The 72,089-nt window shown below is 42.9% G+C and overlaps 8 non-coding genes and 1 pseudogene across 8 annotated transcripts; all 9 read right to left on the bottom strand.

Moving 5' to 3' along the window:
- Positions 1–33,726: 33,726 nt before the first annotated feature.
- LOC137010213 (U2 spliceosomal RNA) lies at positions 33,727–33,903 on the bottom strand (annotated as a pseudogene).
- Positions 33,904–40,309: 6,406 nt separating this feature from the next.
- LOC137010041 (U1 spliceosomal RNA) lies at positions 40,310–40,473 on the bottom strand. Its single transcript, XR_010893120.1, has one exon. It is a non-coding gene; the product is annotated as a U1 spliceosomal RNA (small nuclear RNA).
- Positions 40,474–42,558: 2,085 nt separating this feature from the next.
- LOC137010304 (U2 spliceosomal RNA) lies at positions 42,559–42,758 on the bottom strand. The gene has a single exon (XR_010893337.1). It is a non-coding gene; the product is annotated as a U2 spliceosomal RNA (small nuclear RNA).
- Positions 42,759–48,750: 5,992 nt separating this feature from the next.
- On the bottom strand, positions 48,751–48,914 carry LOC137010063 (U1 spliceosomal RNA). Its single transcript, XR_010893142.1, has one exon. It is a non-coding gene; the product is annotated as a U1 spliceosomal RNA (small nuclear RNA).
- A 6,959-nt stretch (positions 48,915–55,873) lies between these two features.
- Positions 55,874–56,059, bottom strand: LOC137010307 (U2 spliceosomal RNA). The gene has a single exon (XR_010893340.1). It is a non-coding gene; the product is annotated as a U2 spliceosomal RNA (small nuclear RNA).
- A 5,793-nt stretch (positions 56,060–61,852) lies between these two features.
- Positions 61,853–62,016, bottom strand: LOC137010038 (U1 spliceosomal RNA). Its single transcript, XR_010893118.1, has one exon. It is a non-coding gene; the product is annotated as a U1 spliceosomal RNA (small nuclear RNA).
- A 1,890-nt stretch (positions 62,017–63,906) lies between these two features.
- LOC137010305 (U2 spliceosomal RNA) lies at positions 63,907–64,090 on the bottom strand. Its single transcript, XR_010893338.1, has one exon. It is a non-coding gene; the product is annotated as a U2 spliceosomal RNA (small nuclear RNA).
- Positions 64,091–68,289: 4,199 nt separating this feature from the next.
- Positions 68,290–68,453, bottom strand: LOC137010054 (U1 spliceosomal RNA). Its single transcript, XR_010893133.1, has one exon. It is a non-coding gene; the product is annotated as a U1 spliceosomal RNA (small nuclear RNA).
- A 1,852-nt stretch (positions 68,454–70,305) lies between these two features.
- LOC137010278 (U2 spliceosomal RNA) lies at positions 70,306–70,495 on the bottom strand. Its single transcript, XR_010893324.1, has one exon. It is a non-coding gene; the product is annotated as a U2 spliceosomal RNA (small nuclear RNA).
- Between the last annotated feature and the right edge of the window lie 1,594 nt (positions 70,496–72,089).

Genomic DNA, 72,089 nt, shown 5'->3' with positions numbered 1-72,089 from the left:
ATCTGCACTCGAAGGTCCTGCTTCCTGGCTCTCCATCTCTGCAGGTAATCTTGTAAGCAGAGATTCAAGATCTACCTGCAATTCATGTCCTTCTCTAAAGAGGCTGGCAAAGGATTTCTTTCTGGTTGGACATGCACGAAACAAATGATCAACCCCACCGCATAAGCAGCATCTTTTGGGTTCAGGACAAGCCAATGCAATATGGTCTGTTGACTCACAAAAGTTACAACGTTGGCCAGTACAGTCTGTCTTAACCTGACTTCGAGCACCACATCTTCTGCAATACAGCGGCTGCCCCGGATAATGGAGGAAACCTCGATTGGACCCGATGAAAAAGGACCCCAAGGGATGGATAAGACCCCCAGGTGATGCTGGATCAGCCCTTAGCTTGACTAAGTATCTCCTCTTACCATTCCAGATGCCATACTGGTCTTTCAGTCGTTCCCCCCCTTTCACAGCATCACATTACCTTGCCAAAGGTCCTCCATCCTCCACAAAGGGGTTGTAAAGGTGAATCACCAACGGTAAATAATCCTGTGCAAAGGCTGGATGAAGATGCTCCCCTCAGCAAAGAGTGATCTTTTTTCTTTTCCCACTCCTCAAAAAAGGCAACACAGTCTATCAGTTGGAAAAGGTCAAGTTTATGAACCCAGAAGAAGAGAAATACTGAAGACAAAAGATCAGGGATGCAGGAACTCCAAAAACTCCTCTTAACACCTCAGCCATGACACAATTCCATCCAAACCTCCTCTTAATCTCCATCTCAGTTTCCTTCATCACTTGAAATCTGACAGTATTTTTCAGCCGCACCATCATGGTCGGCAACGGAGTCTCTTCTCTTGAAGTGTGCATCTGATAAGAACAGATTTTTCTTTCAAAAAAAAGTTTGTCACATTTTTTCATTCAAACCACACATTTTTTTTCTTTAAAACATACTTTTTTACACAGATTAAAACCAAAAATGACAATTCTAGTTAAAATCAGTCAATGTAGTGTGTGTAAAAGTCCATGTATGCAAGCCAGTGTGGTGTTAAAAGAAAGGATAAAAGAATGAAAAAATAAATATCAAATAATTTAAGCAAGATAAAACAAAATAAAATTGTTCTATTTAAAAATCCTCTGTTGTGCAGGACCCACCCCCAGGATAGCGAGCTTGAAGTCCACCTGGGCCCCACCCACTGGCAGGCACGGGAAAACCAGGGGGCCGGTCTTGGTCCACAGGTCCCGCGCTACACCGCTCTCCCAGAGCAGATGTCAGACGGTCTCCGGGCAGTTGCATCCGGACCGTGGGCAGATGGGGGTTTTGGCCATGCCTCTGGAGTGCATAACCGCCCTGACAGGGAGGATCTCATGAGCCACCATCCACGATAAGTTCTTGTGCCTGTTCTGGAGAGCTGGGTGGGCTGCGTTCCTCCAAACATCTTTGGCCTCACTTAGTGTGAGTTATGGAACTGGACTCAGATGAGAGAGATGAGAGATTTGTGGTTAATTAAAATGGTGACATCATTTGTCTCCAAGAGGTATTTCTTGATAAAACTGTACTCTATTGGCAAATTAAAAGACACTGGGGTTTTCAAGTCGATTGGTAAAATCTCTAAGCTTCTTAAGTAGGACATCCAATGTGGAGGGCGGTAAAGCGGCTGGCTAAAAACAAGTGGGGGTCTGGGTGGACTTTCCCACCATTTTCCTTTTTTTTAAAGACCTCCCTTTTCAATTGTTCTCACTTGGACCCCCACAGGAGATAAAATACCGCCCTCTCCAGGTTGGCCAGGAATCATCTTGGGGGACTAAAATCAGAACAAACAAGTAAAATTAGTGGTAAAATTACGACTTTAAAAACTAAAACCTTCCCTTCAATTGTCATTTGTCGGAGTCCCCAAAACCCCAGTCTTTGTCTAACTTTCCCTAAAATGTCAGTCCAGTCCAGTTCAATCCTCCACCCTATTTGTCAAATTTTACATCTAAAACTGTCAGGTCATTGTCTTTAAAATCCAAATCCAGTCCGCCTGTGTCTACGTTTCCCCACGGCCCGAAGAGCTGGGCCTCGGACTTACTCCTGTTGAGCTTAGCGCCCGAGGCCCGACCGTACCAGTCAGTCAAGTCCAATGCTCTTTGTACCGATAAAAGGTCAGTCGCTAAAAGGGTTACTTCATCCATATATAAAACACAGGTCGCTGTCAGTCCACCAGTCCCTGGAACATCCAGTCCTTTAATCCATTTATTCCTTCTCAAGATTTGTGCCAGTGGCTCAATGCAGGCCACGTACAGTAGGGGAGATAAAGGACACCCCTGACGGACGCTGCTGTGAATGTTTACAGCTTTGGATAAATGCCCATTAACTGCAAATTTACTGACTAGACAGTTGTAGAGCAGTCCCACCCAAGCTATAAACCTCCTTGGGAACCCAATTTTTTCCAGTACCTTAAAAATGAACTGGTGCGAGATGCGGTCAAAAGCTTTTTCAAAATCTAAATTTAGGACTACTAGCCGAATATTTCTGTCTCTCGCATAACAGATGGAGTCTCTAATCAGCACCAGGCTGTCTGTGATCTTCCTACCGGGCAAAGCTCATGCTTGATCCAGGTGGATTACGTCCTCTAAAACAGTTGACATGCGTGTGGCTAAAATCTTACTAAAACAGTCAAAATTTAAAAGCGTGATTGGTCACCAGTTCTTCAAGTCAGTCCTGTCTCCTTTTTTGTATAATACCGAAACTACCCCTACTCAAAAGCTGTGCAGAAGTCTATCGAGAGTCTCAAATTCTTTAAAAACTGTCAGTAGGTCATGTGCTAAAATGTCCCAGAAAGTTAAATAAAACTCCAAGGGAAGTCCATCTATTCCTGGGGACTTCCCTTTTTTAAAACCGTTGAGTGATTCTTTTATTTCTAAAAGAGTAAAATCCTGGGCAAAATCAGTCAAGTCAAGTCAAATTTATTTATATAGCGCTTTTACAATTGGTAATTGTTTCAAAGCAGCTTTACATATTAGAAGCACAGAAAAAAGGGAAGTGGTTAAAAATAAGCTGTACAGACAAGCGTGGTAATATGTAACATATACAAGATGGTGCTACATTAAGCCAATGTCGGCTGACTTCCAGGGGTGGAAAAAAACCCCTAGGAGAAAAACCCAGCGTGCTAGCACTGGGAAAAAAGTCCTAGGAGGGAAAAAACCCCTTGGAAGATATATATAATATATGTAAATGGATATGGAGATCAAAATCTGAATTATACATTTTTATTATAGAGATTAAAAATAGATTATATATAAATATATGCAAGCGGATACGGGGATTAAAAATCTGAATTATAGATGCAGCCAGAACTGGATCTTTAGGCCCATTGTCTCCTGGGCTACGTTGTAGTCAGGTCCAGACGCAGGTTCTCCATCTGATCTGGATACGGCCTGGATCCAGCACCCGGCAAACCTCAGGATAAGCAGAGAGACAGATATTAGCGTAGATGCCATTCTTATTCTGATGTACAGGTATATCTAGTGTTATAGGAAATGTTCTCGGTTCCGGCCGACCTAATTATTGCAGCGTAACAATCCTTTAACGGATTTGAAAAATGTTAATGTATTGATAATGTGTTATGTGTATGCCAGGTTAAAGAGATGTGTTTTTAGTCTAGATTTAAACTGACAGAGTGTGTCTGCTTCCCGAACAATGCTAGGAAGATTGTTCCAGAGTTTAGGTGCTAAATAGGAAAAGGATCTGCCGCCTTCAGTTGATTTTGATATTCTGGGTATTATCAACTGGCCTAAATTCTGAGATCGCAATAAACGTGAAGGACTATAATGCATTAAGAGCTCACTTAGGTACTGGGGAGCTAAACCATTTAGAGCTTTATAAGTAAGTAGCAAGATTTATAAGTAAGTAGCAAAATCACATTTGGACTCTTTATCTTTTTATCTAAAAAATCGAAAACTTCCTTTAAGACGCCATCGTGTACTTCTTTTGGACTATATAAATCACTATAAAAATGTTCTATTTCACCTAAAATTTCCTCCATGTTGATTTCCTCCCTTCCTCCAAAATTTTTTAAAATGGTTATTGGCCCTCCCCGTGAAATAGTCTTTTTTTTTTTCTTTTTTTTTTTAAATATCGTGTACACTTTTCTCCTTCTTCTATCTCTTTTTCTTTGCATGTTAAAATGACTCCCTTACTTTGAGCTTCGGATAACACAGACATTTCTTTCTTTAATTCCTTTATTTCCTCTTTAAAATCCAATGTATTATTTTAAAGGTTAAAATATCTCTGCAGTCTTTTTTGCAGCCCCATCATGCAATATTTTCTTTTTTCTTTTTCTCTTTACCTATTTTTCTAAAAAAAAAAAAAAAAAGTCCTGTCTTTTGTTTCACCATCTCCCACCACTGTGCCTGTGAGTCGTAAAAGTCCTGGAGAGTCTGCCATTGGCTGAACTGCTCCCTATACTCTCTAACCACTTCTTCATCCTCTAATAGGGAACAGTTCAGCTTCCACAGCCCTCCCCCTACTGTCGTCTGTGTCCTCCCCTGCATTTTCGCTTTCCTTTGATCTTCCTTCCCCTGTTGCTCCTCACTACTTAACTCCACCTCCTCATTATCACTGTCATCTGTTCTCTCTCCTCCAATCACCGAAATTGGCGGGAGATTTAAATATATTAGCCCCGCCCCCTCATTATCATTTTGTCTGCTTTTCTCAACCGCCATTTTGTGTGCTTTATCTTTGTTGGCAAAAGACTTTGGGCAATCTCTGTAGAGATGATTGGAGTCTCCACACAAATTACACCTTCTGCCATTGGGACATTCATCAAATGTATGCCCAATCTCTCTACATTTCCCACAAAAAGACTTCTGGCAAGCTTCCACTAAATGTCCAACCTCTCCACATCTAAGACAGAGTTTGGGCATTCCCTGATAATAAATGTAGCCTCTGTTTTCTCCAAGCACAATCACTGATGGAAGGTGTTTCAGGCCCTGGAAGCCCTGGGGATCTTCCCACTGTTTAATGGGAATTCTCCAGGAACAGTTCCAGATGCCATCCTAATCCAACATTTCCATGGCTTGGCCTCTCACGGAGCAGTATCTACATAACCAAGTACATATATCTTCTCCACTAACGGTTTCATTGAACATTCGGACAATAACCATTTTGTGGGTATTGTCTGTCAGTTTCTCCACCTTAAACATGGAAAATTGGGTCTTTGCATTTTCAAATCTGGTCCAGAAGTCATTCAGCAAACAAGCTGACTTAAAGCTTACATCAAAACCTTTACTAAAAGAGAGGGACAGGATACAGTTTAAATCATTAGGTGTGAATCTCAGAGTTTGCTGAACAAACTTGCTGGAAAAATCCAAGCAAGACATTTGAACAAGCTTTCCATCTTTCATTAGAAGTGTAAAACGCACACTGTGGTGCCTCCGCGTATCGGCACAGGCAGTCGACTTGTTGGAGGCACCCACAGCTTTAACTTGAAACCTAAAAGAGCTATCCAAACAGTACAAAATTAGAACAAGAATAAAAATAATAAAACTCTTACCTCCAGACAGATTCTCTCAAGCAAATTTCCTCCTTAAAACAAAAACAGCACAATATTAAAAACCAATAAATAATAAAAGGCACAGCTCTTAAAGTGTAGGAAGTATTAAAAACCAACATAGGGGCGATCGCAACACTGCCAAATGACACTAGATCTTAGCCAAAAGGCAGAGAAGCGATGCAGTTGTCAAGCAGTGGGGGCACAGTGGGTTTCGTACTTTGCCTCTAGGACCACTGCCATCGACCAGATTGTTTATTAAATAGTGGAGATGATTTGAAACAACCTGCTTTCGCGGATTGGTCTTAGGTTTTTCTATCAACCTCCACAAAAGCACCGCAGCACAATTCTCTGGACTCCCTAGGTCATTCATGATCAGGAGGGGGAAAAAAAGCTCAACTTTAACATTTGGATAGTGTGACGAGTCTCTGTGTGTTCAAGTGAACCATGTACACCTGTGCTTCCCTCTATAAAGCTTAGTCTTGAAGTGAAGTGTTGCTTGCTCCTGGGTGCTTTGGTTTTGATTTTGGTCTTTCTTTGTTTATTTTGATTTCCTTATTCATTTAAATGTGGTTCTGTCTGATGTATGGTTATTGATGTGTCTGACAGAAATTGTGTTTGGTTTTGTTGATTTCTTGTTTCATATATTTTCTTATTTATGCTGATAAATCTCTTTTTGTTGCAACCTACCAAGCTGACTATGTCCTCCGTTTCATTTGTCACGGCTTTGAGCCGGTCATGACAATAGCTACCACAGGGTCATTTAGAAAATGGCCGTGGTCAAGTGCCCACAAAAGCCAATTGTCCCTAAACGAAAACTCAGAACTTTGCAAAACCAGGTGAGCACACGCAACACACGATTCCAAAAAGGGGCGTGCAAACGCATACGGAGACGAAGCCACAGACAACGCTATGACTGTTAAAAAAACCACAGGTTCTCTCAGCAGCACCTAATCTGCTTTCAACCAGTATGTCATGGGGAGAGTGCGAACGCAGTCCCCCACTACCATAAATTATGCAGTCGAGATTCCCACATTTGGGGAATTCCTGCTGGGAATAGATTTTCTATGGGATTAAGGTCAGGCGCATTTTTTGGCCAATTAAGAACAGGGATACCATGGTCCTGCAGCCTAAGCCTGACCCACCGGTGGGTCCAATATTACATCATCATAATTATTTGCAAAAATCTATAAATTATGGAGCACAAAACTAGACATATAGGGTATCTTTTAAAAGCTTAGAACCTCAGCTTTCTTGCTAATCCAGTCACTTTTGCATTTGTATTACACTAAAGAACATAATAAGGTCTAAATTCAACCCCCCCGCAACGACCCCCCCTTGAAAAAATCATATTCATAATATTCAATTTAATATTTTTATCAGACAGACTCACCAAACATAGACAAGTCATATATCAAATGAAAGCTCTCACTCTCCAGAATATCATTGCACCGATCTAATATGTTTTAGTATCGAAATTATCAAAAGAATCATTAAGATAAAAATGACTCCTTTGAACAAGCCAATACATGAATCATATTCCTGCTCCGATCACTACTTCCTCGTGTTGCTACTAGCCTCACATGCTATATCAGCTCGTTCTTTATGTTGTTTTCTTTAAAATGAGACTATTTTCACCTGTCTATGAGCATGTATGGCCAAACGACACTGTAATATGTCTCAGAAGTACAGATCTAAACATGGGATGCAGCAAAAAACGTTTATTACTCTTAGGATCAATGATCTTTGTTAGCGGCGATTTTTTGATGACGTCATCGCGGATTTCGTCCTACCATCATAAAGCTAGCTCTCTTAGCTCTCCATAGACATGTCGATCACTTTCCTAGCCCATTCATTGGCTAAGATATGCGCTTCTAAAGTTGAGGAGGCAGGACCACTGAGCGTGTCTTCCTCCTGTTCAGCTAGAAAGCTAGTTGGAGAGAACTGACAGTGTTTTCCCCTGTATTATTGCGTAAAAAAACTGGTTAGAACACTTTTTCTTTGCGCAATGGCTTTACAAAAGGTGTTTTTGGTTTGAATTCGGTTTTGGAGGAGCTTGATCGTCTGTCGAGTGACTGAAAATTTCAGCAACACTAGCTTTGATGCGGTCAGAAAAGCTGCGTGGGAGAAGATACTCATCCTCAGTAAGTAACGTTACACATAAGCGTTGTCTTTGTGCATTTCATATCGTGTGTTGCATGCATATTTGTACCGTTGCATGCATGTTTGTTTTTTTCCATGCATATTTGTATTTCACGCATTTGTGCATCGGTTGCATTTAGGAGTGCATTGCCTTGTGCGCTTTTAAACATGTTTCGTCTGCACGCGAATTGCAGTTTATATAACTGTTTCTGTTTCGTGCATATTTTAATAATTGCTTGCATTTGTGCATTGGTTGTGCTCATTTTTTTATTTTATTTTTTTTGCACGCACTTGTATTTGTGTATCCGTTTTGTGGTTATGCGAATTGCCTTTGTGAATGTTATGTGCATAAGTGAATTGCATTCGTGCATCTGTTATGTGTATATATGAATTACCTTTGTGCATATGTTTAATTATTTTAGCATGCATTTGTGCACATGTATCATTATTTTAGCATGCATTTCAGGATTTCAATGTGAATTAACAAATTTGTTTTGTTTTTCAGACTAGACTGAGTGATGAAGGATGGATAGTAGCTAAGAAGTCAGCCAGGCACCTAGAAGGAAGTTTTTGGCCACCAGCACACCTCCCACTTCCATCTCTATCATAAAATTGTGAACAAATACAATAAAAAATACAAATTATTCCACTGACTTGTTAAAATGTAGGTGATTTTCTGTAAAATGAGACCAATTTTATCCATTTACTCTAACATATATGAGTAGGGCACTCTTTTTAATTCAGGTATTCCCAATTTTTTCAGTACAAGTACACATGGAGGTGCCAGTGCCTCCTTTCAGTTAAATCTCAATAATTTTTGTTCAGAAGGAGATATCAAGTAGATTCTTTTTTCCCCTGTTTACTGATATCCAGTGGAATAAAAAGAAATATTCTAAAGGGGAATAGACAAAACAGATCATAAATTACAGACTCTTAAATCAAATATTGATTTGAAAAAAAAAAAAAAATCAATTTTTTTTGTTTATCATAAAATTGTGAATAAATACAATAAAATAAATGCAACATTCCACCACTGTGTTAAAATTATGAGGGTTTTCTTTAAAATAAGACCATTTTTATCCTTTTAGTCCAACGTATACGAGTAGGGCACTCTTTTTAATTCAGGTATGCCCAATTCTTTCAGAAACAAGACCGTATAAGTTCACATGGAGGCGCCAACACCTCCTTTCAGTTAAATCTCAATAACTTTTGTTCAGAAGGAGATATCAAGTAGATTCTTTTTTTCCCATGTTTACTGTCAACTAGTGGAATCAAAAGAAACTTCCTGCAGGGACATGGACCAAACAGATCCTATACTACAGACTCTCAAAATAAAACGTAATTGAAAAATCAATAAAAATCTGACTTTTTATTTGTGTTTATCATAAAATTATGAATACATACTAAAAGATATAAGAAATATTATATTACTGTTTTAAAATATAGAGGGTGTTCTGTAAAATGAGACCATTTTTTATCCCTTTACTCCAATTTATATGGGTAAGGCACTCTTTTTAATTCGGGCATGTCCAGTTCTTTCAGAAATCAAAAATAGAGACAAGAAAGGAACGCTTTGAGGCACCAATACCTCCTTTCAGTAAAATCTCAATAACTTTTGTTTACAAGGAGATATCAAGAAGATTATTTTTACCCCTGTTTACTGCCACCTAGTGGAATAAAGAAACTTTCTGCAGGTTCATAGATGAAGCCAATTCTAAATTACACATTTTTAATAAAAAAAATAAAAAATTATATAAAAATTTGACTTTTTATCTGTGTTTATCATAACATTGTGAAAAAATACAAAATATATACAATATTCCACCACTGTGTTAAAATATAGAGGGTTTTCTGTAAAATGAGATCAATTTACTGCAATGTATGTGGCTAGGGTGTTCTTTTAAATTCAGATATGCCTAATTCTCTAAAAACCCCAAAAAATGCTGCAGAGCTGAAGAGGTTAAACCAGGTACTGGTAGCTTTGGCACTGTGTGCAGGTGTCAAGTCCTGAAAATGAAATCTGCATCTCCATAAAGTTGGTTAGCAGCAGGAAGCATGAAGTGCTCTAAAACTTCCTGGTATATGGCTGCGTTGACCTTGGACCTCAGAAAACACAGTGGGCCAACACCAGCAGATGACATGGCAGCCCAAACCATCACTGACTGTGGAAACTTTACATTGGACCTCAAGCAACGTGGGTTGTGTGCCTCTCTTCTTCCAGACTCTGGGACCCTGATTTCCAAAGGAAATGCAAAATTGACTTTCATCAGATAACATAACTTTGGACCACTCAGCAGCAGTCCAGTCCTTTTGTCGAGACACTTCTAATGCTGTCTGTTGTTCAAGAGTGGCTTGACACAAGGAATGTGACAGCTGAAACCCATGTCTTGCATACGTCTGTGCATAGGGGTTCTTGAAGCACTGACTCCAGCTGCAGTCCACTCTTTGTGAATCTCCCCCACATTTTTGAATGGGTTTTGTTTCACAATCCTTTCCAGGGTGCGGTTATCCCTATTGTTAGTACACTTTTTTTCTACCACATATTTTCCTTCCCTTCGCCTCCATATTAATGTGCTTGGACACAGAGCTCTGCGAACAGCCAGCCTCTTTTGCAATGACCTTTTGTGTCTTGGCCTCCTTGTGCAAGGTGTCAATGGTCGTCTTTAGGACAACTGTCAAGTCAGCAGTCTTCCCCATGACTGTGTAGCCTACAGAACTAGACTGAGAGACCATTTAAAGGCCTTTGCAGGTGTTTTGAGTTAATTAGCTGATAAGAGTGTGGCACCAGGTGTCTTCAATATTGAACCTTTTCACAATATTCTAATTTTCTAATTTTCTGAGATAGTGACTTTGGGATTTTCCTTAGTTGTCAGTTATACTCATCAAAATGAAAAGAAATAAACATGTGAAACCTCTCAGTCTGTGTGTAATGAATGAATATGATATACAAGTTTCACTTTTTGAAAGGAATTAGTGAAATAAATAAACTTTTTGATGACATTCTAATTATATGAACAGCACCTGTATACGAGCTGCGGTCCTTTAGACCAGTGGTTCCCATCAGTCAGGCGTGTTTGATTAGATGTCTCCCTGATCAAACACACCTGATTCAACTCATCAGCTCGTTAGTAAAGACTCCAAGACCTCAGATGGGCGCATCAGACAAGAGTGACATCCAAGACATGCAGTGCTGGTTTGGGATCTGCTGCTTTGGAACAACGGCGACCGTTTCATAAGGGTGCGAGATGGTGCCACCCTGCCAGCCGTCCCACCACAGGTAAGTCGAGACTCCTCGTGAAGCTCCAGCGACATTCCCTCTGCTATTAGCCACAACAATTTGCAGTCCCCCAAAAGGGGAAGCACACGGTTCCTGGAGACACTGCAATACCAGGTCGACGCGTGGAGTGGACGGATCAAGCCCCGGTTCCGGCTCCATGAGCCAAAAATCCATATGTAGTCCCCAGATAGGAGACGTATCAGATATTAACACTCTGAGGTCTGAAAACGCGGCAGCGCGTTTTGCAGGTTTTTTTTCCACATTGCAGCAAAACAGACTTAAAATACTCCGTCATTTTTTGTCATAGAGACATAAGTAATATATCAATTGAAACTATAGAATATCTTCTTTTATTTGTGTACACTCAGAGTAAAAACAAAATGTTGTGCTTTTTGTAAAATAAAGAGAACTAACATGATGCGTGATTTCTCCTCTCCCTCTGAACGAAGTCCAATCTGATAGTTCTCAGAAAATTAACTGTAACTTAGTGAATACTAAATCACAGAAAAATTACACTTATGTCTAAAAAAACATTAAGATGTCAGGTTTTAAATCATGTTAGTCAAATCGAAAACAAACCTTCTGTGTTTATGTAATCTGTATGAAAAGAGAGCCATGTCAGAAGTCCGTGATTCAGCTCATTATCCGCTAATGCAGCCACGCCCACGGAGCCAGCGCTATTCAGACGCAAATTCAGAGGCAATACATGCATTCATCATCTCAATCGTGTATTTATTGTCTTGAAAAGTGTTTATCTGGATGTAAAAGTCATGGTTAGCGAGCTCTAGAAGACATGCAGTTAGTTCCTGTTTTCTTTTCTTCTATAGATGAATTTTAGATGAGTTTTTGTTTCTTTAGCGCCCTCCTGCTGCTGTATGAATTGGAAACGCCATTCATGGAATAGCCTCTTCTTCTTTTAGATGAATTTGTGGACTAAAAATGCACAGAGAGCGCCCTCCGACTTCAAGGATGAATTGAAAACACCAGCGCTCATAGTAATGACAGTGAATATTAAATAAAAATAACTCCTCTTTATAGAAAATTGACATAAACATATGAGAATCCAATATTTCTCCAAATGTGCATGCTTTTAAACTAAAAGCCTATATTCAGACTCTTTGCATCACAGAAATACATTATATTTTAAAGTATAATATAAAACCATTACTTTATATTGTAATAATATTTTTCTGTATGTTTAATATATCATGATGAGCTTGAAACATCACAGAAGGTTTTTTTCACAGCCTACCTGACTGAAATGCCTCATTAATATGCAAGTCATTTCAACTCATTACTATCCAATTCTTTTGTCTTCTCAGGTGAAAATGGCCCATTTTCAGTGGTGATTCACGCCTTCTCACATACTGTGTTTCTTGGCAAAAAGTGTCTTACAAAAACTAAATCAATATATTGTTTTATATGAAGGCAGCATAATGTTTACATAATTTTGAAGCAAAAACTCTAGTCTACAACCTCCAATACCCAGAAGTCTTGTAAACACAGATTTACTAAACTTTTTTTGGCCTTATTTCAGTGACTTAAGTTTTTTGTTTTTTCAATAACCACGCATAAATGTTATTCCTTCAAAAACACAAACATGTACATACATGTTCCTCACATATTATTGTAGCCTAGTTTGTGCTGAATACAGTGTAATGACACTTTTGTCATTAATATGTTTATGAACAACTGAAAAAAGCACAAATGTCAGGGCATGTCAAAACTTCTCCAAGCCCCAAATCAGCCTCAGACTCCAGAGGGTTAAACTGATAAGAACAGATTTTTTTTTTTTTTTTTTTTTTTCAAAAATTTTTATTGTCACTGTTTTCTGAACTTGCAACCAATATAGATAAAACAAAACAAAATAAAATAAACACTAGATTCTCCAAATATTTCACACATAAAACAAAATTAAAAAAGCATCACATCGCTGTTCCTATAGCCGTTGTTGGTAATGGTGCATCTACGGGCGGCCCGGTACGGTGGTGGCCGGGACCTCTTCCGTGTGACCCCACTCCCCCCTCCGAATAACGATGCCCGGCACCTCCTGCAGCATTGATCTTACCAGTTTCTTGCACGTGTGGAGGGGCACCGTAACGCGTTTCCCCACCAGCAGGTTTCTGGTGGTCCAGATGGCATCCTTTATAGCATTTAGGGTGAGCCAGAGCGAGGTAAATTGTTTTGATGTCAGCTCCTTCAAGCCCTGACCCACCCCCAGGAGGGCAAGCTTGTAGTCCATCCAGACCCCACCCGCTGGCAGGCACGGGTTAACCAGGGGGCTGGTTCTGGCCCACAGGTCCCACGCAGCACCCCACTCCCAGAGCAGATATCGCATAGTCTCCGGGGAATTACACCCGGCCCGTGGGCAAGATGAATCTTTGGCCATGCCTCTGGAGTGCATAACTGGGAGGATCTCATGGGCAACCATCCACGCTAGGTCCTTATGCCTGTTCCGGAGAGCAGGGTGGGCAGCGTTCTTCCATACTTGCTTGGCCTCGTCAAGAGTGAGGCCTTGGACTGGACTCACTGACTCCCGGTCCTGCACAAGAGAGAGAAGAGCCTTGTGGTCAATTAAAACTGTGACATCTACAGTCCCTGACAAAAGTCTTGTTGCTTATCTATTTTGTAGAAACACCTGCTATTAACCTGACTTTTAATTAATCAATTGGTGTTAGAAATGGCTCAAATGAAAAGCTAAAACCGTCCCAAATGAGGTCTAATGCACTGAAATAAATTAGTTTCACTGAAAAAAGATTTATCATTTAATCAAGACAGAAAGGTCAAATTTTGGCAAGACAAAAGTTTTGTCGCCTATACAGAAATTGAACAAATTTACTGCAAATACAAAAATTTGTCAGCAAATTAAGTAGTGGTGCCTTGAGATCCAAATTTAATATCTTGTATGACTTCCATGAGCTTGAAGGACTGCATCCATGCAGTTTGGCAAGGATTCATACAATTTATTGATGAAGTCATCAGGAATGGCAAAGAAAGCAGTCTTGCATGCCTCCCAGAGTTCATCAATATTCTTTGGTTTCGTCTTCCATGCTTCCTCTTTCATCCTACCCCACATATGCTCAATGATGTTCATGTCTGGTGACTGGGCTGGCCAATCCTGGAGCATCTTGATCTTCTTTGCCTTGAGGAACTTTGATGTGGAGATGGAAGTATGCGATGGAGCACCATCCTGCTGCAGAATTTGGCCTCTTTTATGGTTGGGAATATAAGAGGTAGCTAAGATCTCTAAGTATTTTAGACTATTGATGTTGCCTTCCACCCTGCAGATCTCCCGCACACCCCCATACTGGATGTAACCCCAGACCATGATTTTTCCGCCACCAAACTTCACTGTTTTCTGGGTGAATCTCGGATCCATGCAGGCTCCAGTAGGTCTCCTGCAATATTTGCGGCGGCTGTGGTGTAATTCAACAAAAGATTCATCTGAAAAATCAACCTTTTGCCACTTTTCCAGCGTCCCTCCTTTTAGCAGGCTGTGGGCCTTGGCAAATGCCACACAGTTTTTCAATTGTCTTTTGTTTAGAGCTGGCTTCTGGGCACTGATTCAACCATGGAGGCCATTTTGAGACAGAATCCGACAAACTGTTCTGGTTGACACCGGGACTTCAGGTGACCAGGTCTCGTGGAGTTCTGTTGCAGTGGAAAATGGGCTGGCCTTGGATTTTCAAGCCAACAAACGGTCCTCTCGAGCAGTTGTCTTGTGGGGTCTGCCTGACTTTGGAGACGTTTTTGACAAGCCCGTCTCTTCAAATCTATTTTTTATCTTCTGTACTTGACGCTGAGACACATTGAAGGTGTCTGCCACATCAGTAGTGGATCTGGTCTTCAGCCTCTTGATAATCAAAACTTTAGTCTCAGGGTGAATCTTAGGCATATTTGCAGAGGTCTAGTTGCAGTTGATGTGAAGGTCTAGTGTACTGGGGTTCTTTTTAAACACACCTGAGACCTAATTGATCCATTATTAGTCATAGGTGAAGCTAATATGACAAGGCGACAACACTTATGTCTTTACAAAAACTGACTCAATGGGCTTTAGCAAGCTGTGAATATTAGAATACTTTTTGACGGTTTCGTTTTGCACTGAAACATTATTACAAAAGCTGTAGGGATTAAAATGAGCCATTTCTTGTAAAAAAAATCTTGATTAGAAATATATTTCAGCGGCACTTCAGGTCAATTTGTACACAAGCGACAAGACTTGTCAGGGACGGTAAACCCTCTAAAACATACTTTTATGAAAACTTCTTAATAAACCTGTATTCTTTAGGGAGATTAAAAGACACAGGGGTTGTCAAATCTACTGGTAAAATTTTCAGAAATCTTAAGTAAGACCCCATCCAGAATCTGGCCATGGCTGCTGTCTTGTTCTCTCTGGATGGGGTCACAGCATAGTTGATGTGCAGGGCGGTGAAGCGGCTAGCTAAAAACAGGTGGAGATCAGGGCAGAGTTTCCCAAAAGCATCGTAAGCTTAAGTTGATTGTAGCTCCATTGAAACCAATGGAGCTACGATCAACTTAGGCTTACGATGCTTTTGGGAAACGCTACCCAGGGAGGCCTTTCCCGCCATTCCCAGGCCTCTTCTTGATGACCTCCCTCTTTAGGCGTTTCCACTTGGATCCACACACAAAGTAAAACACCGCTCTCTCCAGATCTAAAAGAAAGTTCCGTGGGGGACTAAAAATAGAACACACCAATAAAAGCAAAGGTAAGATCACAGCTTTAAAAATTTAAAACTTTGCCTTCTATAGTCAACTGTCGTAGTCCCCAAAACCCCAGTCTTTTCCTGACTTTCCCTAACAGGTCAGTCCAGTGTTCTTGTCCACTCCCCTCTTTGTCAAATTTGACTCCTGAAATCTTAAAATTCATCTCTTTAAAATCCAAGTCCAGTCCGCCTATGTCTACATCTCCCCACGGCCCGAAGAGCTGGATCTTGGATTTGTGTCTGTTAAGCTTGGCGCCCGAGGCCCGACCGTACCTAGCATGTGGGGCTGCAAGTCTTCTAGAGTTCATATCGCTCATGTTTTTCAGTAAAACCATACACATTAAGAATGTTGAAATCTTTGTCTAAAAACGTCAGTGGCTAAAAGGGTTATGTCATCCATGTACAGAGCACAGGTTGCTGTCAGTCCACCAGTCCCGGGCACGTTCAGTCCTTTGATCAACTTATCCCTTCTCAAAATCTGTGCCAGTGGCTCAATAGAGGCCACATACAGGAGGGGAGATAAAGGACACCCCTGACGGACACTGCTGTGAATGTTTACAGCTTTAGATAACCCATTTACAAGAATTTTCTTTTGAAAAATTGTCACCATTTTCATTTTTTCCATATGCATTTAGACTTTTGTGCACACATTTTTCTTTTCAAGCACACATTAAATCAAGCAATTAAATATAAATACACATGCCTAATAAAAGGAATACAATCTTTATTAAAAATCAAATTGTGTTTTGCATGTTTTTAAAAGTCCATGTTTGTGGTGTGTTTAAAAGGTGTGAACGATTTCAAAAGTAAAATACAAACAATAACAACAGCAACAACAACAAAAAAACAAGCATCATATTTCTGTCCATAAAACCAATTCCACTGATAAAACACAGTAAAAAAAACAACAAAAAAAAAACAATTAAAAGTTGTCTGTTGTGCAAGACCGGGGGTGAGTACTTATCAAGTAGGTCTTCACCCCACTCTCCAAAACAGGCACACGAGATGCCACTTTGTGGGCTCAGCGGAGATCCCCTCTCCTCCGGCCCGCTGGCCCGCTGTTCGCGTAGCCCTAAAAAGCTTACAGTCAGTCAGTCCGGTCACCTTTTTTATGAACCAAAGAAACTATCCCTATTTTAAAACTGTCTGGGAGTCCGTCAAGGGTCTCAAAGTCTTTAAAAATGTTTAAAAGTTCTTGAGCTAAAATGTCTCAAAATGTAAGATAAAACTCCAGGGGGAGTCCATCTGCTCCTGGGGACCTCCCCCTCTTAAAACCTTTGATTGCTTTTTGGAGTTCTTAAACAGAGTCAAAAGCCAAAATGAGCTTTTAGCCCAAGATTTTACTCTTGTCTATAAAATCTAAAACTTCTTCTAAGGTGTCATTGTGTACTTCTTTAAAACGGTATAACTCTTCATAAAAACTTTCCACCCCATTTAAAATCTCTTCTGTTGTTGTCGCTTCCCTCCCTCCATCTTTTAAGCTATTTATAGTCCCTCCCCTTGTTATTATCTTTTTTTAAAAATACCTTGTACACTTTTCACCTTCTTCTAGTTCTCTCTCTTTACTTCTTAAAATGACCCCTTTGCTCTGAAGACTGGCTAAGGCCAACATTTCTTTTTTAACTTCTTGAATTTCATTGCTAAAATCAAAGCCATTGCTTAAAAGATTATCCCTACCTTCATAAAAAACTGTCTTGTCTGATCTTTAACCATCTCCCACCACTGTGCTCGTGTATCGAAAAAGTCTTAGAGGGTCTGCCATTGGCTGAACTACTCCCTATACTCACTACCTCCTCATCCTCTAAAAGGGAACAGTTCAGCTTCCACAGCCCTCCCCCTACTGTTACACCCGTGGGCAGTGACAGGGTGCAAGATAGCATCAAGTGATCTGAAAAGAAGAGTGGTGTCAACATAGCATCGGTTGGCAGGCAGTCCCTTGTAAATAGGTAGTCAATTTGAGAGGCTTTGGTACCATCACCACTGAACCAGGTGAAGCCCTCCTCTCTTTGATGCATTTTTTTTTAAAACAGTCAACTAACCTAAAATCTCGAATTAAACTCTGTAATAAAACCGATGTCTTATCGACCTTAAAATCTTCTCCTACCCTCTTCCTATCTTTTTTTTGATAAAACTCAGTTTAAATCCCCAGCCACTACTAGGGGAGCCCTGCCTAACATGTGGGGCTGCAAGTCTTCTAAAAGCTCATACCGGTCATTTTTTCCTGTAAAACCATACACATTAAGAACCGCCCTTCCCTCACCACCGTGCTGCCCTTCACCAAGATATTAGGATTTTAATTAAAATAGCAACACCATTTTTATTTTGGTTTGATCCGCTCCATATGGAGGAAGCGGGAGACCGTAGCTCCTCCATCTTGGTATACCTGTTTAAAAAGGGCAGAGCACACTCTTGCAGTAAAAACAAATCTGACTTAAAATATTTTAAAAAGGATAAAATGTTCTTTGCTCACATGATGGACCTCACACTTCTTACATTGATGGTAGAGATGGTGAGGGCCATGAGCAGTATGGTTAACCCTCTGGAGTCTGAAGCTGATTTGGGGCTTGGAGAAGTTTTGACATGCCCTGACATTTGTACTTTTTTCAGTTGTTCATAAACATATAAATGACAAAAGTGTCATTACACTGTATTCAGCACAAACTAGGCTACCATAATATGTGAGGAACATGTATGTACATGTTTGATTTTTGAAGGAATAATGTTTATGCGTGGTTACTGAAAAAAAGTCACTGAAATAAGGCCAACAAAAAGTATATTAAATCTATAAAACTAAATAAATAAGACTTCTGGGTATTGGAGGTTGTAGACTAGAGTTTTTTGCTTCAGAATTATGTAAAAAAATATGCTGCCTACTCCTTCATATAAAACAATATATTGATTTAGTTTTTGTAAGACACTTTTTGTCAAGAAACACAGTATGCGTGGAGGCGTGAATCATCATGAATAATGGGTCATTTACACCTGAAAAGACAAAATAATCACATAATAATGAACTGAAATGACTTGCATATAAATGAGGCCTTTCAGTCAGGTAGGCTGTGAAAAAAACCCCCTCTGTAATAATGTCTCAGCTCATCATAAACAGCAATACTGTGAAATATTATTACAATTTAAAATAATGGTATTCTATTATATTCTTTAAAATATAATGTATTTCTGTGATGCAAAGTGTCTGAACAATTATGTTACCTCTATGGCATGTCATATAGGCTTTTAGCTTAAAAGCATGCACATTTGGAGAAATATTGATGGATTCTTATATATTTATGTCAATTTTCTATACTGAGTATAGAATAGAGTATAGTTTTCAATTCATACTTGCAGCCGGAGGGCACTCTGTACACCTTTAGGCCACAAATTCATATAAAGAACAAAAGGAACCAGGAACTAACGGCATGTCTTCTAGAGATCGCTAACCATGGCTTTAACATCCAAATAAACACTTTTCTACTGACTTCTGACATGGCTCTCTTTTCATACAGATTACATTAACACAGAATGTTTGTTGACATTTCAACGTTTCTTTAGACATAAGTGTCATTTTTTTTTTTTGTCATTAGTATTCATAAGTTAGTTCATTTTCTGAGAACTATCAGATTGGACTTCGTTCAGAGGGAGACGAGATCACGCATGATGTTAGTTTTCTTTATTTTAAAAAAAGCACAACATTTGTGTTTTTACTCTGAGTGTACACAAATAAAAGAAGACATTCTATAGTTTCAATTGATATATTACTTATGTCTCTATGACAAGAAATGACAGAGTATTTTAAGTCTGTTTTGCTGCAATGTGAAAAAAATCCTGCAAAACACGCCGGCGTGTTTTCAGACCTCAGGGAGTTAAAACAGTATGAGACATTTAAACAGAAGACAAAAAGACTGCAAAAATATGCTTAAAATCGTATTATATCTTGTTTCACCTGCCCTTCCTTTCTCCCAGTTGAACTGGGGTCAGGGGAGCAGGTACTCGATGCCTCAGGTGCTACAGAGAAACCCTCTTGCAACTCCTTAGGCGACGATGTTCTTAACTTAATGTGCAAAAACAAAACCTCATTTGGGGACTCTAGGGGCCACTTGCGCTCTAGATCTTCCAATTCGGAACTATCAAGCTGCTGTGCTGCCCTAGCTTTTTTCTCCCTGTTTCCACCAGAGGAGATCCCGCAGGTCTTTTTTGCACTTGAGCATTTGGGAGTGAACACTCAGCTTCACTCCCACTGGATTCCTGAACCAAATCTGAAACAGTTTCTAGGGAAGAGCTTGTTTCTTCCTCACTCTCTTTTCCTTCCATGACTTTTTCCAATTCAATTGAAACATTTGACTCCACCCCTGTGGCCGCCCCACTTCCTCCTTCCTGCCCAATCCCTGAGGTTGGCTGGGAATTTGAAATTCCCGCCAAAACCTCTGCCTCTTCCTTCCTTTCTTCATTTGTTTGGTGCCAATGTGGGGTGGCCATTTTGAGCTTGTTGGCAAAACTTTTAGAGCAATCTTTGTAAAGGTGGTTTGAATCTCCACAAAGATTGCACCGCCTGCCATTGGTACATTGTTTAAAACCATGTCCAATTTCTCTGCACTCCCTGCATACTAATTCTTGGCATACATCGGCTAAGTGACCAAATTTACCACATTTCCGACATAGCTTAGGCATACCCTAGTAATGAATGTAGCCTCTGTTCTCTCCAAGCACAATCATGGAGGGCAGATGTTTCAGGCCCTGGTAGCCCCCAGCGTCTTCCCATTGTTAAGCCAGGAGCTTTCCTTCGACCTCCTTGAATAAAAAGCGCACGCTGTGGTGCCTCCACATGCCGGCACGAGCAGCCAGGGGCGGACTGGCCATCGGGAGCACCGGGACATTTCCCGGTGGCCTGATGGTCATTCTGGCCTGCCGGCTGCTGCTGTGCTGTCGATCAGACTGACGTGTATGCAACTGCGAATTAATTGACGCACTTATGAATCTACGAATCAGGCGATCGCGGAGTGAAAATGACACCACCACATGACCCAACATCAGGCTATATATAATTGGCTATATCCAGAGGCAGGCTTTATCTTGAAAAATAGTGCAAAAAATGGAGCGTAAACGCAAAGGAGGAGCAGAGAGAGAACGCATAAAAAGGAAAAAATCCTTGGCCACAGACGCAGCAAGTTGCTGCAAAATCCCAGCCATGTTCGCCGGTAAGGGAACAGGTCGGTCAGAATTACATTTACATAATATTTACCAGGGGTGGGGAAAAAAAAATCGATCCGTTCGTTCTCCACACTCGGTTCGGCACGCGCTCGGACCGCTGTTCAACTTAAATCTGACGAAGCATCTGTAATATGGTTTAATATAAATAACACGTAAAACAATCAGGGTTCAGTTAATATGTTTCTGTTGATGGATGAACATTCTGGGTTCCCAGACATTACAACAACAGCGATGAAAAAAATAAAATAAAACCGTGGACAAACCATACACTCTTGTTAAATACGAACACTGTATCAGTGCATTTTCTTAAAGTGACAGTCTTTATATTAATTGAACAGCAACAACGAAGAAATCACTCACTTGTCTTGATTAAAAAGCTTTTGTAACTTTAATAAAGAATAATCTTTAATGTATAGTCCAAAATGCAATGCTGTTTTACATTATTACTTTATTCAATTTCTGTACCTAAAAACTAATGCTAGACCTCCCTAAAAAAAAAAACTGAAGTCAGTTTATTTTATTTGTATCTTTAATCTATTATATTTAATTGTGCTGTTTTTTGTAGTTAGAATATTCTAAAATAATATGAGAAAATATATATATTTTTGAAAGTATAGTTTTTCGATAAATATAGCACATACAACGCCGTTGTAACAATGGTACAGAAACCGTGACTCTAAAACTATGAAACAAACTGAACCGTTTGTTGTGTGTTTGTTGTTTTTGTTTGTGTTTCTGATACTTTTGATATACTTGAGTTGATCATTGGAAATATGTAAAATATAAATATTTTAACATGTGAATATGTATCTTTTATTATCCCTTCTTAAAATGTGTAAGCCAATTTTATATTTGTCTTTGGTGTGGTAGTATAGATGGTCTATTCCTAGTGAGTTTTTGAGGGTCTATTTATTTATCCATTCATATTATGAATGGTAGTCTACCTGTTACATCAACTAACAGGGTTACCCTATAAGTTTAGCAGGCTGGTGGACAGGCCCGGCCTGATTTACTGTCCCAGTCCGCCACTGCGAGCAGCCGACATGGTGGAGGCACCACCAGCATGCAGGGGCTAAAACCAACAATAAATTAACAAATAAATTAGCTAAAACTGTCTTAAGTAAATTCTCCACAGAGAGAGTCGTCTCCAATTAAAAGCTGCTTGTCAATGTACCTCTTGGAGGGTAGAGAGCCTGTGTAACAAGCCACATATGAGCCTAAAGATCCACCGAGAGGTGATCGCAGTCTCAACCGTCCAACCAGACCATGTGATTGTGGTGATTAGTTGTTATTATTAATTGTAGTTCTTATTATTGTCTTCTAGATGGCAGTAGTATGAAGCATACAATGGGCAGATACCCAAGAGTATTTGTTTATTTGTTTAGTAGTTTATTAATTACTTTCAGAGTGTTTATATAATGAACACCACATGTGAACACCACAACACCACACTGTGATACAACGGATATGGATGCTGTTAAACCACCGGAATCGTTGAAACTCACCGGGAATGTTGATAGCAGCTGGCGGACATTTCAGCAGCAATTCACACTATACATGCAAGCTGTTGGTCTGGACCGCAAGACAGACTCACAGAAAATTGCGTTGCTCTTGACAGTTGCTGGACCTCAGGCAATTGAAGTATACAATATTTTTACGTTTGCGACTGTGCCGACGGAAAGAAATATGATGAGGTCATGAAGAAATTTTACGAGCACTGCCAACCAAAGAAAAATGAAACATATGAGAGGTATGTGTTTCGCTCACGCGTTCAATCGCAGGGAGAAAGTTTTGACTCATTTTTGACTGAAACTAAAGGCAAAAACATTACCTTAACTGAGTCGATGATCAGAGATCAGATTGTTTTTGGAATTCATGACAAGAAAATTAGAGAAAGGCTGCTCAGAGAAACGGAGCTGGCATTAGACGGTGCTGTCAAGATCTGTCATGCGAGCAAACTTGCATTGTTGCATTCTAGAACATTCAGTGATAAAGAGGGCGTCATTGTTGCTGACAGTCCAGTAGTCGGCGCTGTTAATCATAAATTGAAAAGACAGCGTCAAAAATCTGCACCAAAGGCAGTCACAGATTCATTCTGCTGTAAAAGATGTGGCGCAAAGCATCAACCTAAATAATGCCCAGCGTATGGAAAGCAATGTGCAAAATGTAAAGGCATGACCACTTCGCTAAGCAGTGTTTTTCAAAGAATAAAACAAAGCCATCAACAAATGTGCATGTTGTGGAAGAGACGGAATTGTCAGACACTTTCTTCATGGGCATGATCAATGGTGACACAGAAAATTATTCAACAAGAATACAAAACAAATGAAAGAAATGATGTGAACTGTGTGTCTAAAGACAAATGGATTGTATCACTACAAGTCAATGGACTTATTGTGCCGCTTAAACTTGATACAGGAGCGAAGGCCAATCTCATAAGCACAAGTGACTTAAGAAATGAAAATCAAGCCCCGGATAAACAGAAACCCTGTGTCACTCAAAACCTATAACGGACAGGAAATAAAGACTCAAGGTGTGTGCAGACTCAGAGTATGTGTCAAGAACAAAACTCATCACCTGCTCTTTGTTGTAGTCCCAGATGATCATCAGTCTCTTCTTGGTGACAAAGCCTGCGAGGAATTAGGACTGGTAAAAAGAGTGTACTGCATCAATAGTCATGATGTAACAGTAACACAACAGGAAACTACAGATAACATTGTTTGCAGATTCAATGATGTTTTCAAAGAACTGGTCGCTCTACCATTCATTAATAAAATTCAGCTCAAAGACGATGCTCACCCTGTAGTACACGCTCCAAGAAGGGTTTCTGCGCCACTGAAAGAAAAACTAAAAAAAAAAAACCTTGATAAAATGACAGCTCTAGGAGTAACTAAGAAAGTGGAGGAGCCTACAGACTTTAATGCAAACATAAAAAGGGAGCACTACCAGATTCCAAAGCGTGAGGAAATCTCAAGTGAAATGACTGGTGCACGATTCTTCAGCAAGCTGGATGCTTTGCAGGGATTCTGGCAATTGAAGCTTCATGAAGACAGTACCAAATACTGCACGTTGAACCTGACAGAAGCAAAATTCAGGCAATGCCGAGTCCAGTGGAAAAAAAAAGGTGTGCTGAGGATAATGGGAATGGTAAACTTCATCGGTAAATTCATTCCAAACCTCTCCGCAAAAACGGCAAGCCTCAGAGAACTGTTGAATCACAGAAACGAGTTCAAGTGGACAGGTAAACCCGAGCAAGAATGGAAAATACTCAAGTCAACACTTACAAAAGAACCAGTTCTCACCTACTTTGATTCCTCCAAGAGTATCAATATCTCCACAGATGCGTCAAAGGATGGTCTGGGCGCTGTCTTACTCCAAGCAGATGCTGACGGCTGGAAACCGATAGCCTATGCCTCTAGGACGATGTAACAATCTGAGTGCAGATATGCTCAGATCGAAAAAGAATGCCTCGGACTCGGATTTGAGAAATTTCACAGCTATGTCTATGGTTTACCATCGTTCATAGCTGAAACGGATCATAAGCCTTTAATTGCGATCATCAGAAAAAATCTGAATGAGATGTCTCCACGCATTCAGCGTCTAATGATGAGACTGCAAAGGTATGACTTTGAATTAGTCTACACTCCAGGGGAAATACATAGTCCTAGCTGATGCACTATCTCGTGCACAATCAACATGCAAATCTTCAGATGTGAGTTCCACAGAAGATGATGTGAAAGTGCATGTAAATCTTGTGGAATCTCTTCCAGTATCTGATCAGAAGCTCAAGCAGATAATTGAGGAGACAGCAAAAGATCCAGTTCTCCAGGCTGTAATTGTAAAATTGTAAGCAGGAACTTTTGACCCAGTCATTGTTCAGATTTTCAATGTCAGAGCTGAGCTCAGTGTGGTAGATGGTATTCTTCTGAGACGAGACCGAATAGTTGTTCCAAAAGTGCTGCGAGAAGAGATGCTTTCCAGGATACATGAAGGACATCTTGGAATGGAGAAATGTAAAAGGAGATCCAGGGATTCAGTCTATTGGCCTGTAATAAATACTGACATTGAAAGAATGGTCAGTACTTGTGAAGTTTGTCTGAAACATCAAAGCAAGCAAGCAAGAGAACCCATGATCACAACATACTTGCCTGAATATCCTTGGCAGAAAGTGGGTACCGATCTGTTTCATTTCCCTGGTAAAGAATACTTGCTGGTAGTGGATTACTTTTCTATTTTTGAGGAGTTAGACAGCAGAGCTATTTCTGGAAGTGTATGTGTGATAAAGCAGATGAAGTCAATCTTTGCCAGGCATGGCATTCCTCTTGTAGTAGTGAGTGACAACGGTCCATGCTACAATTCAAAGGAATTTCGCGACTTTGCTGCTAATTATGATTTCAAACACGTGACTTCAAGTACCCATCATGCTCAGTCTAATGGGAAGGCAGAGAAAGGAGTGCATATTGTGAAGCAGTTGCTCAAGAAAGCATCAGAAGGCAAGTCAGATCCATATCTAGCTCTTCTGAGCTATCGAGCAACACCTCTGGAACATGGTGCAAATCCGGACCTACTAAAAGCATAAAGACCTGATAAAACTCAGATGGAAGACCATCGCCGCCCGGGGACGTACCCCCCTTCAGGGACCTTACTGCTACCTCCACCTCCTCTAATGTGACCTTTCCCTCCAAGCTAACTTTTTCTGCATCCTCCAGCCTCTTATCCAGATCATTAAGAAAAATCTCCACTGTTGTTTCCCTCCTCTCCCTGTCCGAAAACAACTCTTTATAAAAGGTGACTGCAGCTTTCAACATACCCTTCACTGTCTTTACTTTACCTGCAGCCGTATTCAGCCCTTCCATGCTACTTCACTTCTACCTACCCTTCACAGTTGCAAAGAAAAACTTTGTAGGCCTCTCATCCAACCCACGCCTACTTACACCTGACTGAACCAGGAACGTCTTTGCTTCCCCCCTATAATATTCCTTCAAAACTTCCTGCAGCTATTTTGCCTTCCTCCACCCCTGTGCAGAGTTTAATAACCCCTGTGAACATAACCCCTGTAAATCTTTATTCCACTGTTGTACCTGATGATGCTTTTTCTTCGCCAATGCCAGGCCCCATTCTTTACAAAAAACCTTTACCCTTTCCTTAACCCCATTCCTACCAGTCTGAATGAGACTGATAAAACCCTTTTAAATTTCTCCACCCTACGAACAACTTCTTCATAACCCTGCAAAAGACTGGGTCCAGAAGGTACGTGGTGTTCAGTTTCCACCTCCCCCGCCCCCGTTGCCCAAACTCCTCTTCCACCCAAGACCCCACAAGACCATGGTCTGAACACTACATAGGCTGCACAGTATACCCACTAACTTTAACCGACTTGGAGAAAAATAAATAATCTAGGCGCAAAGCCTCCTGCCTGCTATTCCACCACGTATAACCAGGACCCCCGCTGCCCAAAAGGCATCCTGGAGGCCAAAAACCTTGGTTACCTCTTCTAGTTCTCCCCCCTGACCTTTGTCTATAGATACATTAAAATCACCTCCTAGAACCACTAGCCGGTTAGTGTACAATAAGGGGAAAAAATATCCAAAAACCCCTCCCTTTCCCCCCGCTTACTGGGTGTATACACATTTATAAAGCGGACAGCTACCCCCCTCTATCGTGCATCCACAAAAAAACACTCTCCCTGGGACAATTACCCCTGATGCTTCAATTATCACCTCCCAAGAAAAAAAAAAAAGAATCCCCACACCATCTACCCTCACATTCCCCACTCCCCAAAAAAATGGTCCCAAAGTCCATTCTTTAAATAAAAAAAAACTCCACATCCTTATCATTCTCCAAGTGGCATTCTTGTAGAAACAAAACTTCATAATACAAGTCTCTAACAGAAAGATAAACAGCTGCCCGCCTCTCTACCATTTTCATTCCCCTTACATTAAGAGTTGCCACTCTTATTATCCCCATTTGACTGATACCCAACCCCCATCAAAACCCCACCCTCCATCAAACTTCCCCCCCCCCCCCATCCCACTTATTCTTCATATTATCCCTCCCCATCCCCTTTTCTTTGTGGACCCCCTCTTATCCGTCTTCCTCTTACCCTTCTAGAAACCTCAGTCCACTCACCCGATTGAGTTATCATTTCATCCTTTTCCACTCTGACCCCCCACTCAGTGTCCATTTCCCCTTCTTCTTCTTCTTCTTCTTCCTCAGACGCCTCCTCTCTGACCTCCTTTCCCACCGCCTCCTGACTTACAATGTTCTCCAGTTTGCAAAGTTTACGTCCTTCCTCCTTCTTCTGATCCTACAGATCGTCCCAGGTCAGGCGACGACTTGTTCCAGGCCCTGAGTCTGCTGAGTTCTCCCTTTTTAACCCCCTAGAGACTCCATCTCGTTGGCCCAACGATCCAGGCATCGGTTCCAGGACGTCCCGCTCCTCTCCCACTCCCAAGCCCCCCGACCACACCTCCGCAATGTCCAGCTCTGACCAAACTTGGGAAGGATCTGTCTGCTGTTCTACTGCAACCTCACTTTCCGTCTTTTACCCGTCCAGATACCGAACCGATCCCTCACCCGCTCTCCTCCTTTAACTGCTTCACAATGCCTTGTGAGGAAGGTCAACACCTCGCTGTCCTCCACATACGGGTTAGACAGATGAATTGTAAGGGGCAGAAAATCCTGGGAAAAAAAGGGCTGGAGCTGCAAACCTTCCAAGACATTGGGTTTCTTCCGTCCCCAGCTCTCGAAGAAACCCACACAATCCGTTAGATTAAAGAAAATCAAATCCATAAAACCAACTGCTGCGAAATCTTGAAGGCAGAAGACAGAGGAAGCTGCAACGTTGAACACTCCTTTTAGCACGTCCATCACAAGAAATTCTCTCCTGAATCTTTGTTTAACCAATCTGTCCACTTCACCAAGTACTTTGACTCTCACAGAATTCTCCAGCCGCACCACCATGGCCGGCACCGCCATCTCTTCTCTCGCCGTATCCATAGATACACTTGATCTTAGCCAAAAGGCAGAGAAGCGATGCCGTTGTCAAGCAGTGGGGGCAGAGCCGGCAAAGGCGATACCCATCTGGGCTGCGGTGGGTTTCGTACTTTGCCTCTAGGACCACTGCTGTCGATCAGATTGTTTGTTAAATAGTGGAGATGACTTGAAACAACCTGCTTTTGTGGACTTGTGGAGGTTGATATAAAAACCTAGGACCAAAGCACCGCAGTACAATTCTCTGGACGATCATCGGACTTGTTCCTGTTAAGCTTAGCGCCCGAGGCCCGACTGTACCAGTCAGTCAAGTCCAATGCTCTTTGTATGGATAAAACTTCTGTGGCTAAAAGAGTTACATCGTCCATGTATAAAACACAGGTCGCCGTCAGTTCACCCGTCCCAGGCACGTCCAGTCCTTTGATCCATTTATCCCTTCTCAAGATCTGTGCCAGTGGCTCGATACAAGCCACATACAAAAGAGGAGATAAAGGACATCCTTGACGGACACCACTGTGGATATTCACAGATTTGGAAAGATGCCCCTTTACAAGGATTTTGCTGACTGTTCCCTTGTACAGCAGTCCCACCCAGGCTATAAATCTCTCTGGAAACCCCATTTTTTGCAGTACTTGAAAAAGGCACTGGTGCGAGACTCGGTCAAATGCTTTTTCAAAATAGAAATATTCGGCTAGTAGTGCTAAATTTATGTCTCTCGCATAACAGATGGTGTCTCTAATCAACACTAGGCTGTCTGTTATCTTCCTCCCTGGTATGGCACAGGCTTGATCCGGGTGGATCACGTCTTCTAAAACAGTCGACATTCGTTTGGCTAAAATTTTACAAAAAAGTTTGCAGTCAACATTTAAAAGAGAAATAGGTTGCCAATTCTTGAAGTCAGTCTTGTCTCCTTTTTTTCCCACTAGCGTCACTCTGTCGAGTGTGTCAAACTCTTTAAAAACTGTAAGTCGTGTGCTAAAATATCCCAAAACATCACATAAAACTCTAGGGGTAGTCTGTCTAGTCCTGGGTATTTTGCCCGCTTAAAACCTCTAAGAGCTTCTTTTAACTTTTTTTTCTATAAAAGACAACACTTCTTTTAAAATCTCACTGTTTGTTCCCGTAGTACTGTATAAGTCTTCATAAAATGTTTCTATTTCATTTAAAATTTCCTTTGTTTTGTTTGACTCCCTCCCTCCTGTTTTTAAAGTTGTGATTGCCCCTCCCTGCGTTATGACCCTTTTAAAAAAGTACCTGGTACATTGTTCACCTTCTTCAATATCTCTTTCTTTACTTCTTCTTAAAATAATTCCTTTGCATTTTATTGTAGAACAGACTGACATTTCTCTTTTTACTTTTTTATTTCTTCACTAAAATCAAAACCATTATTAAAAAGATTAAAATACCTCTGTAATCGCTTCTGCAGCCCCATCATGCGGTTTTCTTCCTTTTTCTTTTTTTCCTTTCCTATCTTACTAAAAAACTATTTTGTCCGTCCTTTAACCATCTCCCACCATTGTGCTCGTGTCTCATAGAAGTCTTGGAGAGTTTGCCATTGGCTAAACTGTTTAACAGTTTAGCTTCCACAAACCTCCACCTACCGTCACACCAACAGGAAGTGATAGAGTACAGGACAGCATGGAGTGATCTGAAAAAAAGTTGATTAATCTAGCATCAGTTGGTGGGAAGTCACGTGTAAAAACATAGTCTATTCGAGAGGCTCTGGTACCATCACCATTAAACCAGGTGTAGCCCTCCTCTCTTTGATGCATTGTTCTAAAACAGTCAACTATTTTAAAATCTTTGATTAAACCTTGTAATAAAACCGATGTCTTGTCCACCCTAAAATCCTCTGTTGCCCTTTTCCTGTCTTTCTGAGTTAAAACACAATTAAAATCCCCTGCCACAACTAAGGGGGCTCTGCCTAGCATGTGGGGCTGCAAGTCTTCTAAAAGTTCATACCTCTCATTTTTTTCTGTAAAACCATATACAGTAAGAACATTAAAATCTCTACCTAAAAAAGTCAGTTTTGCAAGAATTGCTCGCCCGTCTCTCACCACTGTGCTACCCTTCACCATGATATGGGGGTTATTAATTAAAATTGCAACACCATCGTTCTTGTTAGAATTTGACCCATTCCAAATGGAAGGGCATTGAGTCCACAACTCCTCCCACCTCCTGTAACTTGCTAAAAAAGGTAAATCACATTCTTGTAATAAAACGACATCTGACTTAAAAGACTTTGAAAAGGATAAAATGCTCTGTGCTTGTAAGATGGACTTCACACTTCTCACATTGATAGTGGAGAAAGTGAGTGCCATGAGCAGAATTAAAAGGTATGAACTTATCTTTTGTCTGGAGATTAAAAGGGAAACAGAATTACAGAGACAGACATTAAAAACGGATTAAAATCATGTGTTGAACTGTGTCACTAGCTCCTATCTTAACCCAGGGGGCCCGGGATCAGGAGGGCAAGTGCCTGATTCCTCAAGAGCCACAGAGGGAAACTCTTGTGACTCTTTCGGTGTCGATGTTCTTAGCTTTATGTGCAAAAAGGACACTTCATTGGGGGATTCTGAGGGCCACATACGATCCAGATCTTCCGAAAAGGAACTATCTGGACGATGCGTTACCCTCAGCTTTTTCTCCTTTTCAAATAATGGAGATCCCGCAGGCCTTTTCTGCACCTGAGCATTTGGGAGTGTACAATCAATCTCACTCCCACTTGAAACTTTGGAGGGAGGAATCGGTCCCCTCCTCACTCTCTGTTTCTTGATCTTTTCTGTCTGGGGAGGAGGGGACTTCCTCTCCCACCATGTCTGACTACGCCTCTTTGGCCGCCCCACTTCCTCCTTCCTGTCCAGTCCCTGAGGTTGGCTGGAAATTCAAATTTCCCGCCAAAACCTCAGGCCCCGCCTCCTTGTCTCTTTGTTCCTCCATTTTCTCTTTTTGTGGGGCGGCCATCTTGTTTCCTTTCAATTTGTTGGCAAAACTCTTAGGGCAGTCTCTGTAGAGATGGTTTGTTTCTCCACAAAGATTGCACCGTCTGCCATTGGTACAATCATCAAAACTGTGACCAATTTCTCTACACTTCCCACATACTAACTCTTGGCATGCTTCAGCAAGATGCCCAACTCTGCCACACTTTCTGCACTGTTTAGGCATTCCTTGATAATGTATGTAGCCTCTGTTCTCTCCAAGCACAATCATGGAAGGCAGATGTTTCAGGCCCTGGTAGCCCCCAGCGTCTTCCCATTGTTTAATGGGAATTCGCCAGGAGCATGTCCAGATGCCATCTTCATCTAACACTTTGACAGGCTGGCCTCGAACAGTGCAAAATCTACCCAACCAGACACAAATATCATTTCCAGTCACTGTTTCATTGAACATCCTGACAATCACAGTTTTAAGTGTGTTATCCGAAAGTTTCTCCACAGTGAACATGGAGAACTGGGCTTTAACTAAATCAAACCTTTGCCAAAAGTCATTAAGAAGGGAAGCAGTTTTAAAACTTACATCAAATCCTTTGTTCTGGGGCAGAGTCATCAAACAATTCAAATCATCACATTTAAAAGCTAAGGTCTTTTGGATCAAATTCCTGGAAAAGTCCATGCGGGACATTCCCAGGAGCTTCCCCTCAACCTCCCTAAATAAAAAGCGAACGCTGTGGTGCCTCCGCACGCCGGCACAGGCAGCCGACATGATGGAGACACCAACAGCCTAAAAACCTTAAAACAACAATAAACACAACAATAAATAATCAAATAAATAACTAAAAGACCTTACCATAAAACTTGTTGGAGCTTGAAGCAGCAGATTTCAATATACCTCTCAAAAGTTGTGTGACTCAGGATATAAAGAATCTCGAGCCAAGAAACCTCCAAGAGGCGATCGCAGTCTCAACCGTCCGACCAGACACTTGATCTTAGTCAAAAGGCCGAGAAGCGATCTGACGCTGTCTGTTGTTCAAGAGTGGCTTGACACAAGGAACGAGAGAGCTGAAAACCATGTCTTGCATACGTCTGTGCGTAGGGGTTCTTGAAACACTGACTCCAGCTGCAATCCACTCTTTGTGAATCTCCCCCACATTTTTGAATGGGTTCTGTTTCACAGGTCCTCTCCAGGGTGCGGTTATCCCTTTTGCTAGTACACTTTTTTTCTACCACATCTTTTCCTTCCCTTCGCCTCTCTATTAATGTGCTTGGACACAGAGCTCTGCGAACAGCAAGCCTCTTTTGCTCCTTTTGCCTGAATTACTGCAGCAATGCGGCGTGGCATGGAGTCGATCGGTCTGTGGCACTGCTCAGGTGTTATGAGAGCCCAGGTTGCTCTGATAGTGGCCTTCAGCTCTTCTGCATTGTTGGGTCTGGCATATGGCATCTTCCTCTTCACAATACCCCGTAGATTTTCTATGGGGTTAAGGTCAGGCGAGTTTGCTGGCCAATTAAGAACAGGGATACCATGGTCCTTAAACCGGGCACTGGTAGCTTTGGCACTGTGTGCAGGTGCCAAGTCCTGTTGGGAAATGAAATCTGCATCTCCATAAAGTTGGTCAGCAGCAGGAAGCATGAAGTGCTCTAAAACTTCCTGGTATACGGCTGCGTTGACCTTGGACCTCAGAAAACACAGTGGGCCAACACCAGCAGATGACATGGCACCCCAAACCATCACTGACTGTGGAAACTTTAGGCTGGCCCTCAAGCGACGTGGATTGTGTGCCTCTCCTCTCTTCCTCCAGACTCTGGGACCCCGATTTCCAAAGGAAATGCCAAATTGACTTTCATCAGAGAACGTAACTTTGGACCACTCAGCAGCAGTCCAGTCCTTTTTGTCGAGGCGCCTCTGACGCTGTCTGTTGTTCAAGAGTGGCTTGACACAAGGAACGAGACAGCTGAAAACCATGTCTTGCATACGTCTGTGCGTAGGGGTTCTTGAAGCACTGACTCCAGCTGCAGTCCACTCTTTGTGAATCTCCCCCACATTTTTGAATGGGTTCTGTTTCACAGTCCTCTCCAGGGTGCGGTTATCCCTATTGCTAGTACACTTTTTTTTCTACCACATCTTTTCCTTCCCTTCGCCTCTCTATTAATGTGCTTGGACACAGAGCTCTGCGAACAGCCAGCCTCTTTTGTAATGACCTTTTGTGTCTTGGCCTCCTTGTGCAAGGTGTCAATGGTCGTCTTTTGGACAACTGTCAAGTCAGCAGTCTTCCCCATGACTGTGTAGCCTACAGAACTAGACTGAGAGACCATTTAAAGGCCTTTGCAGGTTTTTTGAGTTAATTAGCTGATAAGAGTGTGTGGCACCAGGTGTCTTCAATATTGAACCTTTTCACAATATTCTAATTTTCTGAGATAGTGAATTTGGGATTTTCCTTAGTTGTCAGTTATACTCATCAAAATGAAAAGAAATAAACATGTGAAACCTCTCAGTCTGTGTGTAATGAATGAATAGGATATATACAAGTTTCACTTTTTGAAAGGAATTAGTGAAATAAATCAACTTTTTGATGACATTCTAATTATATGACCAGCACCTGTAAACAAGCTGCGGTCCTTTAGACCAGTGGTTCCCATCAGTCAGGCGTGTTTGATTAGATGTCTCCCTGATCAAACACACCTGATCCAACTCATCAGCTCGTTGGTAAAGACTCCAAGACCTCAGACGGGCGCATCAGACAAGAGTGACATCCGAGACGTGCAGTGCTGGTTTGGGAACCGCTGCTTTGGAACAACGGCGACCGTTTCATAAGGGTGCGAGACGGTGCCACCCTGCCAGCCATCCCACCGCAGGTACGTAGAGACTCCTTGTGAAGCTCCAGCGACATTCCCTCTGCTATTAGCCACAACGATTTGCAGTCCCCCAAAAGGGGAAGCACACCGTTCCTGGAGACACTGCAATACCAGGTCGATGCGTGGAGCGGACGGAGCAAGCCCCGGTTCCGGCTCCATGAGCCAAAAATCCATTTAATATGTAGTCCCCAGATAGGGGACGTATCAGATATTAAACTGATAAGAACAGATTTTTTCTTTTGAAAAAATTTTATTGTCACCATTTTCATTTTTTTCATTTGCATTTATACTTTTGTGCACACATTTTTCTTGTCAAGCACACATTAAAACAAGCAATTAAATATAAATACACATGGTTAAATAAAAGGAATACAATCTTTGTTAAAAATCAAATGATTAAAACCATTGTATTTTACATGTTTTTAAAAGTCCATGTTTGTTGTGTGTTTAAAAGGTGTGAACGATTTCAAAAGTAAAAAAAAAAAAAAAAAAAAAAGCATCATATTTCTGTCCATAGAACCAATTCCATTGATAAAACACAATAAAAAAACAATTAAAAGTCCTCTGTTGTGCAAAACCGGGGGTGAGTCCTTATCAAATTAGTCTTCACCCCACTCTCCAGAACAGGCACGTGAGATGCCACTTCCTCCGGCCCGCTGGCCCGCTGTTCCCGTAGCCAGATTGGTGAAGGTGCATCTACGGGCGGCCAGGGCTGTTGGCGGCCGGGACCCTCTCCGTGCGACCCCGTCCGAATATCGTCGTCCGGTACCCCTGCAGCATTGATGTTACCTTTATCTCGCATGCATGGAGGGTTACCGTAATGCCCTTCCCTACCAGCAGGTTTCTGGTGGCCCAGATGGCATCCTTGATGACGTTGAGGGTGAGCCAGAGCGAGGTGAATTCCTGTGCCGTCAAGTCCTTCAAGCCCCGGCCCACCCCAAGGATGGCGAGCTGGTACCCGAACTGGGCCCCACCAGCTGGTAGGCACGGGAAATACAGGGGGCCGCGCAGCGCCGCACTCCCAGAGCAGGTGGTGGACGGTCTCCGGGGAATTGCAGCCGGACCGAGGGCAGGTGGGGTTTTTGGCCATGCCTCTGGAGTGCATAACCGCCCTGACCGGGAGGATCTCATGAGCCACCATCCACGATAAGTCCTTGTGCCTGTTCTGGAGAGCGGGGTGAGCAGCGTTCCTCCAAACTTGTTTGGCCTCACGTAATGTGAGGCCTGGAACTGGACTCACCGGTTCCCGGTCCTGCACAAGAGAGACGAGATGCTTGTGATTAGTTAAAATGGTGACATCTTCACTTTTTAGAAAGTATTTCTTTAAAAACTTTTTTTTTTTAAATTGTACTCTTTAGGCAAGTTAAAAGACACTGGGGTTTTCAAGTCCACTGGTAAATTTTTCAATGTTCTTAGGTAAGACCCCATCCAAAATCGCGCCATTGCAGCCGTCTTGTTTTCTTTGGATGGGGTCATGGCATAACTAATGTGCAGGGCAGTGAAGCGGCTGCCTAAAAACAGGTGGGGGTCTGGGAGGCCTTTTCCACCATTCTCCGGCCTTTTCTTCACAATCTCCCTCTTCAGGCGCTCCCACTTAGACCCCCACTGGAAATAAAACACCACCCTCTCCAGCACCGCAAGGAATCGCAGAGGGGGACTAAAAACAGAACAGACAAGTAAAATTAGAGGTAAAATCACAGATTTAAAAATTAAAACCTTGCCCTCAAACGTCAACTGTCTTAGTCCCCAAAACCCCAGTCTTTGCCTAACTTTCCCTAACATGTCAGTCCAGTTTCCCCGTCCTCCACCCTCGCTGTCAAATTTTACTCCTAAAACTTTAAACTCGTTGTCTTTGAAAGTCAAGTCGAGTTCACCTGTGTCTATGTCTCCCCACGGCCCGAAGAGCTGGGCCTCGGACTTGTTCCTGTTAAGCTTAGTGCCCGAGGCCCGACCATACCAGTCAGTCAAGTCCAAAGCTCTTCGTATGGATAAAACGTCCGTGGCTAAAAGAGTTACGTCGTCCATGTATAAAACACAGGTCGCCGTCAGTCCACCCGTCCCAGGAACGTTTAGTCCTTTGATCCATTTGTCCCTTCTCAAGATCTGTGCCAGTGGCTCGATGCACGCCACGTACAGAAGAGGAGATAAAGGACACCCCTGACGAACACCACTGCAGATATTTATTGCCTTAGATAAATGCCCATTTACTACAATTTTGCTGACTAGGCCTTTGTACAGCAGTTCCACCCAAGCTATAAACCTCTCCGGAAACCCCATTTTTTGCAGTACCAAAAAGAGGTACTGGTGCGAGACTCGGTCAAATGCTTGTTCAAAGTCTAAATTTAGGACTACTAGCCGAATATTTCTGTCTCTCGCGTAACAGATGGCGTCTCTAATCAGTACTAGGCTGTCTGTTATCTTTCTTCCGGGCACAGCACAAGCTTGATCTGGGTGAATCACGTCCTCTAAAACAGTCGACATCAGTGTTGTTAAAATTTTGCTAAAAAGCTTACAGTCAAAGTTTAAAAGTGTTATTGGCCTCCAGTTTTTCAAGTCAGTCCGGTCACCTTTTTTATGAAGCAAAGAAACTATCCCTATTCTAAAAGGGAGTCCGTCAAGGGTCTCAAAGTCTTTAAAAATGTTTAAAAGTTCTTGAGCTAAAATGTCCCAAAATGTAAGATAAAACTCCAGGGGGAGTCCATCTGCTCCTGGGGACCTCCCCCTCTTAAAACTTTTGATTGCTTTTTGGAGTTCTAAAACAGTAAAATCTTGGGCTAAAAGTTCATTTTGGCTTTTGACTCTCTTGTCTATAAAATCTAAAACTTCTTCTAAGGTATCATTGTGTACTTCTTTAAAACGGCATAACTCTTCGTAAAAGCTTTCCACCCCATTTAAAATCCCTTCTGTTGTTGTCGCTTCCCTCCCTCCATCTTTTAAGCTATTTATAGTCCCTCCCCTTGTTATTATCTTTTTAAAAAATACCTTGTACATTTTTCACCCTCTTGTAGTTCTCTTTCTTTACTTCTTAAAATGACCCCTTTGCTCTGAAGACTGGCTAAGGCCAAGATTTCTTTTTTAACTTCTTGAATTTCATTGCTAAAATCAAAACCATTGTTTAAAAGATTAAAATACCTTTTGTAGTCTCTTTTGCAGCCCCATCATGCATCATTTTTCCCTATTCTTCTTGTCTCTCCCTACCTTCATAAAAAACTGTCTTGTCCGATCTTTAACCATCTCCCACCACTGTGCTCATGTATCGTAAAAGTCTTGGAGGGTCTGCCATTGGCTGAACTGCTCCCTATACTCACGGACTACCTCCTCATCCTCTAAAAGGGAACAGTTCAGCTTCCACAGCCCTCCCCCTACTGTTACACCCGTGGGCAGTGACAGGGTGCAAGATAGCATCAAGTTATCTGAAAAGAAGAGTGGTGTCAATATAGCATTGGTTGGCGGGCAGTCTCTTGTAAATAGGTAGTCAATTCGAGAGGCTTTGGTACCATCACCACTGAACCAGGTGAAGCCCTCCTCTCTTTGATGCATTTATTTAAAACAGTCAACTAACCTAAAATCTCTAATTAAACTCTGTAATAAAACCGATGTCTTATCGACCTTAAAATCTTCTCCTACCCTCTTCCTATCTTTTTTTGATAAAACACAGTTAAAATCCCCAGCCACTGCTAGGGGAGCCCTGCCTAACATGTGGGGCTGCAAGTCTTCTAAAAGCTCATACCGGTCATTTTTTCCTGTAAAACCATACACATTAAGAACCTTAAAATCTCTCCCTAAAAAAGTCAGGTTTGCTAAAAGGGCCCGCCCTTCCCTCACCACCGTGCTGCCCTTCACAAAGATATTTGGATTTTTAATTAAAATAGCAACACCATCATTTTTATTTTGGTTTGATCTGCTCCATATGGAGGAAGCGGGAGACCATAGCTCCTCCTTCTTGGTATACCTGTTTAAAAAGGGCAGAGCACACTCTTGCAGTAAAAACAAATCTGACTTAAAAGATTTTAAAAAGGATAAAATGCTCTGTGCTCGCATGGTGGACCTCACACTTCTTGCATTTATGGTTGAGAGTGTGAGTGTCATGATAAGAACAGTTAAAAAGGACAAGTATGACATTTTAGAAGACATAATAAATAACTACAATTTCAATTTAAAAAAAATATCTTTATCCTGTGAAACCAGCTTTTCCCTTACTTCCACATAGGGGGAATCCGGGGATTGAAGCCGTTTCCCCCCTGAGCTAGCTCTAGGGGTTGATGTTTGGAGTTCTATTGACAAAAAGGATACTTCGTTTGGAGAATCAAGTGGAAAAAGCCGGTTCAGATCCTCTGATGAGGAGGAGTCTGACCGCCACCCCACCCGATCCCTTTTCTCACTTTTCTCAATGGGGGATCGGGCATTCCTTTTTTTACCTCTCAATATAACTCCTGGAAAATCATTACTTACCTCAATCTTTTGTTCCTCCTCCACTACCTTTTCCTGTTCACTATCACCATCCTTTTTCTGTTCATCTGACTCGGTTTCTTCATCCATTAATGATTGGTGGAGCTCCATCTCCTCATTTTCATCTGCTCCAGTTGTTTGGTTTGGCGGGAAAAAAGTTTGCTCCGCCCCTTCTCTCCTTGGTTCCGCCCTCTCCTTATCTCTGTCATCTGCTTTCTCTCCACCAACCACAGGTTTTGGCGGGAGATTTGAATTTGGCTCCGCCTCTTCGTTATCTTGTTGCACTCTCTCCTCAACCGCCATTTTGTGTGCTTTGACTTTGTTGGCAAATGATTTGGGGCAATCTCTGTAGAGATGAGCAAGATCTCCACAAAGATTGCACCTTCTGCCATTGGGACATTCTTCAAAGGAATGTCCAATTTCTCTTCACTTGTTACAAAAGACTTTTTGGCATGCTTCGACAACAAGATGCCCAAACTCCCTACAACGCCTACAGAGTTTGGGCATTCCCTGATAGTTCTGGGAGAAAACAGGGGCTACATCCACTATCATTTGTGGTAAATGCCTTAGACCTTGGAAGCCCTGGGGGTCTTCCCATTGCTTAATGGGGACCCTCCAGGAACAATTCCAAATGCCGTCTTCGTCATAAACCTTCATAGCCTGGCCCCTTACAGTGCAAAATCTACCCAGCCATGTGCAAATGTCTTCTCCATTTACAGTCTCATTGAACATTCTAACAATAACCATTTTTTGTGTGTTATCAGTTAGCTTCTCAACTTTGAACATGGAGAACTGGGTCTTTTGTGTGTCGAAGCGCTGCCAGAAGTCATTTAACAGTGCTGCATTTTTAAAACTCACATCAAAGCCTTTGTTAAAAGGCAGGGTCAGAATGCAGTTCAAATCAACAGGGGTAAACCCTAAAAGTTTCTGTATCAGTTTTCTGGAAAAATCCAGCCTAGACATTTCCAACAACTTCCCATCTTTTTCTAAAAAAAGAAAACATACGCTGTGGTGCCTCTGCACACCGGCACGAGCAGCCGACATGCTGGAGGCACCCACAGCTTTAAAAAGCAACCTAAAACAATTGTCAAAACAATTAAAACAAGAATAAAACACTTACCTTAAAACAGATTCTCTCAGTAAAAGCGCTTTCTTAAAACAGACAAAACACAAACAGAAAAATAACAATAAATAGTAAAAAGTACAGTTCTAAGCAGTACAATATACCTCTTTCAGGTGTAGGAAATGCTACAACGGAGCAAAACCTAAATACCTACAAAGAGGCGATCGCAAAACTGCCGAATGACAAGACACTTGATCTTAGCCAAAAGACCGAGAAGCGATGCCGTTGCCAAGCAGTGGGGGCAGATCCGGCAAAGGCGACGCCCATCTGGGCCGCGGTGGGTTTCGTACTTTGCCTCTAGGACCACTGCTGTCGATCAGATCGTTTGTTAAATAGTGGAGATGATTTGAAACAACCTGCTTTCGCGGACTGGTCCTAGGTTTTTCGATCGACCTCCACAAAAGCACCGCAGTACAATTCTCTGGACTCCCTAGGTCGTTCTTGATCAGGAGGGGGAAAAAAAAAAAACCTCAACTTTAACATTTGGATAGTGTGACAAGTCCCTCGTTCTTCCTGCTACGGCCGGCCAGTGGGTGTGGCTGGGAGACTCATCAAGTGAACCATGTACACCCGTGCTTCCCTCTATAAAGCTTGGGCTTTGTTTGGCGTGGTGTGTTGCTTGCTCCTGGGTGCTTTGGTTTTGATTTTGGTCTTTGTTTGTTTATTTTCAGTTCCTTATTCATTTAAATGTGGTTCTGTCTGATGTTTGGTTATTGATGTGTCTGACAGAAATTGTGTTTGGTTTTGTTGATTTCTTGTTTCATATATTTTCTTATTTATGCTGATAAATCTCTTTTTGTTGCAACCTACCAAGCTGACTATGTCCTCCGTTTCATTTGTCACGGCTTTGAGCCGGTCGTGACAATAGCGACCACGGGGTCATTTAGAAAACGGCCGTGGTCAAGTGCCCCCAAAAGCCTGTCGTCCCTGAAGGAAAACTCAGAACTTTGCGAAACCAGGCGAGCGCACGCAACACCCGATTCCATAAAAGGGGCGTGCAAACACATACGGAGCCACAGACAACGCTACGACTGTTAGAAACCACAGGTTCTCTCGGCACCACCTAATCTGCTTTCAACCAGTATGTCCAGGGGAGAGCGCGAACGCAGGCCCCCACTACCATAAATTATGCAGTCGAGATTCCCACATTTGGGGAATTCGCAGGGGTCAGCACAACCGGAGTGCAATGGCCGAGCCTCGCCCTGGGTGAACCACCTTCCTGATCATGGTTTCTCCCCTGCCAGGTAAGTATGAGTCCCCAGGCCTCCAGTCAGAGGCTACCCTATCCCTCTTTGCCGTCCTCATCAACGGTGGCCCCCCTCCCCCACCCCAAGCAAAGGAAGGGCGTGTCCCTTCCATTACTTGACTGCGATTTCCGTGACCATGCCTTCAAGCCGGCAAACTGCCAAGCACCTACAGGTGCTGGTCGTATGATTAGAATGTCATCAAAAAGTTGATTTCTTTCACTAATTCCTTTCAAAAAGTCAAACTTGTATATTATGTACATTGCACACAGACTGATATATTTCAAATGTTTATTTCTTTTAATTTTGATGATTATAACTGACAACTAAGGAAAATCCCAAATCCGGTATCTCAGCAAATTTAGAATATTACTTAAGACCAATACAAAGAAAGGATTTTTAGAAATCTTGGCCAACTGAAAATTATAAACATGAAAAGTATGAGCATGTGCAGCACTCAATACTTAGTTGGGGCTCCTTTTGCCTGAATTACTGCAGCAATGCGGCGTGGCATGGAGTCGATCGGGCTGTGGCACTGCTCAGGTGTTATGAGAGCCCAGGTTGCTCTGATAGTGGCCTTCAGCTCTTCTGCATTGTTGGGTCTGGCATATGGCATCTTCCTCTTCACAATACCCCGTAGATTTTCTATGGGGTTAAGGTCAGGCGAGTTTGCTGGCCAATTAAGAACAGGGATACCATGGTCCTTAAACCGGGTACTGGTAGCTTTGGCACTGTGTGCAGGTGCCAAGTCCTGTTGGGAAATGAAATCTGCATCTCCATAAAGTTGGTCAGCAGCAGGAAGCATGAAGTGCTCTAAAACTTCCTGGTATACGGCTGCGTTGACCTTGGACCTCAGAAAACACAGTGGGCCAACACCAGCAGATGACATGGCACCCCAAACCATCACTGACTGTGGAAACTTTAGGCTGGCCCTCAAGCGACGTGGATTGTGTGCCTCTCCTCTCTTCCTCCAGACTCTGGGACCCCGATTTCCAAAGGAAATGCCAAATTGACTTTCATCAGAGAACGTAACTTTGGACCACTCAGCAGCAGTCCAGTCCTTTTTGTCGAGGCGCTTCTGACGCTGTCTGTTGTTCAAGAGTGGCTTGACACAAGGAACAAGACAGCTGAAAACCATGTCTTGCATACGTCTGTGCGTAGGGGTTCTTGAAGCACTGACTCCAGCTGCAGTCCACTCTTTGTGAATCTCCCCCACATTTTTGAATGGGTTCTGTTTCACAGTCCTCTCCAGGGTGTGGTTATCCCTATTGCTAGTACACTTTTTTTCTACCACATCTTTTCCTTCCCTTCGCCTCTCTATTAATGTGCTTGGACACAGAGCTCTGCGAACAGCCAGCCTCTTTTGCAATGACCTTTTGTGTCTTGGCCTCCTTGTGCAAGGTGTCAGTGGTCGTCTTTTGGACAACTGTCAAGTCAGCAGTCTTCCCCATGACTGTGTAGCCTACAGAACTAGACTGAGAGACCATTTAAAGGCCTTTGCAGGTGTTTTGAGTTAATTAGCTGATAAGAGTGTGTGGCACCAGGTGTCTTCAATATTGAACCTTTTCACAATATTCTAATTTTCTGAGATGGTGACTTTGGGATTTTCCGTAGTTGTCAGTTATACTCATCAAAATGAAAAGTGAAACCTCTCAGTCTGTGTGTAATGAATGAATATGATATATACAAGTTTCACTTTTTGAAAGGAATTAGTGAAATAAATCAACTTTTTGATGACATTCTAATTATATGACCAGCACCTGTACACGAGCTGCGGTCCTTTAGACCAGTGGTTCCCATCAGTCAGGCGTGTTTGATTAGATGTCTCCCTGATCAAACACACCTGATCCAACTCATCAGCTCGTTGGTAAAGACTCCAAGACCTCAGACGGGCGCATCAGATAAGAGTGACATCCAAGACGTGCAGTGCTGGTTTGGGAACCGCTGCTTTGGAACAACGGCGACCGTTTCATAAGGCTGTGAGACGGTGCCACCCTGCCAGCCATCCCACCACAGGTACATAGAGACTCCTTGTGAAGCTCTAGCGACATTCCCTCTGCTATTAGCCACAACGATTTGCAGTCCCCCAAAAGGGGAAGCACACCGTTCCTGGAGACATTGCAATACCAGGTCGATGCGTGGAGTGGACGGAGCAAGCCCCGGTTCCGGCTCCGGCTCCATGAGTCAAAAATCCATTTAATATGTAGTCCCCAGATAGGGGATGTATCAGATATTAAACTGATAAGAACAGATTTTTTATTTTTATTTTTTTTTTTATTTACACCAAATCTATACTGTACAACCAATTCATTGTTCAAAGATACACAATAAATTCTCTTTTAACAAATCGTCATACAATTCTCTGAACAATCAAAACCAAAACACAAATATACATCAATTTTCAAAAACCAAACAAAAACCAAAGCACAAAAAACACTGTCACTCCCTCTATCCCACCCCAAGCCCTCTCCATACCCTTCTGGTCTCCTCCTCCCCATAATACTCTTTGAAAACTTTGACCTCAGCAGACATTTTACCCAGTAAACGTAAAAACAATTTCTCTGCCCCGAAACGTGGTATCTGTTTCCTTAAACACACTGTTCTCCATTCCCAAAGAATATGCTTTCCCTCTGAAATCGTACTCCAAATTACTCTCCTCCGTCCTTTTAGAAAACTATCCAAACCCTCCCCATACAACACCAGATTCCTTGTAATGTTTGGCCCTCCCCATCCCTCCCGCCATCGCTTAACTGATTTCCAAAGGGCAACAGCTCCAGGACATGCCCAAAAGACATGCTCAATTGTCTCGTCTTGACCACAACCAATCGGGCATTTTGGTGACCTGCCTGCACCATGTCTATATAACCTCTCCCTTACTGGCAACCGACCTAGAACTGTTAACCAATTCAAATCTTTGCAAAATCCAGTAAGAAATGGTGCCTGCAACCTAATCCAACCCACTCCATAAGGAGAAACAACTTTCTCCACCCCCTCCACAAGTTCATCCCTCAATCTGATATACAACTGCTTGTGCTCCAAGATCAGGGACTGCTGTAAACACCAAGGCTTCAGGGCAATTATATCTGCCACTCTCTGATAGTACGGTGGCCTATTTGTAGACCATGGCCTTGTACCCCTCCAATTGCTCAACGATCTCAAAGGAAAGGCTAGCCAGAACTGAGCTAAAAATCTAGCCTTGTGCACTGTCTCCCGGACAGCCAGAAGCGCTGCACATGAACAAAACAAAGCTTCCATTTTTAAAGGAATACATGGAACCCCCCTACCCCCTTCTTTCACAGGTCTATACATCTGCAACCTGGCTACCATTTCGGTACCATTTTTCCATAAAAAAGAAAAAATTAACTTTTCTAACTTTCTTCCATACCAAAAAGGAACTGGAAACACATAAGCTAAATAATTCAGACTAGGGAGTAAGTCTGCCTTCACCACCTCTAACCGTCCCCACAAAGATAACCCCCTTGAACTCCACTTCGCTATCTTTGCCTGCACTACTTTCATCCTTGCTTCCCAGCTTTCCTAAGCACTATTATGTCTAGTAAACCTAACCCCTAAGATTTTCAACCCCTCTGTACAAATTTTAAAACCTCCTATTACCTCTGTTCTACCAGCCCACTGACCAAAAAACATAACAGAGGACTTTTCCACATTTACTAGCGCACCAGATATTTTACAAAATCTTTCCACTATTTTGCACACCACCTCAAAATCATAGTCCGACGTCAGAAACAGGGTCATGTCATCTGCATAAGCAGCGACTTTAGCACATACGCCCCCACCTCCTGGCAAATGTACGCCTGTAAAAGAAGGTGCAGCCCTCAAAGTTGCCAAAAGAGGTTCCAAAGACAAAACCTAAAGAAGGGGGGACAGAGGACACCCCTGACGCACACCCCCTAACTGTTCCACCTTTTCTGAGAAATACCCATTTATCCCCACTCTACTGAAGGCCTTCCTGTAAAGCAGCTTTACCCAAGCCCTAAACACAGGCCCAAACCCCATACGCATTAAAGTAGCCTCCAAGAAGACATGACTAACCCTGTCAAAGGCCTTCTCTTGGTCAAGACTCAAAACTGCTAGAGGAAGCTGACGCTGCTCTGTCCAACTTATTATGTCTCTGACTAGAACCAAATTCAAAGAAATTGACCTGCCAGGCACACCACAGGTTTGATCTGGCTGGACTACCACCCCTATAACCCTCTTAAGTCTCTCTGTCAGAACTTTTGCCAATATTTTATAATCCGTGGTTAGCAGAGTGATTGGCCTCCAATTCCCCAACTCCTCCTTCTTACCTTTCTTATACAGAAGAGACACCAGCCCTGTTCTCATTGTCTCCACCATCTCACCTTTCATGAAGCATTCCTGATAGAGAGCTACCAGCTCACTTCCTATCCATGGCAGAACAAGCTCATAAAAACCTGCTGGAAGGCCATCACATCCTGGAGCTGTGCCTTTCTTAAGTGAGGAAATTGCAGTACTTACTTCCTGCAAAGTCAAAGGCCCTTCCAGTGCTGCCCTGTCCTCCTCCCCTAAACTCCCCTCCAAAGCATCCAAAACACCCCCAAAGGCTGTACTAGAAGGGCCCCTGTCACTAAATAACTCCCTATAAAAACTCCCAGCTACCTCCAGCATTCCCTTTACAGATGTTTCCACTCTCCCTTCCCTCCCAAAACCCTCAATATAACTCCGCCTTTGTCTTCCCCGCACTGTAGCAAAGAAGAAACTAGTAGATTTTTCATCAAGGAGCCGCTTCCTAACACTTGACCCTTGCAAAAAGGACTTTGCTTCCTCCCAAAAGTGATCTTCCATTACCCCCTGCAGATGACTAGCCCTAGCCCATCCCTCAGTTGTTCCCAAAGCACCCTCTGTCCACAGAGACTGCAGTTCTTCTGACCACTTACAAATTTTTTCCCTCCTGCTTCTTGCCTTCTCTCTGCCCCAGTTACGACAAAAGACTGCAACCCTCACCTTGAACCCCTCCCACCACTCACCGTGGGACAGAAACAAACCTTGCACATTTTTCCACCCAGCTACCAAATTGAAAAGAACAGTGCAAAATGTCCTATCACTTAGAAAGGAAGTATTGAACCTCCACACCCCCCTCCCTCGCTTCTCCCCTTCCACCTCCACCCACACCCCCACTAAACAATGATCTGAACACCACATTGGTACTTGGGTATAGTTAAACACCTTTACATGGACCGGCAGAAAAAGATAGTCCAGTCGTGCCATCTCCTGCCTGCTGTTGCGCCAAGTGAATGTGGGCACCCGCCCTCCTGCCCCTCGAAAAGAGTCACAGAGTGAGAAACCTGCTGACAACTGGGCCAGCTCTCTGCCAGAAGCGTTGTCCAGTGACACATTAAAGTCCCCTCCCAGCACTAGCAGTTTGTTGGTATGCAAAATTGCATTCAAACAATTCAAAAACCCCTCCCGATCACCCAATTTACTTGGGGCATAAACATTAACAAAACAAAAAGATATCCCTCTCCACCTCACATCTACTACCACCACCCTTCCTGGAATGATTACAATAGCAGATTCAATAACAAAATCCCACGAAGAAAATAAAATGCCCACCCCATCTGCTTTAACATTCCCCACTCCCCAAAAAGATGGACCCAAGGTCCACTCTTTAGAAAACCCCTCTACATCCTTATCATTCTCCAAGTGGCACTCTTGTAAAAACAAAACATCATACTGCAAATCTTTAACAGAAAAAAACACAGCTGTACGCCGTTGTACCATTTTAATTCCCCTTACATTGAAAGTTGCCACTCTTATCAAACCCATAAAATAACCCTTAAACCACCAGAACACTTTCCCTCCGACTTAGCCCTCATGTACTTCTTCCCCTTCCCCATTTTTTTTGTCCCCTTCTTGCCCCCCCTCCTTTTGCCTTTCTCGAAACAACCTCAGTCCATTCTCCAGATTCAGTTATCATTTCTTCCTCTTCTCCTTCCACCTCTGTTCTTTCCCCCACTCAGTGCTTTCTTCCCCTTCATCTTTCCCCTTTTCTTCAAAACCCTCCCCCCTAATGTCCTCTCCCACAGGGTCCTGACTTGTAACATCATCCAGTTTGCTGTACTTACATCCTTTCTCCGTTACCCGGTCCTTAGGGTCCTCCCAGGCCCTGCGACGGCTTGTTCCGAGCACGGACTCTGACGAAATATCCATCTCTGATCCACTATGGACTCTCTCTCGTCGATGGGTTGATCCAGGTGCAGGTTCTAGGATTTCTTGCACTTTTACCACCCTCAAGGCTCCAGACAAGACATCCGTAAAATCCAGCTCTGACCAAACTTGAGATGAATTCACCTGCTGTTCAGTTCCCACTTCTGTGGCCCCTTTTTCGTCTAAGGACAGAGTAATCAGGTCCCCATCATTAGAGTCTAATTGCTCGTTCACAACAGCCTCCTTCTCTCCTGATACCCCCTCACTCTCCCGTGTCCCTTCACTTGTCAATCCTCCAGGTTGATCATCCATTACTTCAGGCAAACTGATAAGTATGGCCTCGAGGTCTGCCTGTAGATCCTCACCTTCCTTCAAAAGACCTGCATATGACTTACTCCTAGAAGGACATGTTCGATAAAGATGATCAGGCTTACCACAAAGACTGCAATGCTTTGGGGCAGGGCAGACTGAAGCAACATGATCTGCAGCACCACAAAAACGACAACGTTATCCCTCGCAATCAGCCTTAATGTGTCCTTCCCCACCACATCTCCTACAGTACATAGGCTGTCCGGGGTAATAGAGAAAACCTCTGTTGGGCCCAATGGAAAAGGTCCCAGGCGGGTGGATTAGGCCTCCAGAGGCAGCAGGATCGAAGCGCTGCTTAACAAGGTACCGCCTTTTTCCTGTCCAGATTCCAAAGTGGTCCCTCACTCGCTCTCCTCCTTTTACTGTCTCGCAGTGTCTTGAAAGAAAGGTCAAAACCTCTCTATCTTCCACAAACGGGTTGTATAGATGAACTGTGAGTGGAATATAATCCTGGGCAAACAAAGGTTGAAGCTACAAGCCTTCCAAGAGTTTGTTTTTTCTTTCCCCAAGACTCAAAAAAGCTCACACAGTCCGTCAAATTGAAAAATGTCAAGTCCATAAATCCTACAGTTGAAAAATCCTGAAGACAAAACACTGAAGAAGCATCAATGTTGAAAACTCCTTTCAAGACATCCATCACCAAGAACTCCCTCCTGAACCTTTGCTTGACAGACCGATCAGCATCTTGTAACACTCGGATTCTTACTGAATTCTTTAACCGCACCACCATGGCCGGCAAGGGTACATCTTCTCTCGGCGTAGCCATCGACACTACATTGATCTTAGCCAAAAGGCCGAGAAGCGATGCCGATGCCGTTGCCAAACATCTGGGCTGCGGTGGGTTTCGTACTTTGCCTCTAGGACCACTGCTGTCGATCAGGGGTGAGTTTCCCGAAAGCATCGTTGGTGAACCATGGTCGTAAGTCCCATTGAACTCTATTGGTAACGACGGAACTTGCGACCATAGTTCGCTTTGGGAAACGCACCAAATTTGTCTTCGCTTTTGATGTGAAACAACCTGCTTTCGCGGACTGGTCCTAGGTTTTTCCATCGACCTCCACAAAAGCACCGCAGTACAATTCTCTGGACTCCCTAGGTCGTTCTTGATCAGGAGGGGAAAAAAAAAAAAAAAGCTCAACTTTAACATTTGGATAGTGTGACGAGTCCCTCGTTCTTCCTGCTACGGCCGGCCAGTGGGTGTGGCTGGGAGACTCATCAAGTGAACCATGTACACCCGTGCTTCCCTCTATAAAGCTTGGGCTTTGTTTGGCGTGGTGTGTTGCTTGCTCCTGGGTGCTTTGGTTTTGATTTTGGTCTTTGTTTGTTTATTTTGAGTTCCTTATTCATTTAAATGTGGTTCTGTCTGATGTTTGGTTATTGATGTGTCTGACAGAAATTTTGTTTGGTTTTGTTGATTTCTTGTTTCATATATTTTCTTATTTATGCTGATACCAAGCTGACTATGTCCTCCGTTTCATTTGTCACTGCTTTGAGCTGGTCATGACAATAGCGACCACTGGGTCATTTAGAAAACGGCCGTAGTCAAGTGCCCCCAAAAGCCTGTCGTCCCTGAAGGACAACTCAGAACTTTGCGAAACCAGGCAAGCGCACGCAACACCCGATTCCATATAAGGGGCGTGCAAACACATACGGAGCCACAGACAACGCTACGACTGTTAGAAACCACAGGTTCTCTCGGCACCACTTAATCTGTTTTCAACCAGTATGTCCAGGAGAGAGCGCAAACACAGTCCCTCACTACCATAAATTATGCAGTCGAGATTCCCACATTTGGGGAATTCGCAGGGGTCAGCACAACCGGAGTGCAATGGCCGAGCCTCGCCCTGGGTGAACCACCTTCCTGATCATGGTGTCTCCCCTGCCAGGTAAGTATGAGTCCCCAGGCCTCCAGTCAGAGGCTACCCTATCCCTCTTTGCCGTCCTCATCAACGGTGACCCCCCTCCCCCACCCCAAGAAAAGGAAGGGCGTGTCCCTTCCATTACTTGAAGGCATGGTCACGGAAATCGCAGTCAAGCCGGCAAACTGCCAAGCACCTACAGGTGCTGGTCGTATAATTAGAATGTCATCAAAAAGTTGATTTCTTTCACTAATTCCTTTCAAAAATTCAAACTTGTATATTATGTACATAGCACACAGACTGATATATTTCAAATGTTTATTTCTTTTAATTTTGTTGATTATAACTGACAACTAAGGAAAATTCGGTATCTCAGCAAATTTAGAATATTACTTAAGACCAATACAAAGAAAGGATTTTTAGAAATCTTGGCCAACTGAAAAATTATAAACATGAAAAGTATGAGCATGTGCAGCACTCAATACTTAGTTGGGGCTCCTTTTGCCTGAATTACTGCAGCAATGCGGCGTGGCATGGAGTCGATCGGTCTGTGGCACTGCTCAGGTTTTATGAGAGCCCAGGTTGCTCTGATAGTGGCCTTCAGCTCTTCTGCATTGTTGGGTCTGGCATATGGCATCTTCCTCTTCACAATACCCCGTAGATTTTCTATGGGGTTAAGGTCAGGCGAGTTTGCTGGCCAATTAAGAACAGGGATACCATGGTCCTTAAACCGGGTACTGGTAGCTTTGGCACTGTGTGCAGGTGCCAAGTCCTGTTGGGAAATGAAATCTGCATCTCCATAAAGTTGGTCAGCAGCAGGAAGCATGAAGTGCTCTAAAACTTCCTGGTATATGGCTGCGTTGACCTTGGACCTCAGAAAACACAGTGGGCCAACACCAGCAGATGACATGGCACCCCAAACCATCACTGACTGTGGAAACTTTAGGCTGGCCCTCAAGCGACGTGGATTGTGTGCCTCTCCTCTCTTCCTCCAGACTCTGGGACCCCGATTTCCAAAGGAAATGCTAAATTGACTTTCATCAGAGAACGCAACTTTGGACCACTCAGCAGCAGTCCAGTCCTTTTTGTCGAGGCGCCTCTGACGCTGTCTGTTGTTCAAGAGTGGCTTGACACAAGGAAAGAGACAGCTGAAAACCATGTCTTGCATACGTCTGTGCGTAGGGGTTCTTGAAGCACTGACTCCAGCTGCAGTCCACTCTTTGTGAATCTCCCCCACATTTTTGAATGGGTTCTGTTTCACAGTCCTCTCCAGGGTGCGGTTATCTCTTTTGCTAGTACACTTTTTTTCTACCACATCTCTTCCTTCCCTTCGCCTCTCTATTAATGTGCTTGGACACAGAGCTCTGCGAACAGCCAGCCTTGAGTTAATTAGCTGATAAGAGTGTGTGGCACCAGGCGTCTTCAATATTGAACCTTTTCACAATATTCTAATTTTCTGAGATAGTGAATTTGGGATTTTCCTTAGTTGTCAGTTATACTCATCAAAATGAAAAGAAATAAACATGTGAAACCTCTCAGTCTGTGTGTAATGAATGAATATGATATATACAAGTTTCACTTTTTGAAAGGAATTAGAATGTCATCAAAAAGTTGATTTATTTCACTAATTATATGACCAGCACCTGAACACGAGCTGCGGTCCTTTAGACCAGTGGTTCCCATCAGTCAGGCGTGTTTGATTAGATGTCTCCCTGATCAAACACACCCGATCCAACTCATCAGCTCGTTGGTAAAGACTCCAAGACCTCAGACAGGCGCATCAGACAAGAGTGACATCCAAGACGTGCAGTGCTGGTTTGGGAACCGCTGCTTTGGAACAACGGCGAGCATTTCATAAGGGTCCGAGACGGTGCCACCCTGCCAGCCATCCCACCGCAGGTACGTAGAGACTCCTTGTGAAGCTCCAGCGACATTCCCTCTACTATTAGCCACAACGATTTGCAGTCCCCCAAAAGGGGAAGCACACCGTTCCAGCCCAGGTGAAAAAGAATTATATTAAAAATATACTTTAATAAAGTGTACTAAGTATATTTTCTACATTTTGTACTATTTTCGTCAAATCTAAGTATAGTTAAGTGTATTCAATTATGTATTAACTTCAACTTAACATCTATTTAACTACACTTCTAGTGTAAATAGTATACTAAAATGGAACAACTTTTTTTAAACTTCAAGTGCACTAAAATACACTAATGAAAATCAAGATTCATGAGCAATTAAGCACACTTACAGTACAATTGCATTGTATTGCCATTCTAATGGAAATACACTTAAAAAGGCATTGCAGTGCAAATTATAGTTGTGTTTAAGTACATTTTGTGCATTCTGCTATCATACTTATAATTACTATAAACCGTTAATTTAGTATGCCTCTGTAACATTTCAAGTGATCTACAAATGCACTTCCTAACTATATTTAGTGCTTTTAAAGTGTCCCACTATGACAATAATAATGTTTTTGAAGTGAAGTTCAATTACAACCTAAACATCATAGACACGTACTTTCAGTGCAATGTTATTATAGTGTAAGGTAGAAACAAATTGAAAGTACATTTCATTTGTAATTTTATCCCCATTTTGTTAAACTTAAGCATGAATGTTGGTATTACACTACAAGTGTATTATATTACAATTCAGTTCAAATACATTAAATCAACAGATTACAAATTGCATTTCAGAAAAGGATCTTTATTATTAACACAAAATTAACATACAAAAGCAGATATTGGCAAAAGGAGGAACCTTGAACAGTCAACTTTCTCTGAAATGAACAGAACAATGGCAAACAACTTACTACACATGCATATCTACAGGTGCTGGTCATATAATTAGAAAAAAAAATCTGAAAAAGTTCATTTTTTCATTGTAAATTATTTTTAAAAATGAAACTTTCATTTATACTAGATTCCCTACATGTAATGTAAAACATTTCAATTTTTTTTTTTTTTTTTTTTTTTAATTTGTTGATTAGAGCGTACAGCTAATGAAAGTCCAAAAGTTTCATTAAATGACCATCCCTACAGTATAAATTCCGGGTATCTCTTGTTCTTTGAAACCACACTAATGGGGAAGACTGCTGACTTGGCAATGGTCCAGGAGACAATCATTGATACCCTCCACAGAGACAGTAAGTGACAGAAGGTCATTACTGAATGGGGTGGCTGTTTACAGAGTGATGTATCAAAGCATATTAAATGCAAAGTTGACTAGAAGGAAGAAATTGGGTAGGCAAAGGTGCACAAGCAACAGGGATGACCACAAGCATGAGAATACTGTCAAGTAAAGCCGATTCAAACACTTGGGAGAGCTTCAAAATGAGTCAAATGAAGCCGGAGTCAGCACATCAAGAGTCACCACACTTAGACATCTTCAGGAAAAGGACTACCAAGCCACTTCTGAAACAGAAACAACGTCAGAAGCATCTTACCTGGGCTAAGGAGAAAAAGAACTGGACAGTGAACAGTGGTCGAAAGTCCTCTTTTCAGATAAAAGTAAATTTTGCATTTCATGTTGAAATCATGGTCCCAGAGTCTGAAGGAAGACTGGAGAGGCACAGAATCCAAGCTGCTTGAAGTCTAGTGGGAAGTTTCTGAAGTCAGTAATGATTTGGGGGGGCTGTGACATGTGCTGGTGTTGGTCCATTGTGTTTTATCAAGTGCAAAGTCAATGCAGCCATCTTCCAGGAGATTGTGGAACACTTTATGCTTCCATCTGCTGACAAGCTTATGGAGATGCTGATTTCCTTTTCCAGCAGGACTTTAGCACCTGCCCACAGTGCAAAAACCACTTCCAAGTGGTTTGCTGACCATGATATTACTGTGTTTTATTGGCCAGCCAACATGCCTGACCCCTGAATCTATGGGATATTTTCAAGAGAAAGATGAGAAACAGTTGATCCAGCAATATACAGATGATCTGAAGGCTCAATAGTGCCTCAGCAGTGCCAGAGGCTGATCACTTCCATGCCACACTTCACTGATGCTGTAATTTGTGCTAGGAGCAAGTCATTTGCTGTAATATGTGCTGCTGACCCAGTATTGAGTGCACAAATGAACATGCTAAAGCAAGAACTTGAACTTTTCTGTTTTGAAAATCAATTTTTTGATTGATCTTAGAAAATATTCTAATATTTTGGGATACTGGATTTTGGACTTTCATGAGCTGTACGCTCTAATCATCAAAATAAAAAAAATAAAAAACTTTTGAAATGTTTTACTTTACATGTAGGGAATCTAGAATATATGAAAGTTTCATTTTTAAAAATAATTTACAATAAAAAAAAATGAACTTTTTCAGGATATTCTAATTATATGACCAGCACATGTAGCTCTGACTTGAGTTACTAGAGGCCTTGTAGCTCTCATTGTTGCACTTCCTCCGTAGAAGGGCCCGGATCTCTGCCACCTCGGTGTTGGGGAATCGCTCCCTCGCTGCATCTGTGAAAACAGGAAAGAGACATGGGGATGAATGAAAACAGGATAGACAATGTATAACACTGAAATACAATCATTGATTATAATGGATTTGTCAATCAATCATGACAATGGATTTGGATTCATAACTATGACATTACTGTACCTAAAATTGCGTTGTTTTTTTTCTGGCTCAAGCTGCTCCTTCAGCTCGCCTTTTTTTCCTTTCCCTGTGAGGGTTGCCTATAAACGCAATATGTCACTTGTGGTCACAGTATCGGTACCTGCGCTAATTTGCCAGAGGCCTTGTAGTTATATCCGTACCAGGGCTCGGATGAACAAAGTTTCACATGGAGCATTCTGAGATATTTTGTTTTGCTGAATTACCACGGAGTGTAAGTTGTGCTAAAAAATAAACTGCCGGGATAATCATACAGCGCTTACACATCCAATAATGATGTCCGATTCGCAAACTAATGACTCATTTGAACTGATTCACTTAAATGAATGGTTAAAACAACTGATCTGTCCAACACTGAACTCATGAGACGTCTGAATCCGTGTATAACAAATCAATACACTTTACAATAATGTTCCATTTATTAAATTCTAGTTTAATAAACATTAAACATGAGTATTTTTTTTTTAAGAAAAAGGTGAGTGGCAGAGTGTTTTACTACTATACGTTGTTGTTATTTTTATGTGAATGAAGAATTAAAAGATGCACTTTTTTCAGTAAGATATGCGTTTTCAACAAATGTTCAATTTTGTTGGTTCAGGAAGGACACCATGACAGGCTGCTGGCTCCCACTGTCGATGTTAATTTTTATTTTATTTTTTTTGGAAAAGCACTCTCTGTGTTAGCTTAAAGCCCTCAAGTTTACATTGGTTACTGTATTCTTTCAATTGCTCTAAACAAGTATTTTGGGCGACCTTTTTTTATTGAATGCTAGACATCAATTTGTTGTTATTTTCATCTGAAAGAAGAATTACAAGATGCACTTTTTTTTTAGTAAGCTAGGCCTATGTGTTTAAGGCTTCATTTATCTAACGCTACCTCTGACTAATGCATTACTTTGCACTTGTATAGTCTATTATTTTGGACTTTTTAAACCTTTAAATTGGTATTAGTCAATTAATGGGGAGATTATTGATAATCGAATCAAACCGAAATAGAATCGGACTGAAAAAAAAAAAAAGAGTCGTTAGATTAATCGATGCACCGAAAAATAATTGCTAAATTAATCGTAAAAAAAAAAAAAAATTGTTTATCCCAGCCCTAATCCGTACCAGCTCACTGTCACTTTTACCATATTGCTTAATCAGTGAAATTCAAACAAGAAATATTAACACTAACAGTAGTCAATGACGGCAAGTTAAGTAGGATTTTCAAATTTGTAATCTGGGAAGTCAGGTCTGTATTCCAAGACATGACATAACGTGAACATGCATGTTCTTCAAATTAAAGGGTTAGTTCACCCAAAAAGCAAAATTATGTCATTAATAACTTACCCTCATGTTGTTCCAAACCCGTAAGACCTCCGTTTATCTTTGGAACAAAGTTTAAGATATTTTAGATTTAGTCCTGGAGCTCTCTCTCAGAAAGGTAAGAAAAACATCATCAAAGTAGTCCATGTGACATCAGAGGGTCAGTTAGAATTTTTTGAAGCATCGAAAATACATTTTGGTCCAAAAATAGCAAAAACTACGACTCTATTCAGCATGGTCTTCTTTTCCGTATCTGTTGTGAGAGAGAGTTCAAAACAAAGCAGTTTGTGATGATATCCGGTTCGCAAACGAATCATTCGATGTAACCGGATCTTTTTGAACCAGTTCACCAAATCGAACTGAATCGTTTTAAACGGTTCGCGTCTCCAATACGCATTAATCCACAAATGACTTAAGCTGTTAACTTTTTTAATGTGGCTGACACTTCCTCTGAGTTCAAACAAACCAATATCCCCGAGTAATTCATGTACTCAAACAGTACACTGACTGAACTGCTGTGAAGAGAGAACTGAAGATGAACACCGAGCCGAACCAGATAACGAACAACAGACTGACAGATTACACTACAGATGAAGTGAAATCAGTGTACACTTTAATAAATTATACTTTGTATTACAAATAAGCGCACTTACTAAAAGTACACTAAATTACCACTATACATTTTTGTATTTTAACATATTTTATGAGAGTACTCTGATATGCCACTAAAAATACACTTATTTTAGAGTGTACTGTATAAAGTGTACAGAAGTCACACTTCTAATGAAGTATGTCAAATTTAATACACTTAAAAAAAATAAACTTCAATACAATTTAAAATACATTAACAACAAAGTACACTTTCAAAAAGTACACTTAAAAAATAATTTGATTACTGATAAATTAGTATACTTACTGTTTGGACTATTAAGTTGAACTTAATTACATCTTTTTTTAAGTATACTTTTAAAAAGCACAAATCAAATACTCTTTAAATAAAGTACAACAAGTAGAAGTATACTTGTTTTATAATTCATGTACTTCATTCATATTTCAAATACACTAAAGTATACTACTTTTTTACCTGGGTGGAGACACTGCAATACCAGGTCGATGCGTGGAGCGGACGGAGCAAGCCCCGGTTCCGGCTCCATGAGCCAAAAATCCATTTAATATGTAGTCCCCAGATAGGGGACGTATCAGATATTAAACTGATAAGAACAGATTTTTTTTTTTTTTTTTTTTTACACCAAAGCTATACTTTACAGCCAATTCATAGTTAAAAAATACACAATAAATTTTCTTTTAACAAACCGTCATACAATTCTCTGAACAATCAAAACCAACACACAAATATACATCAATTTTCGAAAACATACATCCACATTGTACAAAAAAAAACAAACAACACAAAAAATCCCAAAAAAACAAAACAAAAACAAAAACAAAAGCACACTCCCTCCGTCACTCCCTCTATCCCACCCCAACCTTCTGAAGCCCCATCCATACCCTTCTGGTCTCCTCCTCCCCGAAACACACTTTAAATGCCTTAACTTCCGCTGACATTTTCCCAAGCAGTTGTAAAAACAATCTTTCAGGCTCCAAATGAGGAATCTTTTTCCTCAAACACATTGTTCTAAATTCCCACAGAACATGTTTCCCCTCTGAGATTGTGCCCCATATGACTCTCCTCCGTTGAACTTCAAAAACATCTAAACCCAGCCCATACAACACTAAATCCCTCGTAATAATTGGCCCCCTCCACCTCTCCCACCACCGCATGACTGACCTCCAGAGTTCTACAGCTCCTGGACATGACCACAATGCATGATCTATTGTCTCTTCTTTGCCACAACCTGTCGGGCACAAAGGAGATCTGCCAGAGCCATGCCTATACAACCTCTCTCTCACCGGCAACCAACCCAGGGCAGCCAACCAGTTGAGATCTTTACAAAAGCCTGTTAAAAAAGTTGGCTGCAACATTAACCAATTCACCTCATATGGCGTTACTGCTTTTGGCACACCCTCCACTAGCTCCTCACTCAGTCTGTGGTACAGTTTTCTTTGCTCTAAAATCAAGGAATGTTCCAGACTCCAAGGCTTCCGAGCAAAAAAATCTGCCGCCCTGCGATTATGCTCTGGCCTGTTTGTTGACCAAGGCCTCGTTCCCCTCCAATTGCCCAAAGACCTCAAAGGGAAACCCAGCCAAAACTGGGCTAAAAACCTAGCCTTGTGCTCCCTCTCTTGGGATGCTAAGCGAGCTGTCCAAGAGCAGAAAATAGCCTCCATCTTCACAGGAATGCATGGGACCCCCCCTCCCACCATCTCTCATCAACTTGTGCATCTGCCCCCTAGCAACCATCTCAGTGCTATTCTTCCACAAAAAGGAAAAAATAGCTTCTCCAACCTTCTCCCAAACCAAAACGGAACAGGAAAAACATATGCTAAATAATTTAAGCTTGGAAAAAGATCAGCCTTTACCACCTCTAACCTTCCCCACAAAGACAACCCCCTAGAGCTCCACCTTGCTATCTTCCCCCTCACTACTTTCAATCTTGCCTCCCAGTTTTCCTTAGCACTGTCTTCCCTAAAAAAATTGATTCCAAGAATTTTCAACCCATCTACACAAATACTAAACCCTCCTCTTGCCTCTGCCTTTTCAGCCCACAAACCAAAAAACATGACTGAAGACTTGCCTACATTGACTCGTGCCCCAGACACCTTGCAAAACTCGTCTAAAATTCTACCAACCACCTCGAAGTCACGCTCCGAAGTTAAAAACAAGGTTGTGTCATCTGCATAAGCAGCCACTTTGGCACATATGCCTCCACCCCCAGGCAAATGGACGCCCCTAAGAGAAGTCGCCGCCCTCAAAGCCCCCAACAGAGGTTCTAAAGATAAAACATAGAGAAGGGGGGACAAAGGACACCCCTGCCTAACTCCCCCTAACTGCTCCACCTTTCCTGTAAAATGGCCATTAATCCCTATTTTACTGAAAGCTTTCCTGTATAACAAACTAACCCATGCTCTGAACACTGGGCCAAACTGCATACGCCTCAAAATTGCTTCCAGAAAGGAATGGCTTACCCTGTCAAAAGCCTTCTCCTGATCTAAGTTCAGGATGGCTAAAGGAAGCTGCCTTTGCTCAGCCCAGCTGATTATATCTCTAACCAGAGCTAAGTTCAAGGATACTGACCTGCCAGGTACCCCACACGTCTGGTCTGACTGGACAACTGCTCCTATGACCCCCTTAAGTCTCTCAGTCAAGACTTTAGCTAACACCTTATAATCTGTGGTCAGCAGAGTAATAGGCCTCCAGTTCCCTAACTCTTCCTTCTCCCCTTTCTTATACAATAATGTTACCAACCCAGTTCTTATTGTTTCGACCAGCTCTACCCTTCTTAAGCATTCCTGATACACTCCAATACATACCAATTCCTTTTCTACCCACGGAAAAACCACCTCATAAAAAGCAGCTGGAAGGCCATCACATCCCGGAGCTGTACCTTTTTTCAAGGAAGCCACTGCAGAACTAACTTCTTGCAAGGTCAAAGGCCCCTCTAGTGCTTTCCTTTCCTCCTCCTTTAAACCCCCTTCCAAACCCCCCAAAAACTTCCAGAACTCTTTAACTACTGGAGTTCTATCACTGAATAACTCTCTATAAAACCCTTCAGCCACCCCCAGCATGCCCTTCACCGATGTCTGCACCCCTCTTTCGCCCCTAAAGCCCTCAATATAACTTTTCTTTTGCCTACCCCGCACTGATGCAAAGAAGAAGCTAGTTGGCTTTTCATCATAGAGCCGCTTCCGGATGCTTGAACCCTGCAAAAAGGACTTAGCTTCCTCACAGTAATGATGCTTCATTGCATCCTGCAGCTGCCTAGCCCTTGACCATCCCTCGGCTGTCCCCAAGGCACCACCCATCCATAATGCCTGGAGCTCCTCTGACCACTTACCAACTTTTTCCTGCTTACTCCTTGCCTTCTCCCTACCCCAATTGCGGCAAAAAAAAGCTACCCTCTCCTTGAACCCCTCCCACCACTCCCATTGTGACTGAAACAAACCTTGCAAATTCTTCCAACCTGCTACCAAATTAAAGAGAGTTATGCGGAAAACCTTGTCCTTCAGAAAGGAAGTATTGAACCTCCACAACCCCCTCCCTCGCCTCACACCTCCCACATCCACCCATACCCCTACCAAACAGTGATCTGAACAGTAGGCAGGAGGCGGCACGTTTGGACTATCTTTTTTTGCTGTCATATGTGAAGGTGTTCAATTACACTCAAATTCCTATGTGATTTGAGTGTAATTGAACACCTTCACATATGACAGCAAAAAATGATAGTCCAAACGTGCCGCCTCCTGCCTACTGTTTCGCCAAGTGAAGGTAGGTACCCTCCCTCCCGCCCCCCGGAAAGAATCAGTGAGCGAGAAACTTGTCAGTAACTGAGCCAGTGCATTACCAGAGGCATTATAACCCATCTCTCACCCCGCAGAAAAAACAGAAACATCTTTTTCATCCTTCAAATGGCATTCTTGCAAAAAACATACATCCAAAGGTGACCTTTTTAAGGAAATAAAAATTGCCGTTCTCCTTTGTAACATTCTTAGACCTCTTGCATTCAAAGTTGCCACCTTTAAACACACCATTTAAACAAAAACCTTTTAAAAGGAAAAGGAAAAAACCCAGACAAAATCTCACACAAACTTCACATGCTCCCTTTTCACCCTAAACATTTTTTCCCCTTCCCCTTCCCCATTACTTCTGTCCATTCCCCTCCTTCTTCTCCCTCCCTCCCCTTCTCCCCTCCCCCTTATCCTCCCACAAAATTGACTTGACCTTTGCCAAAACCCCTCCACCACCCCCTCTCCCATTTACCCCACTTTCCCCAACCACCCTTTCCCCAGAGTCCATCTCACCCACAGCCTCCTTACTCTGGATCCGTCTGAGAGCAGAATCTTGGACTTTACTGCACTTCCTTCCCCGATCCTCAGTCGCATCATCACCAAGCTTCCTTCTCCTTAAGCCTTGGCCCATGTCAGGCCCCATCATGCCCTGCTCCGTCTCCATTACCGAGGGAAACTCCCCTTCCCCACCTGAAGACTCTGCCATCCCTGGCTCCTTCTCTCCGTAAATGCCACATAAAACCTCAGCAACATCGATCTCCGACCATACTTGTGAAGGATTCATCTGAAGCTCTTGTAGACTGCCTTCCTCCTCCACCATGTCTCCAATCCCTGTTTCCGCCCCTTGCCTTCTTTCAACTACACCACCTGCACCCAATCCTGAAGGGCCTGCTTCTTGACTCTCTCTTCTGCCTGGGACACTCATCAAAAGTCCATCAAAGTCAGCCTGCAGACCTTGACCCTCCTTAAACAGGCTGGCATATGTTTTCTGTCTGCTAGGACAAGCCCGGAACAGATGATATCCACCTCCACATAAACTGCAGGATTTTGGTTCGGGGCAAGCTGTCACCATGTGCTCTGCAGATCCACAAAAATGGCATCTCTGTCCTGTGCAGTCTGCTTTTACATGACCCTGTGCGCCGCACCTCCTACAGTAAACTGGTTGACCTGGATAGTGCAAAAAGCCCCTGTTTGAGCCAATGAAAAAGGACCCAGGTGGATGTACCAAACCATCTGGTGACGCTGTGTCTATACGCAACTTAACCAGGAATCTTCTTTTCCCAGTCCATATTCCAAATTGGTCCTTCAAACGTTCACCTCCCCTCACTGTCTCACAATACCTGGCCAAGAATGTCAGGATGTCTCCATCTTCCACAAAGGGATTATACAGGTGTATCGTAAGCGGCAAGAAATCCTGAGCAAAGGCAGGGTGGAGATGCAGGCCTATTAACCGCTGGTTTTCTTTTTTCTTCTCCCATGCTTCAAAAAAACTAGAACAGTCTCTTAATTGGAAAAAGGTCAAATCTATAAAGCCAGAGGTTGAAAAGTCTTGTAAACAGAAAATTAAGGAAGATGGGATGCCAAACACTTCTCTCAATACATCAGCCACCACAAAATTCCTTCCAAATCTTCTCTTAACTTCAGCAGGTGCATCCGCTTTAACTTGTATCCAAACCGTATTCTTTAGCCGCACCACCATGGTCGGCAAAGGAGTATCCTCTCCCGTAATATCCATTTGGATCGATCACACTTGATCTTAGCCAAAAGGCAGAGAAGCGACGCCGTTGCCAAGCAGTGGGGGCAGAGCCGGCAAAGGCGACGCCCATCTGGGCCGCGGTGGGTTTCGTACTTTGCCTCTAGGACCACTGCTGTCGATCAGATCGTTTGTTAAATAGTGGAGATGATTTGAAACAACCTGCTTTCGCGGACTGGTCCTAGGTTTTTCGATCGACCTCCACAAAAGCACCGCAGTACAATTCTCTGGACTCCCTAGGTCGTTCTTGATCAGGAGGGTGGGGAAAAAAAAAAAGCTCAACTTTAACATTTGGATAGTGTGATGAGTCCCTCGTTCTTCCTGCTACGGCCGGCCAGTGGGTGTGGCTGGGAGACTCATCAAGTGAACCATGTACACCCGTGCTTCCCTCTATAAAGCTTGGGCTTTGTTTGGCGTGGTGTGTTGCTTGCTCCTGGGTGCTTTGGTTTTGATTTTGGTCTTTGTTTATTTTGAGTTCCTTATTCATTTAAATGTGGTTCTGTCTGATGTTTGGTTATTGATGTGTCTGACAGAAATTGTGTTTTGTTTTGTTGATTTCTTGTTTCATATATTTTCTTATTTATGCTGATAAATCTCTTTTTGTTGCAACCTACCAAGCTGACTATGTCCTCCGTTTCATTTGTCACGGCTTTGAGCCGGTCGTGACAATAACGACCACGGGGTCATTTAGAAAACGGCCGTGGTCAAGTGCCCCCAAAAGCCTGTCGTCCCTGAAGGAAAACTCAGAACTTTGCGAAACCAGGCATGCGCACGTAACACCCGATTCCATAAAAGGGGTGTGCAAACACACACGGAGCCACAGACAACGCTACGACTGTTAGAAACCACAGGTTTTCTCGGCACCACCTAATCTGCTTTCAACCAGTATGTCCAGGGGAGAGCGCGAACGCAGTCCCCCACTACCATAAATTATGCAGTCGAGATTCCCACATTTGGGGAATTCGCAGGGGTCAGCACAACCGGAGTGCAATGGCCGAGCCTCGCCCTGGGTGAACCACCTTCCTGATCATGGAATCTCCCCTGCCAGGTAAGTATGAGTCCCCAGGCCTCCAGTCAGAGGCTACCCTATCCCTCTTTGCCGTCCTCATCAACGGTGACCCCCCTCCCCCACCCCAAGCAAAGGAAGCGCGTGTCCCTTCCATTACTTGACTGCGATTTCCGTGACCATGCCTTCAAGCCGGCAAACTGCCAAGCACCTACAGGTGCTGGTCGTATAATTAGAATGTCATCAAAAAGTTGATTTCTTTCACTAATTCCTTTCAAAAAGTCAAACTTGTATATTATGTACATTGCACACAGACTGATATATTTCAAATGTTTATTTCTTTTAATTTTGAGGATTATAACTGACAACTAAGGAAAATCCCAAATCCGGTATCTCACCAAATTTAGAATATTACTTAAGACCAATACAAAGAAAGGATTTTTAGAAATCTTGGCCAACTGAAAATTATAAACATGAAAAGTATGAGCATGTGCAGCACTCAATACTTAGTTGGGGCTCCTTTTGCCTGAATTACTGCAGCAATGCGGCGTGGCATGGAGTCGATCGGGCTGTGGCACTGCTCAGGTGTTATGAGAGCCCAGGTTGCTCTGATAGTGGCCTTCAGCTCTTCTGCATTGTTGGGTCTGGCATATGGCATCTTCCTCTTCACAATACCCCGTAGATTTTCTATGGGGTTAAGGTCAGGCGAGTTTGCTGGCCAATTAAGAACAGGGATACCATGGTCCTTAAACCGGGTACTGGTAGCTTTGGCACTGTGTGCAGGTGCCAAGTCCTGTTGGGAAATGAAATCTGCATCTCCATAAAGTTGGTCAGCAGCAGGAAGCATGAAGTGCTCTAAAACTTCCTGGTATACGGCTGCGTTGACCTTGGACCTCAGAAAACACAGTGGGCCAACACCAGCAGATGACATGGCACCCCAAACCATCACTGACTGTGGAAACTTTAGGCTGGCCCTCAAGCGACGTGGATTGTGTGCCTCTCCTCTCTTCCTTCAGACTCTGGGACCCCAATTTCCAAAGGAAATGCCAAATTGACTTTCATCAGAGAACGTAACTTTGGACCACTCAGCAGCAGTCCAGTCCTTTTTGTCGAGGCGCTTCTGACGCTGTCTGTTGTTCAAGAGTGGCTTGACACAAGGAACGAGACAGCTGAAAACCATGTCTTGCATACGTCTGTGCGTAGGGGTTCTTGAAGCACTGACTCCAGCTGCAGTCCACTCTTTGTGAATCTCCCCCACATTTTTGAATGGGTTCTGTTTCACAGTCCTCTCCAGGGTGCGGTTATCCCTATTGCTAGTACACTTTTTTTTCTACCACATATTTTCCTTCCCTTCGCCTCTCTATTAATGTGCTTGGACACAGAGCTCTGCGAACAGCCAGCCTCTTTTGCAATGACCTTTTGTGTCTTGGCCTCCTTGTGCAAGGTGTCAGTGGTCGTCTTTTGGACAACTGTCAAGTCAGCAGTCTTCCCCATGACTGTGTAGCCTACAGAACTAGACTGAGAGACCATTTAAAGGCCTTTGCAGGTGTTTTGAGTTAATTAGCTGATAAGAGTGTGTGGCACCAGGTGTCTTCAATATTGAACCTTTTCACAATATTCTAATTTTCTGAGATGGTGACTTTGGGATTTTCCGTAGTTGTCAGTCAGGCGTGTTTGATTAGATGTCTCCCTGATCAAACTCATCAGCTCGTTGGTAAAGACTCCAAGACCTCAGACGGGCGCATCAGACAAGAGTGACATTCAAGACGTGCAGTGCTGGTTTGGGAACCGCTGCTTTGGAACAACGGCGACCGTTTCATAAGGGTGCGAGACGGTGCCACCCTGCCAGCCATCCCACCGCAGGTACATAGAGACTCCTTGCGAAGCTCCAGCGACATTCCCTCTGCTATTAGCCACAACGATTTGCAGTCCCCCAAAAGGGGAAGCACACCGTTCCTGGAGACACTGCAATACCAGGTCGATGTGTGGAGTGGACGGAGCAAGCCCCGGTTCCGGCTCCATGAGCCAAAAATCCATTTAATATGTAGTCCCCAGATAGGGCACGTATCAGATATTAAACTGATAAGAATAGATTTTTTTTTTTTCTTTTTTTATTAATTCCATCCTTTACATACACAAACTCAGACAGTTCATCAACACATCCCATTTAATCCCTTTTTCCCTTCAAACATTTTTTAATTTCCCCCTCAATATTATCATTTTGCACTGCACCCTGCACTCTAGCCAAAACACAATAAAAAATTGATTTAGGACCCCATCCTGTTCGTTTGGACCTTAAGGCGAGACACTACAGGTGAATAGGGATTTTTTTTTAATTAAAAGATATCACTGTGAAACTTCTCCAGTTTATTACTGGCATAAACATAAGAAAAAAATGTATTACAAGTTTTGTGTAAATTTATGTTTTAATATGCAAATGAGGCCTTATATACTTAAATATATGCTAATATATGCTAGTTAAAGAAAGCTCTCTAGTGTTCCAAAGGCCAATTTTGGAGCGCACTTTCCCAATCAAAACCCTCCAGTTCTCCTTAGCGCTGTTCTGCCTGAAGAAACGCACACCCAAAACCTTCAGACCGTCTTCACATAAGCTATATCCCTCAATGGCTGTCTCCCGCCTAGCCCATCGACCTACATACATGACGATGACTTTGACATGTTCACTTTCGCCCCTGTAACCCTCCAAAAATCTCCCAAAATCTTGCTTGTTTCTAAAAAATCCTGCCTTGATGTCAAAAACAGTGTCATGTCATCTGCACACAGCGACACCTTTGCTTGCAGACCTCCAGCCCCCGGCATGTGCAGGCCAGTAAAGGCCTGACATGCCCTTAAACGGGAAGCTAAAGGTTCAATGAACAAAATATAAAGAAGAGGGGAGAGAGGACATCCTTGTCTTACTCCTCCCAGCTGCTCAACTGACTCTGTCAGGAAACCATTAACTTTAAACTTACTTATCGCCCCCTTATACAATAAACGAACCCACGCCCTGATACTTGCCCCAAAACCTACCCTCTCAAGAACTGCAAACAAAAAGGAGAGACTAACTCGATCAAAAGCCTTCTCCTGGTCGAGGCTCAAAATTGCTAGAGAAAGCTGCCGTTGCTCAGCCCACCCAATAGCATCTCTGATCAAAGTCAAATTTAGGCTGCCAGAGCGGCCTGGTACCCCACAAGTCTGGTCTGGGTGCACCACCTTCCCCACCACAGACCTCATTCGTATAGCTATGACCTTCGCAAGGATTTTATAGTCAGTAGTAAGGAGAGTGATGGGCCTCCAGTTTGCCAAATCTGTCTTATCTCCCTTCTTATGCAAAAGGGAGACATGCCCTGTCCTCATAGAAGCTGTGAGTGACCCAGTCATCAGGCTCTCATTATACACCTCAACCAGGTCCTGTCCATAAGTTGCCAAAAGGAGCAGTATATCTCAACTGGCAACCCATCATAGCCAGGAGCTGTCCCTTTCCTAAGTGATGCCATTGCCTCTTCTGCCTCCTGCAAAGACACCTCCCCTTCTAATGCGGCAGCATCATCACCCTCCAAGACACTCTCTAAACTTGTCAAGAACACCCTCGCCTGAGAGTCTACCAAACCTCGGGGGCTAAAAAGCTGTTTATAAAAAACTGCCACTGTCTTCAACATTTCAGCTGTAGATGTAACATTACCCTTCTCTGTCTTTAACCCTTCTATGCATTTCCTCTGCTGCTGTCTCCTCACAGAGGCAAAAAAATATTTTGATGGACCCTCCTCTAAAAACCATCTCCTTGCACCCATTTCTAACATAAATTTCTCTGCTTCCTTCATATAAAAACCTTTAACCCTCTCTTGGATAGCATAGAATCTGCCCCACTCCTCAGCTGCCTCTGCCCTCCTGAGCCCATAAGGACTGCATCTCCCTAATCCAAACACTAATGAGCCCTCGTCTTTTTACTGCCTTAGCCTCCCCCCACCATCTACAGAAGTTAGCTATTCTCTCTTTTACTCCCTCCCACCACTGAGCCTGCGTTTCAAACAGACACTTCAAATTCTGCCAGGCCCTGTATAGGTGCTTAAACACTTGAACAAAAAACTTATCCTGAAGGAAAGATCTGTTCAACCTCCAAGATCCTCTCCCCCTCTGAATACCCCCAACCTCCATCTCGACTCCTATCATACAATGATCAGACAACCAAACCGGCAAGAAGAAGAAATCATCAACCTTAACTCCTGCTGACACAAACACATAATCCAAACGAGATTTTTCCCCTCTACTATTTCTCCAAGTAAAGCCCTCCAAAGCCCTTCCCACCACTTTAAAGGAGTCATAAAGAGAAAAACTCTTAAGGAGGAAAGCCAAATCACCCTTTGGCTCCCTATCTAAAGAAACATTAAAATCCCCCCCCAAAACCACCTTCCGATTTGTATAAAACAAAGGTTTTAATAAATTAAAGAAACCCCCTCTCTCCTCCCTCTTACTAGGCGCATATACATTAATCAGTCTGATGCTAACACCCCTCCATCTTACATCAGCATACAACACCCTCCCCGGAACTACCATTAAATTCTCTTCAATGACAAATTCCTGAGAGTTAAAAAGTATTCCCACCCCATCTGCCATCACATTCCCTGCCCCCCACATAGATGGACCTTTTCCCCAGTCCTTTGCAAAAAGAAGCTCGTCTCTGCTGTTCTCTAAATGACACTCCTGTAAAAACATAATGTCAAAATTAACAGAACTCAAGGACTCAAAAAAAGCTATCCTTCGTTTTGCCATTTTCAATCCTCTTACATTTAGAGTGGCCACCCTCAGCCCCCCCATTTTAGGCAAAAACTAAAGAAAAACAGTCCTTATCTCTTCCAGACTGCTCACACGGACAGCCCTCCAAAACCTCCCTTCCCACCCCCTGTGGTACATCCCTTCACCCTTCTAGCTACTACCTCAGTCCACCCCTGAGAATCATTTTCAGTACTCTCCCCACACTCTCCCCACTCCATCCCCCCCCCCCCTCATATACTACTTCTTTAAAAGCTTTAACCGCTCCCGCTCCCTTCCCCGAGTCATGTAAAGATACCAAGTCCTCCAAAGAAACAAAAGTCTTTACTGTCTCAATCTTGCTGCATTTTCGCTCCCTCTCGTCCTCTCCTCCGCCATCTTCTTCCACCGCTCGCCGACGTCCTCTTCCCCCTGATATCTCCATCTCGCTGTCTCCGCCTCCACTTTGCTCAGAAGTTATAATGTCTAAAGCATCCAGTTGCGACCATGTAAACCTGGCTGGGTCTTCAGCTTGTGGAGTATCTTGAATAGTGTTGTTACTAGACACACTTGCAGCCCCGGAAAACACCTCTGCAATATCGATGTCTGACCAGGTCTGTACAATACCCTGTGACTGCTCCCTCTCTTGAGCTGCCCCCGGAGGACGTGGCTGGTTGACCTCTGCAACTGCTGGTCCTTTGTCCTGGTGATGCACAGCACTTTCCTCAGCCCCCTGGTCTTTATTAGCACCCTCTGTTGCAGCTGTAAGCTCTGTCTGGTTGATTGAAGAGTTGGATGCCTCACACATGAGAGATTCCAAATCTGCTTGCAGATCTTCCCCCTCCTTAAATAAACTAGTGTAGCTCTTCTTTCTGGCTGGACAACCCCGATACAAATGTTCTTTACTTCCACACAGACTGCAATGCTTGGGAGGGGAGGGGAGGGGGGGGGGGGGGGGAAGCTCAACTTTAACATTTGGATAGTGTGACGAGTCCCTCGTTCTTCCTGCTACGGCCGGCCAGTGGGTGTGGCTGGGAGACTCATCAAGTGAACCATGTACACCCGTGCTTCCCTCTATAAAGCTTGGGCTTTGTTTGGCGTGGTGTGTTGCTTGCTCCTGGGTGCTTTGGTTTTGGTCTTTGTTTGTTTATTTTGAGTTCCTTATTCATTTAAATGTGGTTCTGTCTGATGTTTGGTTATTGATGTGTCTGACAGAAATTATGTTTGGTTTTGTTGATTTCTTGTTTCATATATTTTCTTATTTATGCTGATAAATCTCTTTTTGTTGCAACCTACCAAGCTGACTATGTCCTCCGTTTCATTTGTCACGGCTTTGAGCCGGTCGTGACAATAGCGACCACGGGGTCATTTAGAAAACGGCCGTGGTCAAGTGCCCCCAAAAGCTTGTCGTCCCTGAAGGAAAACTCAGAACTTTGCGAAACCAGGCGAGCGCACGCAACACCCGATTCCATAAAAGGGGCGTGCAAACACACACGGAGCCACAGACAACGCTACGACTGTTAGAAACCACAGGTTCTCTCGGCACCACCTAATCTGCTTTCAACCAGTATGTCCAGGGGAGAGCGCGAACGCAGTCCCCCACTACCATAAATTATGCAGTCGAGATTCCCACATTTGGGGAATTTGCAGGGGTCAGCACAACCGGAGTGCAATGGCCGAGCCTCGCCCTGGGTGAACCACCTTCCTGATCATGGTGTCTCCCCTGCCAGGTAAGTATGAGTCCCCAGGCCTCCAGTCAGAGGCTACCCTATCCCTCTTTGCCGTCCTCATCAACGTTGACCCCCCTCCCCCACCCCAAGCAAAGGAAGGGCGTGTCCCTTCCATTACTTGACTGCGATTTCCGTGACCATGCCTTCAAGCCGGCAAACTGCCAAGCACCTACAGGTGCTGGTCGTATAATTAGAATGTCATCAAAAAGTTGATTTCTTTCACTAATTCCTTTCAAAAAGTCAAACTTGTATATTATGTACATTGCACACAGACTGATATATTTCAAATGCTTATCTTTTAATTTTGATGATTATAACTGACAACTAATGAAAATCCCAAATACGGTATCTCAGCAAATTTAGAATATTACTTAAGACCAATGCAAAGAAAGGATTTTTAGAAATCTTGGCCAACTGAAAATTATAAACATGAAAAGTATGAGCATGTGCAGCACTCAATACTTAGTTGGGGCTCCTTTTGCCTGAATTACTGCAGCAATGCGGCGTGGCAAGGAGTCGATCGGTCTGTGGCACTGCTCAGGTGTTATGAGAGCCCAGGTTGCTCTGATAGTGGCCTTCAGCTCTTCTTAATTGTTGGGTCTGGCATATGGCATCTTCCTCTTCACAATACCCCGTAGATTTTCTATGGGGTTAAGGTCAGGCGAGTTTGCTGGCCAATTAAGAACAGGGATACCATGGTCCTTAAACCGGGTACTGGTAGCTTTGGCACTGTGTGCAGGTGCCAAGTCCTGTTGGGAAATGAAATCTGCATCTCCATAAAGTTGGTCAGCAGCAGGAAGCATGAAGTGCTCTAAAACTTCCTGGTATACGGCTGCGTTGACCTTGGACCTCAGAAAACACAGTGGGCCAACACCAGCAGATGACATGGCACCCCAAACCATCACTGACTGTGGAAACTTTAGGCTGGCCCTCAAGCGACGTGGATTGTGTGCCTCTCCTCTCTTCCTCCAGACTCTGGGACCCCGATTTCCAAAGGAAATGCCAAATTGACTTTCATCAGAGAACGTAACTTTGGACCACTCAGCAGCAGTCCAGTCCTTTTTGTCGCTAGTACACTTTTTTTCTACCACATCTTTTCCTTCCCTTTGCTTCTCTATTAATGTGCTTGGACACAGAGCTCTGCGAACAGCCAGCCTCTTTTGCAATGACCTTTTGTGTCTTGGCCTCCTTGTGCAAGGTGTCAATGGTCGTCTTTTGGACAACTGTCAAGTCAGCAGTCTTCCCCATGACTGTGTAGCCTACAGAACTAGACTGAGAGACCATTTAAAGGCCTTTGCAGGTGTTTTGAGTTAATTAGCTGATAAGAGTGTGTGGCACCAGGTGTCTTCAATATTGAACCTTTTCACAATATTCTAATTTTCTGAGATAGTGACTTTGGGATTTTCCGTAGTTGTCAGTTATACTCATCAAAATGAAAAGAAATAAACATGTGAAACCTCTCAGTCTGTGTGTAATGAATGAATATGATATATACAAGTTTCACTTTGTGAAAGGAATTAGTGAAATAAATCAACTTTTTGATGACATTCTAATTATATGACCAGCACCTGTACACGAGCTGCGGCCCTTTAGACCAGTGGTTCCCATCAGTCAGGCGTGTTTGATTAGATGTCTCCCTGATCAAACACACCTGATCCAACTCATCAGCTCGTTGGTAAAGACTCCAAGACCTCAGACGGGCGCAGAACCGCTGCTTTGGAACAACGGTGACCGTTTCATAAGGGTGCGAGACGGTGCCACCCTGCCAGCCATCCCACCGCAGGTACATAGAGACTCCTTGTGAAGCTCCAGCGACATTCCCTCTGCTATTAACCACAACGATTTGCAGTCCCCCAAAAGGGGAAGCACACCGTTCCTGGAGACACTGCAATACCAGGTCGATGCGTGGAGTGGACGGAGCAAGCCCCGGTTCCGGCTCCATGAGCCAAAAATCCATTTAATATGTAGTCCCCAGATAGGGGACGTATCAAATATTAAACTGATAAGAACAGATTTTTTTTTTTTTTTTTTTTATTTACACCAAAGCTATACTTTACAGCCAATTCATAGTTCAAAAATACACAATAAATTCTTTTTTAACAAACCATCATACAATTCTCTGAACAATCAAAACCAAAACACAAATATACATCAATTTTCGAAAACATACATCCACATTGTACAAAAAACCCAAACAACACAAAAAAACCCAAAAAACAAAACAAAAGCACACTCCCTCTGTCACTCCCTCTATCCCACCCCAACCTTCTGAAGCCCCCTCCATACCCTTCTGGTCTCCTCCTCCCCGAAACACACTCTAAATGCTTTAACTTCCGCTGACATTTTCCCAAGCAGTTGTAAAAATAATCTTTCAGGTTCCAAATGAGGAATCTGTTTCCTCAAACACATTGTTCTAAATTCCCACAGAACATGTTTCCCCTCTGAGATTGTGCCCCATATGACTCTCCTCCGTTGAACTTCAAAAACATCTAAACCCAGCCCATACAACACTAATTCCCTCGTAATAATTGGCCCCCTCCACCTCTCCCACCACCGCATGACTGACCTCCAGAGTTCTACAGCTCCTGGACATGACCACAATGCATGATCTATTGTCTCTTCTTTGCCACAACCTGTCTGGCACAAAGGAGATCTGCCAGAGCCATGCCTATACAACCTCTCTCTCACCGGCAACCGACCCAGGGCAGCCAACCAGTTGAGATCTTTACAAAAGCCTGTTAAAAAAGTTGGCTGCAACATTAACCAATTCACCTCACATGGCGTTACTGCTTTTGGCACACCCTCCACTAGCTCCTCACTCAGTCTGTGGTACAGTTTTCTTTGCTCTAAAATCAAGGAATGTTCCAGACTCCAAGGCTTCCGAGCAAAAAAATCTGCCGCCCTGCGATAATGCTCTGGTCTGTTTGTTGACCAAGGCCTCGTTCCCCTCCAATTGCCCAAAGACCTCAAAGGGAAACCCAGCCAAAACTGGGCTAAAAACCTAGCCTTGTGCTCCCTCTCTTGGGATGCTAAGCGAGCTGTCCAAGAGCAGAAAATGGACTCCATCTTCACAGGAATGCATGGGACCCCCCTCCCACCATCTCTCATCAACTTGTACATCTGCCCCCTAGCAACCATCTCAGTGCTATTCTTCCACAAAAAGGAAAAAAGTAGCTTCTCCAACCTTCTCCCAAACCAAAACGGAACAGGAAAAACATATGCTAAATAATTTAAGCTTGGAAGAAGATCAGCCTTTACCACCTCTTACCTTCCCCACAAGGACAACCCCCTAGAGCTCCACCTTGCTATCTCCCCCCTCACTACTTTCAATCTTGCCTCCCAGTTTTCCTTAGCACTGTCTTCTCTAAAAAATTTGATTCCAAGAATTTTCAACCCATCTACAGAAATACTAAATCCTCCTCTTGCCTCTGCCTTTTCAGCCCACGAACCAAAAAACATGACTGAAGACTTGCCTACATTGACTCGTGCCCCAGACACCTTGCAAAACTCGTCTAAAATTCTACCAACCACCTCGAAGTCACGCTCCGAAGTTAAAAACAAGGTTGTGTCATCTGCATAAGCAGCCACTTTGGCACATATGCCTCCACCCCCAGGCAAATGGACGCCCCTAAGAGAAGTCGCCG

The sequence above is a fragment of the Chanodichthys erythropterus genome, chromosome 20 (genome assembly GCF_024489055.1).
Source record: "Chanodichthys erythropterus isolate Z2021 chromosome 20, ASM2448905v1, whole genome shotgun sequence".
Classification (NCBI taxonomy): domain Eukaryota; kingdom Metazoa; phylum Chordata; class Actinopteri; order Cypriniformes; family Xenocyprididae; genus Chanodichthys; species Chanodichthys erythropterus.
The sequence above is the reverse complement of the archived record's forward strand: the minus strand, read 5'-3'. Positions and strand labels throughout refer to the sequence as shown.